Below are 72,089 nucleotides of genomic sequence, written 5' to 3' on the forward strand. Positions count from 1 at the left end.
GAAAGGGGTATTCAAATCTTTTACACTACGATGTCTGAAATACTGCTGTTTTTCTGTTCTACCTGAAAATGAATTGCACCCACCTGGTGTCCCAGGTCTAAATCAGTCCCTGATTAGAGGAAAATAATGAAAGAAATGCAGAGGAACTGGTCCAGATTTGAATTTGAGGGGTATACAATGCCTTCGGAAAGTATTCAGACCCCTTGACTTTTTTAAAAACAGGTTTTTAGAAAAACAGAAACACCTTATTCGATAAGTATTCAAACCCTTTGCGATGAAACTCGAAATTGAGTTTCCATTTATCATCCTTGAGATGTTTCGACAACTTGATTGGAGTCCACCTGTGGTAAATTCAATTGATTGGACATTATTTGGAAAGGCACACACCTGTCTATGTAAGGTCCCACAGTTGGCAGTGCATGTCAGAGCAAAAACCAAGCCATGAGGTTGAAGGAATTGTCCGTAGAGCTCCAAGACAGGATCGTGTCGAGGCACAGATCTTGCGAAGGGTACCAAAATATTTCTGCAGCATTGAAGGTCCCCAAGAACACAGTGGCCTCCATCATTCTTTTAATACATTTTTGATTTATTTAACTGCACAAGTCAGCTAAGAACAAATTCTTATTTACAATGACAGCCTACCCAGGACAATGCTGGGCCAATTGTGCACCGCCCTATGGGACTCCCAATCACAGCCAGATGTGATGCAACCTGGATTTGAACCAGGGACTGCAGTGATACTTCTTGTATTGAGATGCAGTGCCTTGGACCGCTGCGCCACTCGGGCCTCTCAAATTCAAATCTAGACCAGTTCCTCTTAAATGGAAGAAGTTTGAAAGCAGCAAGACTCTTCCTAGAGCTGGCCACCCGGCCAAACTGAACAATCGGGGGAGAAGGGTCTTTGTCAGGGAGGTGACCAAGAACCTGATGGTCACTCTGACAGAGCTCCAGAGTTCCTCTATGGAGATGGGAGAACCTTCCAGAAGGACAACCATCTATGCAGCACTCAGTCAATCAGGCCTTTGTGGTAGAGTGACCAGACGGAAGCCACTCCTCAGTAAGGCAAATGACAGCCCGCTTGGAGTTTACTAAAGACTCTCAAACCATGAGAATTTTTTTTTATCTGGCCTGATGAAACCAAGATTGAACTCTTTGGCCTGAATGCCAAGCGTCACACCTGGAAGAAACCTGGCACCATCCCTACAGTGAAGCATGGTGGTGGCAGCATCATGCTGTTGGGATGTTTTTCAGCGGCAGGTACTGGGAGACTAGTCAGGATTGAAGGAAAGATGAACGGAGCAAAGTACAGAAAGATCATTGATAAAAACCTGCTCCAGAACGCTCAGGACCTCAGACTGGGGCAAAGGTTCACCTTCCAACAGGACAATGACCCTAAGCACACAGATAAGACAATGCAGGAGTGGCTTCGGGACAAGTCTCTGAATGTACTTGAGTGGCCCAGCCAGAGCTGGAGAGACTTGGAGACACCTGAATAAAGCTGTGCAGCAACGCTCCCCATCCAACCTGACAAGGAGAGGATCTGCAGAGAAGAATGCGAGAAACTCCCCCAAACGCTGGTGTGCCAAGCTTGTAGTGTCATACCCAAGAAGACTCGAGGCTGTAAAGGGTCTGAATACTTATGTAAATGTGATATTTCAGATTTGTATTTATTTATAAATTAGCAAAACATTTGAAAAACCTGTTTTTGCTTTGTCATTATGGAGTATTGTGTGTAGATTGATGAGGGGGAAAAAACGATGTAATACATTTGTGAAATGTAATACAGCATGTGAAAAAAGTCAAGGGGTCTGAACACTTTCCGGAGGCACTGTAGACCCCTTTGCTAGTGGGCTTCTCTTGAAACCCTTTAGACTTTACAGCAGTAATCCAGAATGGAGCGCAATTCTAATGACGAAAGTTACACCTCTCTCAGGATATCTGTATCCAGTAAATTGATTTCTGGATGAACTGCAACAGTATTCCTCCTAATGGAATTGACCACCTTGGGCCAACCATCTCAGACTCTGAAAACTCTCAAATAGCCGAAATGTGCAGCGCCATACCATTACAGTTCTGTTGCTTTAGACATCACCTCTCGTTTACTTTTTGTCTCCACCATGCAACTTGTGGTAAAATATTGAGGAAAGTCTTCCAAATAAATATTAAATGCAGCTTATGCCGTGACTCAATACAATGTGAATGCATACAGCAGTAGAAATAATTGGTTTTTAGGCGAAAAAAAAAAGTCTGTATTTATATATTTCAGTGTTTTCTGTATTTAATATCTCTGTTCTTTTTATTACGTTTTAATCTGTGCCATCTCTGTCAGGAAGACAGTACAATAACAATTCTAAAAGTCCAGGTAGTAAACAACATTTATCATTACTGATAGAAAACAGTGATAAAAACATTCCCAAGATTATGTCCTGGGATCCTGGCCGACTAAGATTGATACGTACAGTGTGATGAGAAATGTATCCACTCAATTGTTGTCACTTGCCATGCACAGTAGCCTTAAGTAATCTTTAGAGTTTTTCTGAAGAGCGAGCCGGGCCTATATCTCTGTTATATCTCTATATCTACTCTAATATTTTAGCTAACCCTGTCTAACCCTGTCGTTGTAAAGTCATGTCTAGGCCATCATTACTGATGAACTGGTCTGAACTGGATCTAACTCCAGAGATGTAGACATGTGCTCTTCAGTTAATGAGGAGAGACGAGACAGAGAGGTGAAGTCAGTCGCAGTACAAAACATCCTGTTAGGTTTGAGTTCCACAACGCAGTAACCAGGATGCTCCGTCTCTGACAGGCAATCATCCATCCACCATGCTCCCCGCAGCACAGAAATCACTCGTCGGGAGTGGCACGACTTCACAGCTCACGCTGGAGGTAAATGGCAATGGCTGATGATCTAACAATCACGTTGGAAGCTCTGACACCAAGTCCATTAAGAGGCTTTCAGGCCGCCTGATCACAGCTCGGGTGTGGAAGCTGTTCAATAATGCAATGCCTGGCAAGCCATCTTGACTCATTAAAGGGCCCCAGTGTTGGATCACACACCACCACTACTACCTTATTTAAACATGCCAATCACCGGGGCCCAGGCAAGCCTTAGGGTGATAGCAGGCGAGGGAAAGGAGAAAAGTCGCTTCAGAGATCAGAGGAAGAAGGATATACACTGGAAGGAGGCCAATCCCTGTCCTCCACTGATGGTTTGCATTAGAGCGGTGCAGAGATTATGCAGTGTTTCCAGTTGTCCCTCGAGGTAAGTGCTTGTCAAAAGTTGCAGTTGATATGAAGGAAACTTGAGGAGAATCAATGTCACAGGCGGTTCCTTAAAGTGTAGACAACACTGTGGGGGCCTGACTGTGTCATCATCACGGATGGAGGCGAGGACATTCAGATTGACAGTGACTGGGGATAGTACGTGTATGGTTGGTATTGGGGTCATTGAAGGCGATACAGCATCTGAAGAACAGGATTTTGAAGACTCAGGGTGCTGTTTGAGTTGGGGCTCTGGGGAATGGGGAATGCCAGGGGTTGGAGGGCGGTTGTAGGAAACATCTAGTGTTTAAAACCGTTTCTGAAAGGATGCTCGCCACAGAGCAAGGATGAGGAAAGAGAGAGGTACATTCTCAAATGGCTCAGGCACACAGGAGCCATGGCTAAAGTGTAAATCAACGTTCCCATTGTAACACAACGGCCTGTGATGAGACGTATACTGCGACGTCAGAATGTGTCCGAATGCCAAACAAATTCAGACAAGGTATACAAAAGCACATCACTTGGTCAGGAAAAAAAACATCAACGCCAATGTCATGGGTTAAAGTCCCACAGGGATGACAGACATTCTAAAAGTGTATGCACACATTGTACTGTAAGTACATTTGGATCTGGTAATTGGCATACTATCCTACCTGTACAATAATGGGGTTCTGTATGTGAAAGCTACTATAGCTCTATTCTTTGCCATTGTTGGTGGTATCAGGCCAGATAGCCAGAGTATACTTTCAGTGAAGTGGGGAGACATCTCATTGGATAGTGATGAGGTACTCGATATGTCAAAACAGGTAACTGGGGGGCAGAAAATCCACGGAGTGTTTAAGATGACATATGAATCGGGGATGTGGCATCCCTTTGACACGGAAGACATAAGTATTTTTGCTCAGTCATCAGAGCCTACGGCTTTGATCTTCTGTTGAGAGACTCGAACCACATTCTCTGATAACGGTTACCATGGGGCTAATGACATTATAATATCCTAAGCGATGGGGCCTGTACATCAAGCTGTATCATACCACATAAACCATAGGCAGGGCCTAAAGGGCATTAACTCTAAAGACTTGTTGTCGATTTGTCTTTTCAACTGGATATATAGTATCCGATTTTTCATTATAATGGAAATCAAGAAATAGTCAAACATGTTTAGTGTGCCCCACTGCGGTTTCCTGCACAGAGAACAATTAAATCATTTACAGAAAACATTGATATGGAATGGCGTGAGGCCCTTTTAATATATATATATTTTTTACAAATGCTGTTTTGAATGAAAGAAAATTGTACCTACACACTGAAGAAGGCTGTAAAGCCAAAACGTCTGTGCATGCTTATCCTGATGCAGTTTTAAAAAAAAACGCTTTATACAACATATTTTTGAGTGCGAACCCATTACACCTCTTTGTTGGAACTACTTTATTGCCATATCATTTTTTGCAGTGTATTACCAGGAAAATAATCAACACCCTCTCGACCAATTATAATAGAGTATTCAGCCTAGTAGTGGTATAAAGTTTTGCATTGTACTATTGTATTAGTTATTTACACAGTATATAGAGTATCAAAGAATAAGACATTTACATGGCACAGCACATGTCTCATAACTCAATTTATTGGACATTTTCACTTTTTTTTTATTTATTTTTTTACTTACATTTCATGAGAATCCATGTAAAGGAGCAATGTAACATGCATCACATTTTCATTGCAGGCATATAATCACATAGAATGTGTTTATAAAAAGCATCTACAGGAAATTTAAATCAGAATTGTACAAAAACCTTATTCATGGTCCTTCCGAGCCAGATTGGAACAATTGACCAGTGGTGGCTGCAGAGGGTTTTCGTATAATAATAATAACAATAATCATACTATTATTAATAATAATTCATTTTATCACAAATGTGCGGCTGCCTCTCTTGCCAAGCGGAGCAGTGAGAAAAAACGATGAGTCAAAATGTTTCATCTCTATGTAACACACATTCCATTCTGTGGGTGGTTTAAAGATGCAGAGCTCATGGATGACCAGTTTAATATTATCAGGTTTAATACTGAGATGAACACTGATTTGCTGATATCTAGTTGTTCTTTTGCGGGATTCAGCCATTGTCAAAAGACATCATATGCACAGATTAAATAAGTGGCTTGCTTTAGCATTTTCTTTTAAACATCTTCTGGTGTTTTCTTTACATGGATGGCTCTTAAGTGACAAGCACGATGGTTAAGACCAATATGACATTTCCAAGAAACAGTTCATTGATAAAGATGTTACTCCTCGATATACATTCATGTGGGAGAACATGAGTCCACCGAATAATCCACAAAAGTCCCCGAGACTTCATGTGTGGCATTTACTCAGTCTCTCCATTTGTCAAAGATCCTCACTGAGATTGATGGTCATGTGCACTGTCCTCACGTGGATGAGGTATATTTTAGTAGGCTATAAGTGACGCTTCTCTTCATTCCAGCTCCCTTCTCAAATGCCAACCTTAGCAATGCAGGATCTTGATGAATGCTTTTCTGAACTCTATATTGAAAGTGGTGTATATGATGGGGTTCACCGCACTGTTCACATACCCCAGCCACGTGAACGCGTTATACATCTCCGCAGGAACCTTGCACGTGGTGCAGTGGGTGTTCAATATATGAGTGATGAAAAAAGGGAGCCAGCATATGATAAACACACCTGAAAAGAGAGAGACAAAATGTGAAAAGATCGGAGAAACCAGCTAGTACCATGTTCCTGGATTGATGTGAACATTGAATCATGTCCTGAAGATAAACTTGATAAATATGTATTCCTCCTCAATGAAAATAAAAAAGGTTTCCTCGTCTGACTTTCTGCCTGTAAGCTATTTTCGGGTTAAAGATGACTAAGTGAATACAATATGCCTATGCAGGCCATCAGAAAACTACAGCTAGTAAAATAAAGATATCAGCTACATTTTATTGAGTTGTCTTATTGCTTATGACGTGTGAAAGTAAAATAGACTTCACCCCAATGTTTGTATCCCTCCTCTCTCCTGAAAAGTTCAAACAGTACTTTCAAACATTCAACGTGGAATTCATGTTAACAACTTACCAAGGACTATGGCTAGCATTTGAGTGGCTTTCTTTTCCTTCTGTTGGGAGATCTTCCTCTTACTCATGAGAGCGGGTTGCTGCTTGATAGACGTCTGGGTTTTGCCGTTAGGTAAGGCCTCGGTCTGAAACGCTTTAGCCACTTTGGGCACCTCCGCCAGTATGTCCTTCGAGTCGCCGTTCTTCTCCACTTTGATGGAGCTCTCAGGCGGGGAGGGGGGCACGGAGGTGCGGCGGGCGTTGGCCTTGGTTGGCGGGAGGAGCTGGTGGCTGACAGGCGTGGCGGTGGCATTGTCCACATTCTTCTGTTTCTGAGGGTTGCAGTCGGTCATCTCGTCCAACTCTATGTCATCCCCTTCGTGGGCCACCTCTTTGATGAAGATCTGCTGACAGAGATCAACAACAATGTTAAAGCAGCAGTAGTAGTAGTAGTAGTAGTAGTAGTAATAGCAGCAGCAGTAGTAGCAGTAGTAATGTATCAGTAACTTCTATAGCTTGCTTACAGGGAGAAATGGGAACAACAGAGGTGACACCTTGTTAACTGCCTTTGAAAGTAAAGACATTCCCTTCTGAGAGTTACTCTGTAAAAATAGCACAACAAATACTTGACACACCACTTTTTTCTTGTTGACAGGAAAGCTCCCATTAGGTTTCACAATCACAGTGCACAGCCTCACATCTCCTGGGTGACTGCACTTCTCCTGAAACAACAACAGGGGAGAGAAGCTAGCACACAGTCACTGCACAGGCACCAAATGGTCTCCGAGTCGCTCTTTTTCGAGGGCACAATTCTAAAGAACAATTAACAATAAACAAAACCAATTGTAATTCTATTGAGCGTACGCCGTCATTTGATTCCCATTCGAATCATTACCTCCATAACACTCAATAGCGCGGAAATAAAAAGTCAGACTGAAATTGACAATATTGTTTCAGAAATAGTTGATTGACTCACAGTATAAAAGTGATGAGGACTATTTGCCTTGCAATTGCCTAGTACGTTCTGAATGCATTTTATTTGCTCTCTCCCTTCCCCCACACCAAGACAAAAGGTATGCGTGTACATGAGCAATGTAGAGAAACACGGCTTCTTTTCCTGTATTGATCCGCATTAATGTCACTCAAATCAATATCCAGAAAAGGAAAAGGTCACGAACAGGTACATCATAATTACTGTTGCATTTCAGCTCTCCTGCCAATCTAGTAGGCCAATGTACAATGGTGGGATTTGTCGTGTGAAATGACCAATTACAGCAGAATATGTTGCTAATATTCTCAATACGCGAAGAGAACCCTTTTAAAACGCCTTAGGATAATTGCGTGTGCCCTTTTCAATCCTGGCTAGAATTCTATTTCTTGCCCCCTCACACAAAATCATTATCTGTGTGTGCGGCCTCTCATTTCTGGGAATAGCAAGCACTTTATGGACAATATTTATCTTCCTCGTGTTTAATTCCATTCTCCAAAAACACATGACACATTGTTGACAATGGATTTCGTTCAATTGTCTCTCCTAAGTGTGTCAAGCACTTCTCATTTTTGAAAAACATGACTTGCACCCTAGTCACCTTTAACGTGGCGCCTGTGTTGTGGTCGCCTGTCCCTTGACACGAGCGCTTTGTGTTCACCCGTTTCCGCCGCTTGCGAAGCACCACATAAATCTGCACGTAGACCAGCAGAGTGATGATGAAGGGAATGTAGAAGGACACAATGGAGGAGTACACCACAAAGGCCGGGTTGGCGATGATGCACAGGGACTCGTCGCGAGTCGCTAGGGAGGAAAACAAAATGGCGCGCCGGTCAAGACAGAAAACAACAACACCAGTCAAACCAGTAGCCTTGCACGAGCGAGCAGGAACAGCCCGTCGGAGTAGGAGCCATTCTCTGTAGCATGACGCAGCTTGATGCACGAGTACAACCCCTGGACAGGACGCTAGTCTATTGCAGAGTCGTATCCCCAATGTACCTCCTTAATTCTGAGTGCCAAGCGCTTATATAGGCTTTAGTATGACTAAGGCCGAGGATCAATCACTCCACCTTTCAATCTCAATATGGACACTAACCACAAGGCCACTGAGTTGGTCAATACAGTGCATAATGCCTAAAAGGGCCGTTTTGAATGAATATACAATGTGTATGAAAAAAGAGCATTCAAACTAACCACCACACTGTTTGCCCCCATTCACAGCAGTCATACAATTTAGTATCACCTATCATTGTCATACGGAGTCTACTCCTTAGTCCCATAAAAGCCTAAATACTGCGGGAGCACTGAGCAATAGCAAAGATCACAGTGCAACGGAGCAAGGTAGCCCACAGTTCCTGCTATTACCTGTGTTATTGAGGCCGAACAACAGGGGGCATGATATCGCAAAGGACAGAACCCACACCACCGAGATCATAACAGTGACTCGTCGTCTGGAGCTGTAGCGCGTGTTGTACAGCATGGGCATGGCGACTGCTGTGTATCTGTCGCGGAAGGAAGCAGAGGGTGAGGGAAAGACAAGGGACAAACACCGTAGGGTTAGACAAACTGCCAGACAAGTACACACACATTATGCCACATTCGAATATGGCTTTTCAACTGTGCAGACTAGACGTGGAGTGACAGCAAACACCTTTCTCTATATTCTCTTAGTAGGGACATCAGGGATGTGGGGGTAGGAAAAAAAGGTGGGTAGACTCAGATGACGGGAGATGACTAACGCGCAGTAAACGCGAAGAAAAATGATAGTTTAGCGTAACAGGTGCATAAACGCTAGTCAGGTGCATAAACGCATAAACAGGTGCATAAACGCTAGTCAGTAAACAGAACCCAAACTATAAGCTCGTTTTACTCCAATGTTTGTAAACAATGTACGTGTAAACAAACACTATATAGCCTCAAAACCCTATCATTTTGGATGGACAGTCCTTGCATCCATAGCTCTGTCTATGAATTTGACAGTGGTAACATTTCCAGGCCCATCCATCAGCTGTTGACCAAAACAGAGGCGGTTGGCCACTTTGTTATTGTTTCAATTAAGGACTCTAGAATTAAGGTTACTCTTTATTCAATAGTACAGATTTAATTATGAAACATGCATGAGTCTTATCTTAACAACCTAAAATAAGCATCTGCAGTATAAACAACTCAAAGATATTCTCCATACATACTAAATGTACAGACATTTTGTATTTAAATACAAATCACTTCAATAAATATTTAAATTACCTCTGAGCTAAGTATTCACATAACCAAGGTGAATATTTGTTCTGTACAGGCATTTGAGTGACACAAAAATCAGTGAAGTGGAAAATCATGCAAAATGAAAGTGGCATATGGCATAGTCCATAAATAATGGAATTGGTATTCAATAGAAAGTACCAGATGGGTTTGCAAGAAGGCCTTTTAGGCCCAGACGCCACTGAATTTTCTTAAAGATTTTCAATCGGAAGATTTTCACTGCAAATCCACAATGACACCTGCCTTCAGCCAAGATTCAACAATTTCATGAGCACTTACCGATCAATGCTGATGGCACAGAGATTGAGGATGCTTGCAGTGCACATCATGACATCTAGGGTGACAAAGATGTCACAGTGGATTTTACTAAACCTCCACTCTCCCACCACCTGAAAGAAAGATGTTCCACAATTTAGAGACAACAGTTTCATCCCCCTCAAGCACGGTCAATTTTTCAGTTGCAGTTCAGTCAGACATTAAAAATCCCACCCTACATGTTTCTCAATAGATTCTTATATTTTCATCTGTTCTCATGAATCTTCCAATGCCTGCTCCATTAACCACAATTTCCCTGTCACTTATATCGGAATCAATCAAAAAAAACTGTGTACACTGTAGAAAATGTAGACACTGTTCTTTCCACAGCATAGACTAACCAGGTGAATCCAGGTGAAAGCTATTATCCCTTATTGATGTCACCTGTTAAATCCACTCCAATCAGTGTAGCTGAAGGGGAGGAGTCAGGTTAAAGAAAGATTTTTAAGCCTTGAGACAATTGAGACATGGATTGCATAGGTGTGCCATTGAGGGTGAATGGTTAACACAAAATATTAAAGTGCCTTTGAACGAGGTATGGTAGTAGGTGCCAGGCGCACCGGTTTGAGTGTGCCAAGAACTGCAACGCTGCTGGGTTTTTCATGCTCAACAGTTTCCCGTGTGTATCAAGAATGGCCCACCACCCAAAGGTAATCCAGCCAGCGGCAGGCTCGTGGTTGAAAATGGGTCATTGATGAAAAAGGACAAAGGAGGCTGACACGAATTGGGCAGAGCAACAGACGGGCTACAGTTAGTCAACTGACAGTCCAGTAAAACATTGGTGCCTAATGACCCATAAAAGAACGCACAACTCGTCGTACCTTGACATGAACGGCAGCCGATGACCTTACAGAGTTCCTCTTCTTTCAGCAGGAAACAAGAAACTGTGGTTGCAGTGGGCTCGGGAACGAAAACACTGGACACTGGAGAATTGGAGAAACATTGCCTGGTCTGATGAATCCTGGTTGCTGCTGTGTCACGCTGACGGGAGGACAAGGGTATAGAGAAAACATCATGAGCACATGCATCCATCATGCTGTGAGTCAACATAGCAGGCTGGTGGTGGTGGTGTGAGCTGTGTTTTCATGGCACACACATTGGACCCCCTTGATTAAAGTGGAGCGACGTTTGAATGCCACAGGATATCTGAACATCATTGCCAATCACGTGCATCCCTTTATGGCAGCAGTGTATCCATCTGAAAATGCAATTTTCGCGACCATTTTTTCCGGCATTGTTGGGAAGGGCCCGTAAGTAAGCATTTCACAGTTAGTCTACATCTGTTGTTAACGAAGCATGTGACAAATAAAATTAGATTTGAACAGCCTGAATTCTTCTGGAATGGATGCTAGTTTCAGATACGCTGTGGCACTTAAACGTTGCTCAATTGCTAGCAAGGGACCTAACGTGTGCCAGGAAAACATCCCTCACACCACCGCCACCAGCCTCCATTGTTGCCACCTGGCAGGATGGGGTTATGGACTCCAAATCCTGACTCTGCAATCAACATGACGCACAGAAACCGCGATTGGTCAGACCAGGCAATGTTTTTCCACTCCTCAAATGTCCAGTGTTGGTGATCTGGAGCCACTTCTTCTTGTTTTTAGCTGATAGGAGTGGAACCCGGTGTGGTCGTCTGCTGCAATAGCCTGTCTGTGACAAGGACCGACGAGTTATGTGTTCCCGAGATGCCGTTCTGCACACTACTGTGCCGTTATTTGTCTGTCTGTGGCCCACCTGTTTTTTTTGTTTTTTTAATCTTTAGTTAACTAGGCAAGTCAGTTAAGAACAAATTCTAATTTTCAATGACGGCCTAGGAACGGTGGGTTAACTGCCTTGTTCGGGGGCAGAACGACAGATTTGTCTTTTACCCTGTCAGCTCGGGGATTCAAGCTTGCAACCTTTCGGTTACTAGTCCAACACTCTAACCACTAGGCTACCTGCCGCCTGCACAATTCTTGTCATTCTACTTTCGGCCCACAGGACTGCCGCTGACTAGATGTTTTTTGTTTGTTGCATGATTCTTGGCAAACCCCTTGACGCTGTCATGTGTGAAAAGCAGAGGATGCTGGCTGAAATAATGGAACCGGTGCAGCCGGCACCGACGATCATGCCAGGCTCAAAGTCGCTTAGTTCCCTCCATTCTAACGTTTATTCGAACAGTAACTGAATGCCTTGACGTGTGGCTGCCTGCTTTATATAGCAAGCCACATGACTCACTGTCTGTAAGAGCAAACCATTTTCATGAACGGGCTGATATACCTAATAAACTGGCCACTGAGTGTATATATACACACTACAAAAGTATGTGGACACCCCTTCAAATGAGTGGGTGTGGCTAATTCATCAACAGGTGTATAACATCTCCATAGACAACGATTGATAGTAGAATGGCCTTAATGAAGAGCTCAGTGACTTTCAACGTGGCACCGTCATATGATGCCTCCTTTCCAACAAGTCAGTTTGTCAATTTTCTGCTGTACTAGATCTGCCCCGGTCAACTGTAAATGCTGTTATTGTTAAGTGGAAACTTCTAGGAGCAACAACGGCTCAGCTGCGAAGTGGTAGGCCACACAAGCCCACAGAACAGGACCGCCGAGACCTGAAGCGCGTAGCGCGTACAAATCGCCTGCAACACTCCCTAACTGCTTCTGGAAGCAACATCAGCACAAGACCTGTTCATTGGGAGCTTCATGAAATGGGTTTCCATAGCCGAGCAGACGCAGACAAGCCTAAGATCACCATGCGCAATGCCAAGTGTTGGCTGGAGCAGTGGAAACACGTTCTCTGGAGTGATGAATCACGCTTCACCATCTGGCAGTCTGACGTACGAATCTGCGTTTGGTGGATGCCAAGAGAATGCCACCTGCCCCAATGCAATGTGCCAACCAATAAACCCTTTCATTTTTTTCGGGCATTGAGCAAATTTCAGGTCAGCTGAGCGCAAACTTGAACTTGTGAAAATTCGGTGAAACTTTCAGCGTGTGTTTACTGTGAACACTGAGGCTGCACCCGCTTTAAGTTACAGTTTTAATAGTGGCCATGTAGGCTACTGTGGCAATTTGTTCATAATGTAGACCTACTTGAGTGGCCTTCCATCAAATACAATGGAGAAAATGCATTGCATAGCATTTTAACATGGAAATAGCTGTTCCATCATTTAGCCTACAGTAGTAGCCAATGTGTGATGTTCAATGTAGGCCTACATTCCATGAGACTTTTGAAAAACATGCAGGGCTTGACATTAACCTCTTTAAACTTGTCATTCTGACAAGGAGGTGACTGAAAATGTTGTTGTGTTGTTTGATGCAAGAAACCACTTTGCAAAATAAAATGCATTACTATTCCAATACCATTATTACAGAGAATCAGACAAATTATGCTACCCTCTGCCTATTGGCTACTTATCTTATTCAACACTGTCTCAAAATACACTGCCGCATTAAGACAATAAAAAGCTCTTTACCTGTCTCCCTTTTCAAAGATGTCTAGAAATGTATATGTTTTGTGCTCTTGTAGGAAGCAATCACACCCCTATTGCTGACTACAAATGATCTATAACTGGTTTAATAACTCACTAATGGCAAAGGATATGAACAAAATGTGAACACGTGGCTTCATGCAGCTCTCGCTTTGATCTAAAAACAAGCGCATCCACCCCCACCACTCATGCTGTAAACACAGTCCAGTTCAAAGTAAATGTCACAGATCCATATATGGCAATGGTCTATTGCATATATGCATAATGCAGCTCTGATTGTTTATGCCGCACAGGTCTTTGTAGAGTGTGGGATGAGTAGTACATGTCAATGTAATAGAATCCTACTCTTATGAACTCTGCCTACAACAAAATCTCTCACGTAGTTCATTTTGTTTAGGTATGTTGCATTAACAGTGGCTAATATTGCAGTATTTCGATCACAATTGCCACAGTAAAGGGAAACGCTGATAGTGTTAACAGAGAAACTCTAGAACAGTGGTCACCAACCTGTTCTGAGTCAAGATCCCTTTGAGTCAAAATGCAGGCCGAGATCTACGGCTCAGATTTTTTATAACATGATTTAGAAACGTAAGTGTATGCAACATTAACCAATTAAAAACAGTACTATAGCAATGAGGTTTGTGCAGTAAGCTATAGGCCCAATGAATTATCACTGCATATTGGCTTTGCTTCAATTGCCCTGCCAATGCATTGTTGTTTGGGACATCTGAAAAATTGAGGTAGGCTATAAGATCACACCGGTAGTAGATCCATTGTTGTATTACTTGTGAAGCACAGTTGAATGGGCATTCTTTTAAATAATTCAATTTTTATACTGAACAAAAATTAAAGCACAACATACAACAATTTCAAAGATGTTTCTAAGTTAGTGTTCATATTAGGAAATCAGTCAATTGAAATAAATTCCTTAAGCCTTAATTCTCCAAAACGACATTAGAGGGTGCCTATGGTAAAGAAATGAACATTCAATTCTCTGTCAACAGCTCTGGTGGACATTCCTGCAGTCAGCATGCTCCCTCAAAACTTGAGACATCTGTGACATTGTGTTGTGTGACACAACTGCACGTTTTAAAGTGGCCTTTTATTGTCCCCAGCATGCTGTTTGATCAGCTTTTTTGATATGCCACACCTGTCAGGTGGATGGATTATCTTGGCAAAGGAGAAATGCTCACTAACAGGAATGTAAACAAATAAGTGCACAAAATCTGAGAGAAATACTATTTTTGTGCTTATGGAACATTTCTGTGATTTTTTATTTGTTCTTGAAATATGGGAAAAACACTTTACATGTAGGGTTTATATTTTCGTTCAGTGTATTTTTATTTTATTGGGCTGATGGTGCCTGCATCTGATGGTCAGTCTCAGCAGAGGGAGATTTTTTATTTGTAATATATTTGCTAAAATTTCTAAAAACCTGTTTTTGCTTTGTCATTAGGGAGTATTGTGTGTAGATTGATGAGGAAAAAAACAAACAATTTAAGCCATTTTAGAATATGGCTGTAATGTAAGACAATGTTGAAAAAGTCAAGGGATCTGAATACTGTCCGAATGCACTGTATATATGTAGAGAGAGAAAGAGAGAAAGAGAGAAAGAGAGAGAGAGAGAGAGAAAGAGAGAAAGATAGAGAGATAGAGATGCCAAAATAAAGAAAACACTTGAGTAAATGAAGGACAGAAAGTACATTGAAAGCAGGTGCTTCCACACAGGTGTGGTTCCTGAGTTAGTTAAGCAATTAATATCCCATAATGCTTAGGGTCATGTATAAAAATGCACAGTTGCCTATTATTGTGTCAACCATGGCTTAGGGCTGGGAAATATATCAAAATAATTTGATAAAATCTAATTTATGTTTTTGCGCAATATTCCAAATACCTGTATCGCAAGAATCTCGTTTTTTAAATATTTTTTATGAGCTTTTATGTCCACTTGTTCTCATGTTGTCTTTTTAGTCTCGTCTCCTTCGCTCCTTCTGTGCTGTGTGCACCTTCCCATTTACACCAGAGAGCTGTATATAATGACGAGATGCACATGTCTCCGCCCTAACCATGGGAGGTGTTGTCCCAAAGGAGGGAAGAGAGGCGACAAGCTTAGGTCCAAAATAAGCCCATAGAAACGCATTGGCCTTATTTTGGACATATTTTAGCGAGAGGTTTGCCTTGCCTCGTCCTCTGGCTACAAACACACACACCAAGCCCTCACCCTTCCACTCACAACAGAGAGAGAAAGATTTTTACGTATAACGAGTAGCATATGCTTCTTCTTCATTCTCAAGAGCCTGATGAACCCATTCCTATTAACAAACCACCTCCACTCTCCACAAGAACAGGGCTCCCGTGGTGTAGCTACTAGATAGCATCCCTGCATGACTGACGGTGCGCTTCAAAGCCCGCCCATCGTGGCAGATCCTCGTTTCTCCTACACCACTACTGACAGTGGTGCTTTGCCTCTCACTCAGTTTCTCACTGAATTTTATTGGAGTCGTCAAGCCCAGAGTTATCCCCATCTCACCTTTTTTTCTCTCTTTTTTTCTTTCTTTTTTTCTTTCTTTTTTTTTAAACAGCCAGAGCTGCGAAGCTGGGCTCATAGAGACCCGTCTGATTAATCTCTGTTCTGAGGCAGTGTGTTATCAATTATGCCAAGCTCGGGCTTGAAGAGGGTTGTGTCTTTGCTCCTGGTTGTCTGTCTGCAGCCCTGCCAGGGATTAAAGAATGATCTGACAAGCCTAATGAAAGCTCCTCTATACCAGGCTCCACACATCGGCCGATTAACACTCCTCCCTAACCCGTGGGAATGGAGCTCACGGCTAACACCCATAGACATCATGGATCATGGTAAGGGCTTATTGGAAACATAGATCTACCTCTACCTCTTAGCGGAGGACTGCCCTGACATTGGTGACATCGTAAATGCAACACGGCACGAAACCCAATTGCTATGTTAATGCCGACTGCGGCCCGATACATTTTTTCTCATTTGGTCCTGGTGTTTTGTTTTTCTCATTTTGCGTTGAGATTGTTCATTAGATATCACACTTTCTCAGAAATGCCAACGTTTCATTTGCTTTCCGCACAGACACTTTGTTTAACACACTGTGGAGGCTGGCTGGGTGGAGAGAGGCTAAGCATATTTCCCAGCTGCTCATCAAAGCCAATAAACATCTCAAGACCTAAGGTCATCTAGCATATGCCAAGAAGAGGCTCTCAATATACCACATTTGGCATGGTCGAATGAAGGCGAAACGTATTCATAATTAATGCAAATTTAGCATTTAGCAAGAAAGGGCAACAGTGCTCCTGCAGCAGGCTGTGACCAGCACATTACCACGGCTTGTTATTGGACTACCTGAACAAGATCTCACCAAAATGAGAGAAAAAAAATAGATAAGGGTCTCGCAGCAAATTGCAATGGTTTCCCGGGAGATGGACGATAATCCGAACATGACATTGTAACAGCAAAATGTGCTTATTTTTGGTGTGTCAAAGCATAATCCCACATAACATCTCTTTTCTCCGCTAGAAATCGAACCTTTCAAGAGGGTGAATCATCCAAACAAACGCAAATCCACCCATTTCACTTGAAGGCAGTGCTTATTCTCATGTTAACAATAAGCCCTCATAATGTTGCCAAGCTGCAGCCTACTGTGTAAGAGGCACACATTTTAATTTGTGCCATTTCCAAAGGCTGGTTATGCTACTATTCGTCTGCAAGACAAAATGAATGGGATTCGTGCACAACAAACCTTCAAATCTCATCCGTTATATCCTTAACTTCTTGTTAAGAGTGTACTAGTTGACACATGACCTTAAACTTGGTATCCTTTGTAATACAATTGAGAGGCCTGTTTGAAGACAGCTGAGGGTCACTGTGGAAAGGTTGTGTAACGAGTTAGCCTACTGTATGTGGCATTTCTCAACCTTTTGTCAGAAGTAGCCTAGCGGTTTAGAGCTTTGGGCCAGTACCCGAAGGTTCGAGTCCTTGAGCCGACTAGGTGAAAAATCTGCCTATGTGCCCTTGAGCAAGGCAATTAATCCTAATTGCTCCTGTAAGTCGCTCTGGATAAGAGCATCTGCTAAATGACAACAAAAATAAATAAATAATGTAAAATGAAAGTACACCATATAAACACAGGAGAATCATTATGGTTTTCTTCGATGCTAGACGAAAAGATCAAGTCACAGTTTTTCTCCAAAGCACATGACAGACTATAGATTTTAGTGTCATTTGATAGCCCTGGAAAAATCAGGAGGCAGGCTCATTGATACACACACAGGATGATTATTTCACTGCAGTCTTGGATGGCCTCTCATTTCACTGGCCAAAGACCATGGTAAAAAATAACATCCTAAACCTGTTCTACGTCCTGCTCTCAATTGATTTGCTTGAATGAGGTTGATTGTGTTGCTGCCCAAGGCTACCGTTCTGCTGCTTTACATCGCAAATGTCACTGGGCATCGATTCAACCTTATGTGGTTCTTCACAGCACACACCTAGATCACACCAGACAGTTTTAAAAGTCACATCACAAAATAATACATGATAATTCACCGATGTTGTCTAGCCTAGCTACAGTATAGCTGGGGAATGAGTACATACGTTTTACATTTTGACATTGCCAGTGCTGCTGCTCCACATACTAAGCTAGATAGCTTCGCAGGTACAGCGCCATTTATTTTCATGATGTAAATTTATTAATTTCCTCACTTTGCTCAAACTTAATTATCTGACCTCCTGTCTACAGTATCAACACTACAGCCTATTTGCTAGAGCGATTACTTTTTTTATTGAGTGACTCGTTAAACTGTCAGTTATAATATGCAATGCTATTTCCCACAATTTAATGCTGATGCCATCTTGAGTCTTATCTATTAGATTCCACAGTTACATTGCTTGGAACCATAATTACTTACAAGATATGTCCTTGTTGAAAGGGAAAAACTGTTTGATGGATTTAAACGTGAATATTTTATCGCGTGGTAAATTGGCACCATAAAACGTGATGACGTGTATTTTTTTTTTTTACGCCAGAGCTACTATTTCTCCTGCACTTTAAAGCCATGAAGTACATTTTTCTAAATATATATTTAAATGTATTTAGAATTAATTTAGTTAAAATGAATATCTTTAACCAGTTATATGAAGAAGATACAATGAAAACAGACACACATTGCATTCACATTGTTCCAGCACTTAAATATTATATATATACTATATATTATATATACTTATATATTTCCTTTATCCTTTCATTTACAATTTCTTGTCAAAACAATTAGGCTTCTGTTTGCATAATACTAAATGCGTCAACGAAAGACACCAGACCATTAATAAAGAAGTACTTTGAATGTATTCTTTTTCAGATCAACAATGTAGCCCTAATGGTTTGTTTTCATTTTGGAGGACTGAGTGGGAGGGTCAATGCAAGGGCAAAATCAAAGAGGAAGGGTAAAAGGAACCCTGATTGGCATACGTGTAATCAAACAACCCGTTGTTTGTGTGTGTATTGCTTCAGCGATGATTATGTACGCAATTTGCTGTGCAACTTCATGGAAAAGTAAACTACACTGCACCTTTAAGCCTTTCAGGAAATGACAAAGGTGCCTGGCTGCACAGGTAGCCTACCTCCAGGTAGGGGTTAAATAAAAAACACACTGTATCTTCAGCTTCAAGCCTTTCTGCCAGTGAAAGAGCATGTGTAGGTATGTAGGTAACCTACCTCCAGGTAGACCACCCAGGGCATAACCAAGGTGGCCACCAGCAGGTCAGCCACGGCCAGGCTGACGATCAGGTAATTGGTGGTGGACTGGAGGGCCTTCTCCCTGGACACGGCCATGCACACCAACACATTGCCAAAGACGATGACGAGGATGAGCAGCGTCAGGAGCATGGCATAGTAATTGTACGGGTGCTTCTGCCCACTCTCTGTGTCATTGAAGCTCCCATTCTCATTGTCCCAGAAACTCTCATTGTAGGCATACTGTGTGAGGACATCCATTAGCTGTGAGTGACGAAGGCCGAGAACGGGCCCTGAAATGGACACAAAGAAAAAAAGGGAGAGAATTTACATATTCAGCTTTAATTACAAGAGCCATGTGTTTGTGTGTGTGTGTGTGTGTGTCAGCTAAAATACATTATTGATGATTGCGCATTTACATGATTGTCTTTATCTCTCTCTCTCTATGCGTGTGTCTGCGTTCTTTTGGCGAGTGTGTGTGCATGTGCGTGCATTCGTGTCTCTGTGAATGCCGTCTGTGTCTACGACGGTGTGCACTGTACACGAGGAACTTTCTTTAGGGGTTTTCTATCTCCCCTCTCTCGCTCCCTTTGTCACGTGCTCCTGCCTCCTGCCTCCTGCCTATCTGAAAGCATTGCCTCGGGGACACAGGCCTGTGCCTTTACCCTGCAGATGCCCTGTGCTGTCTGAGCTCATTTATTGCCCGCTCCAATTCTTTATTTATGTGAGATTGTTCTCACTGCTGTCCTGAAAGCTTGTGTTGGAACTGGTTGTCCTTGCAGTGCTCACTGGGGCTGTACCAGCCTTATCCGTACACCTGCTGTGCATCACGTACGCTTTATCCCAAGATGCGAGATAGCTAGCCGTTGCTCCTATCTCCCAATCGTATACAAAGTTTCAGATACACATCGAGCTCGGGGTGTGCTAAGTCAGAGGGATACTCCTGCAGGTCGTACAGGTGAAACTAGTGGAGTTTGTATTGTGTCAAGATATAACCAGATATTGAGGCCTTATGCTCCACTAGGAGCTCAAATGAATAAACCAAGTCAGATATGACTATTGACAATCCATGGATTTACAGAATGATTAAAATACACAGGCTGGAAACCACAGAGATACAATATCATACATTCTATTGAACTGTATTGCTGAAAACCTTTATAAGAAACACACATTACACAATAGCCTATTATCTCCCTGTCTGCCAGCTCACTGAGAGGTTATTAGTGTCTTCTCTCTGGCATTGTATGACATCAAATGACTCCATATCCAATCATAAGCTGACCTTATAACCATCACTTCCATCATCCATGAGCAGGTGACCTGCCCTGAAGTGCAGACCTGGATGAACACTCAGCAACCCCCATCTAGCCACAAGCATCAATACGCCCTGCATAGCCTACGTCATTCTCCCATAGCACCACAGCTGACTGAAGGTTAGATGGAAGATGATTGGCTGGCTGGCTGGCTGGGTGTGTGTGTGTGTGTGTGTGTGTGTGTGTGTGTGTGTGTGTGTGTGTGTGTGTGTGTGTGTGTGTGTGTGTGTGTGTGTGGAATACAAGTGTCTGAGACTGGGAGAAACCTCCAGTAGATACCCCCTCTGTCAATCTGGAGTAAAAGTGTTTGATCTTATTCGGTGATAGCAGCTATTTTTTAATTTGTTTTCTATCTGCCGTAGGCCTCTTTGATGCTTGGTCGAAATCATTGATGGCAACTAGCCAATTACAGGCTGTGAACCCTCGATTGGCATCTGTTGTCACGGTCCAAGTACCTACTGACACATAAGTATTGTAGGTAATGTGGAGAGGGAAGCCTCCGCACACTTTGACCCATGCACATTTGAAGTTCACAGTACAGCATAAACAAACACAGAGCGCAGTCTTTTTTCACAGAAACGGTTTGGCTGCAGGGCAGTTAGGGAAAATGCCATATGGGCTGAGCTTTTTTTTTCTCAGCAGAATGAAAAAAATTGAACGGTGTGGGGGCCTCAAGTAATAAAATGGTCCGGTGTGTTAGAAATGCCCGGGTTGATTTCTGGTTCCAGTCCGCCCTTGTCCTAGATAGTCATTATATACCCATTTTGCCTCCGTCTGACTACCTACTGACATGCTTTGGGTAGGTAGTCATTATTTAGCCATTTTCTAAGCAGGGTTATTGTACCTCTACTGCGCAGAGAAGAGAAAGCCCTCCCTGGCCTGCATACAGTAGCACTTACAGTGTCTCTTCCCTTTATTTCCTTCTTTATCTCCTTACTGCAATTATTTCCTTCAATAGTTACATCCCTAAGAATAATTACCATCCTTGCCCTCTAAATGTGAATCTATTTCTGTTTGGAACTTTTCCCAGATTAAAAAAAAAATGTTAAACGAAAAATGTTGAAAAAGAGAGAATGGATTGAGTTAATAAAATAATAGAATAGCTGTTCCAGATACAAAATTAATTCCCCGTGACATTTTCTAAAACAGTGGGGGCCCCGATATCCACAAGGACGGCGATAATAATTCAGCATTTCTCAGGCTCCAACTAAAGTGCGATCTGCAATTTCAATGACCCTCTTCCAAGGTCCAGAAGCGTGTGGCTAACGAATTGATTTCGGATCCAAGAGGTATTCCTGTGTACGGGTGGTCAGAGATGGGCGAGGAACTGTTTAAGGCTATGTTTGAGGGGGTGATTAAAATGACAGTTTGCGTAACATCGACAAACCTCCCTTTGATATGTTGAACGCCAAGTAGCACTTCATCCCCCGATGAAATGTTTACGGGAAGAGATTTGCACGTCACATATTTTACAGCCGGGGCAATTGTTTGTTTACCCTGTTCGAGTTGCTAACATCGGTGAATGCTGCAAACGAGGAAGAAAAATGCTCACATGGAATGCTTCACATTACTCACGATTGACACAAAGTGTGCCCAGTAAAGGCCAGTAAACCTTCCAAAACACTGACAGTTAAAATTGTATTTTGACCATATTTGTGAGAAGACAATATAGGAAAAAAAGGCCTGCACATTTGATAGAATCCTACCAACGAAATATTTACGAACCTCCAGATGGGTGCAAGAAGACAACAATCAAAGTTCACACCAGTTGAACTGACTCAGATGACATGTCCATCCATAAACCAATAACCTTCTAAAAACAATCCTAACTTTAGGCATGCCCAGACATGCTATCAGAATAGAACAGAAGCCAGGTAGTTGTTCTACTGATGTTAGCAACTAGCTACTCAAATAAAGTAATGTGGGAAGCATCTGCCTGTTGGAGGAAGAAGAGAAAGGGGACGTTAACAAGCCTCCAACTGCCTCATTAGGTTGTGGGGATGCTCTTTCCTAACAACAAGCCATGTCTCTGGTGGGGTTCTTTGCCTACTTTCCTACTCAGCTGTCTGCATAGGAGGCCCAGGTGAAGCTCATGCTTGTAGGTAAAGCCCTAGCTGAAGCAGCTAGCAACAGAGAATGACATACATGTATTTAATGTTGCCTTCAACCTGTTTGAGATGTTTGCCATGGGTTTGTGAATAATTTTATTATTTTACTAAAGAGTTTAATTTGTGTATGTAGTCATGCTGCCACAATACATCTCCCTTTAAAAGTGGAGCTTTTCTAAGACGGTTTTCCCTTTGTTAACTTTTAAAGTTTCCCTTTGCCATGTTTTTTCTACTTTCCCCAATGCAAATTCAATAACTACCCAGCATTCTATGGTAAATTCATTGCATCTTGCAACCCGTACATCAAAACTCACTCAATTGTCTTGCAATGTTGGAAGAAAATCCGATTTGCAATTGTGCTTGATGCCACGGTGCTCTCCACAAGTCGCACCAAAGACAAAAAAAACTGAACAGCGTAGTCCCTCATATCTAAAAGGTCATTAGTAGTCTTTCAGATCTAAACAAAATAGCTACACTGGCTGAGTTTACCTTGTATCTTTATTGACCTTTTATTTCAGTATTTTGCACTGTCTCTATGCACACTCACATGGCCCTACACACTCACACACACACACACGCACTCCATCTTCTCACTCACACATAATACACACTTACATTTATACTGACTCCACACACACACCAACTCACATACAAGCTGTTGCTACTCTCTTTATTACATTTACATTTAAGTCATTTAGCAGACGCTCTTATCCAGAGCGACTTACAAATTGGTGCATTCACCTTATGATATCCAGTGGAACAACCACTTTACAATAGTGCATCTAACTCTTTTAAGGGGGGGGGGGGAGGGTTAGAAGGATTACTTTATCCTATCCTAGGTATTCCTTAAAGAGGTGGGGTTTCAGGTGTCTCCGGAAGGTGGTGATTGACTCCGCTGACCTGGCGTCGTGAGGGAGTTTGTTCCACCATTGGGATGCCAGAGCAGCGAACAGTTTTGACTGGGCTGAGCGGGAACTGTACTTCCTCAGAGGTAGGGAGGCGAGCAGGCCAGAGGTGGATGAACGCAGTGCCCTTGTTTGGGTGTAGGGCCTGATCAGAGCCTGAAGGTACGGAGGTGCCGTTCCCCTCACAGCTCCGTAGGCAAGCACCATGGTCTTGTAGCGGATGCGAGCTTCAACTGGAAGCCAGTGGAGAGAGCGGAGGAGCGGGGTGACGTGAGAGAACTTAGGAAAGTTGAACACCAGACGGGCTGCGGCGTTCTGGATGAGTTGTAGGGGTTTAATGGCACAGGCAGGGAGCCCAGCCAACAGCGAGTTGCAGTAATCCAGACGGGAGATGACAAGTCCCTTGATTAGGACCTGCGCCGCTTCCTGTGTGAGGCAGGGTCGTACTCTGCGAATGTTGTAGAGCATGAACCTACAGGAACGGGTCACCGCCTTGATGTTAGTTGAGAACGACAGGGTGTTGTCCAGGATCACGCCAAGGTTCTTAGCACTCTGGGAGGAGGACACAATGGAGTTGTCAACCGTGATGGCGAGATCATGGAACGGGCAGTCCTTCCCCGGGAGGAAGAGCAGCTCCGTCTTGCCGAGGTTCAGCTTGAGGTGGTGATCCGTCATCCACACTGATATGTCTGCCAGACATGCAGAGATGCGATTCACCACCTGGTTATCAGAGGGGGGAAAGGAGAAGATTAATTGTGTGTCGTCTGCATAGCAATGATAGGAGAGACCATGTGAGGATATGACAGAGCCAAGTGACTTGGTGTATAGCGAGAATAGGAGAGGGCCTAGAACAGAGCCCTGGGGGACACCAGTGGTGAGAGCACGTGGTACGGAGACAGATTCTCGCCACGCCACCTGGTAGGAGCGACCTGTCAGGTAGGACGCAATCCAAGCGTGGGCCGCGCCGGAGATGCCCAGCTCGGAGAGGGTGGAGAGGAGGATCTGATGGTTCACAGTATCAAAGGCAGCCGATAGGTCTAGAAGGATGAGAGCAGAGGAGAGAGAGTTAGCTTTAGCAGTGCGGAGCGCCTCCGTGACACAGAGAAGAGCAGTCTCAGTTGAATGACTAGTCTTGAAACCTGACTGATTTGGATCAAGAAGGTCATTCTGAGAGAGATAGCAGGAGAGCTGGCCAAGGACGGCACGTTCAAGAGTTTTGGAGAGAAAAGAAAGAAGGGATACTGGTCTGTAGTTGTTGACATCGGAGGGATCGAGTGTAGGTTTTTTCAGAAGGGGTGCAACTCTCGCTCTCTTGAAGACGGAAGGGACGTAGCCAGCGGTCAAGGATGAGTTGATGAGCGAGGTGAGGTAAGGGAGAAGGTCTCCGGAAATGGTCTGGAGAAGAGAGGAGGGGATAGGGTCAAGCGGGCAGGTTGTTGGGCGGCCGGCCGTCACAAGACGCGAGATTTCATCTGGAGAGAGAGGGGAGAAAGAGGTCAAAGCACAGGGTAGGGCAGTGTGAGCAGAACCAGCGGTGTCGTTTGACTTAGCAAACGAGGATCGGATGTCGTCGACCTTCTTTTCAAAATGGTTGACGAAGTTATCAGCAGAGAGGGAGGAGGGGGGAGGAGGGGGAGGAGGATTCAGGAGGGAGGAGAAGGTGGCAAAGAGCTTCCTAGGGTTAGAGGCAGATGCTTGGAATTTAGAGTGGTAGAAATTGGCTTTAGCAGCAGAGACAGAAGAGGAGAATGTAGAGAGGAGGGAGTGAAAGGATGCCAGGTCCGCAGGGAGGCGAGTTTTCCTCCATTTCCGCTCGGCTGCCCGGAGCCCTGTTCTGTGAGCTCGCAATGAGTCGTCGAGCCACGGAGCAGGAGGGGAGGACCGAGCCGGCCTGGAGGATAGGGGACATAGAGAGTCAAAGGATGCAGAAAGGGAGGAGAGGAGGGTTGAGGAGGCAGAATCAGGAGATAGGTTGGAGAAGGTTTGAGCAGAGGGAAGAGATGATAGGATGGAAGAGGAGAGAGTAGCGGGGGAGAGAGAGCGAAGGTTGGGACGGCGCGATACCATCCGAGTAGGGGCAGTGTGGGAAGTGTTGGATGAGAGCGAGAGGGAAAAGGATACAAGGTAGTGGTCGGAGACTTGGAGGGGAGTTGCAATGAGATTAGTGGAAGAACAGCATCTAGTAAAGATGAGGTCAAGCGTATTGCCTGCCTTGTGAGTAGGGGGGGAAGGTGAGAGGGTGAGGTCAAAAGAGGAGAGGAGTGGAAAGAAGGAGGCAGAGAGGAATGAGTCAAAGGTAGACGTGGGGAGGTTAAAGTCACCCAGAACTGTGAGAGGTGAGCCATCCTCAGGAAAGGAACTTATCAGGGCGTCAAGCTCATTGATGAACTCTCCAAGGGAACCTGGTGGGCGATAAATGATAAGGATGTTAAGCTTGAAAGGGCTGGTAACTGTGACAGCATGGAATTCAAAGGAGGCGATAGACAGATGGGTCAGGGGAGAAAGAGAGAATGTCCACTTGGGAGAGATGAGGATCCCAGTGCCACCACCCCGCTGACCAGAAGCTCTCGGGGTGTGCGAGAACACGTGGGCAGACGAGGAGAGAGCAGTAGGAGTAGCAGTGTTATCAGTGGTAATCCATGTTTCCGTCAGTGCCAAGAAGTCGAGGGACTGGAGGGAAGCATAGGCTGAGATGAACTCTGCCTTGTTGGCCGCAGATCGGCAGTTCCAGAGGCTGCCTGAGACCTGGAACTCCACGTGGGTCGTGCGCGCTGGGACCACCAGGTTAGAGTAGCAGCGGCCACGCGGTGTGAAGCGTTTGTATGGTCTGTGCAGAGAGGAGAGAACAGGGATAGACAGACACATAGTTGACAGGCTACAGAAGAGGCTACGCTAATGCAAAGGAGATTGGAATGACAAGTGGACTACACGTCTCGAATGTTCAGAAAGTTAAGCTTACGTTGCAAAAAATCTTATTGACTAAAATGATATAGTACTGCTGGCTGGTGAAATAGGCTAGCTAGCAGTGGCTGCGTTGTTGACTTTGTTTGAAAGTGTAGCTGGCTAGGTACCCTCTAACTGGCTAGGTAACCTCGACAATTACTCTAGACTACACAATTATCTTGGATACAAAGACGGCTATGTAGCCAGCTAAGATCAAACAAATCAAACTGTTGTACTGTAATGAAATGAAATGTAATACTACCTGTGGAGCAAAGCGGAATGCAACTACTCGCTCCAACCCGGAAGTGCGTATCGTAGAGGGAGAGGCAATAGAAGTGTTGTTTCTTGTATTATTGTCTTTTGTGTCTTTAGAGGACTGCTTCACCTTAATGTCCCCTTTCCCCCCTTTCCCTTTTCTTCTGTCCTTATTTTGTCCCACTTTGTCCCTTCTTTGTCCCTTCTTCTCTTCTGCCAACTAGACACTCCTTGTTAGCTAGCTAGCTTCTTCCAGGAATGTCCCTAGCAACTGCCTAGCAACAGGTAAACAACTTAGCTAGCTAAGAAAACAGTATAATTTATCTTATATCCTGTTGGCTAGTCATCTTACCCCTATACATATTTACTTACAGTACATCACTCCAGTATCCCTGCACATAGTAAATATGGTATTGGAACTGACTCTGTATTAGGGCTGTCCCCGACCAAAAAATCTTGGTTGGCCAAGAGTCATCCTGTTTTTGTTTAATCTTATTTTTCCATATATATATACTGCTCAAAAAAATAAAGGGAACACTTAAACAACACAATGTAACTCCAAGTCAATCACACTTCTGTGAAATCAAACTGTCCACTTAGGAAGCAACACTGATTGACAATAAATTTCACATGCTGTTGTGCAAATGGAATAGACAAAAGGTGGAAATTATAGGCAATTAGCAAGACACCCCCAATAAAGGAGTGGTTCTGCAGGTGGTGACCACAGACCACTTCTCAGTTCCTATGCTTCCTGGCTGATGTTTTGGTCACTTTTGAATGCTGGCGGTGCTTTCACTCTAGTGGTAGCATGAGACGGAGTCTACAACCCACACAAGTGGCTCAGGTAGTGCAGCTCATCCAGGATGGCACATCAATGCGAGCTGTGGCAAGAAGGTTTGCTGTGTCTGTCAGCGTAGTGTCCAGAGCATGGAGGCGCTACCAGGAGACAGGCCAGTACATCAGGAGACGTGGAGGAGGCTGTAGGAGGGCAACAACGCAGCAGCAGGACCGCTACCTCCGCCTTTGTACAAGGAGGAGCAGGTGGAGCACTGCCAGAGCCCTGCAAAATGACCTCCAGCAGGCCACAAATGTGCATGTGTCTGCTCAAACGGTCAGAAACAGACTCCATGAGGGTGGTATGAGGGCCCGACGTCCACAGGTGGGGGTTGTGCTTACAGCCCAACACTGTGCAGGACGTTTGGCATTTGCCAGAGAACACCAAGATTGACAAATTCGCCACTGGCGCCCTGTGCTCTTCACAGATGAAAGCAGGTTCACACTGAGCACGTGACAGACGTGACAGAGTCTGGAGACGCCATGGAGAACGTTCTGCTGCCTGCAACATCCTCCAGCATGACCGGTTTGGCGGTGGGTCAGTCATGGTGTGGGGTGACATTTCTTTGGGGGGCCGCACAGCCCTCTATGTGCTCGCCAGAGGTAGCCTGCCTGCCATTAGGTACCGAGATGAGATCCTCAGACCCCTTGTGAGACCATATGCTGGTGCGGTTGGCCCTGGGTTCCTCCTAATGTAAGACAATGCTAGACCTCATGTGGCTGGAGTGTGTCAGCAGTTCCTGCAAGAGGAAGGCATTGATGCTATGGACTGGCCCGCCCGTTCCCCAGACCTGAATCCAATTGAGCACATCTGGGACATCATGTCTCGCTCCATCCACCAACGCCACGTTGCACCACAGACTGTACAGGAGTTGGCGGATGCTTTAGTCCAGGTCTGGGAGGAGATCCCTCAGGAGAGCATCCGCCACCTCATCAGGAGCATGCCCAGGCGTTGTAGGGAGGTCATACATGCACGTGGAGGCCACACACACTACTGAGCCTCATTTTGACTTGTTTTAAGGACATTACATCAAAGTTGGATCAGCCTGAAGTGTGGTTTTCCACTTTAATTTTGAGTGTGACTCCAAATCCAGACCTCCATGGGTTGATAAATTTGATTTACATTGATCATTTTTGTGTGATTTTGTTGTCAGCACATTCAACTATGTAAAGAAAAAAATATTTAATAAGAATATTTCATTCATTCAGATCTAGGATGTGTTATTTTAGTGTTCCCTTTATTTTTTTTGAGCAGTGTATATATATATATATATATATATATATATATATATATATATATATATATATATATGTGTTTGACTAAAATCAACTACATATGCACTGATCTTGTCTGATGCTTTAAGCACACTGTTTGCTTAAATAATTAAGACACACAAATAACTCAAGGAAGAGCCCGATGGTCACACAGTTAAAACAAATGACATTGAGTGCCTGTGTGACTGGTGCACGTTGTCTCGCTCTCTTCCCTACTGTTGGCGAAAAAGGCACCATGGCACAGCAAGTGTTTCTTGCACTGTCTGCAACGTACATTCAGCCATATAGTTTCTTACACAGAATGCCTACAAATCCCTAATTTGTTTAGGAAAAAAATGCCCTATTCCCCCAACCCCTTGCTCTCTTTACGTGAAACATGTAAGCATGTGTTCAATAGGGCCGGACCTACAGCCTATCACAATCACATCAATAAATTGGTTATAACAAACTCCGAACACAGTAACACGTGACAGCAAAATGGATGCGGACGATGTGACAAAGAAACTCGAAATGGGAAAATGTTTACTGGTTGCTCAGGAGGGAAAGGGGAAGTCAGATCTATGGAAGACATTTGACTTAGTTGTGGAAACTACTGGAGATCCAGATAAAGGAGGGTATAGGAGCAAGCATTGCGTGACAGTTAATTGCAGGAATTACAGGAATTGCAGGAATTAATTGCAGGAATTACAGTTAATTGCAGGAATTACAGGAATTGCTAAACAGTTCCTGTGTCACGATCGTTGTATGGTGGAAGAGAGGAGGACCAAGGCGCAGCATGAAATTAATACATATTTAATTAACGAAGACGAAGAACACTTGACAAACTATACCAAACAACAAACGAACGTGAAGCTATATAACAAATAGTGCTGACACTAAACACTACACATAGACAATCACCCACAAACTACCTAATGAATATGGCTGCCTAAATATGGTTCCCAATCAGAGACAACGATAGACAGCTGTCTCTAATTGAGAACCAATCTAGGCAACCATAGACATACATACACCTAGACTAGACACTGTCCCATAAACATACAAAATCCCCTAGACAATACAAAACACATACATCCCCCATGTCACACCCTGACCTAACAAAAATAATAAAGAAAACAAAGATAACTAAGGCCAGGGCGTGGGGGGGGGGGCTGCCTCTCTGGCTTCCAGCCACGCTTCCGTGCTGCCTCCTCATACCACCGCCTCTCGGCTTTAGCTGCCTCCAGCTCTTCACGAGATCTCCAGATTGTGCCCAGGGTCCTCCGCCGTCCAGAATTTCCTCACAAATCCATGAGTCCTGCGATCGCTGCTGCTGCCTTTTATCACGCTGCTTGGTCCTTTGTTGGTGGGTGATTCTGTCACAATCGTCGTAACATTGAAGAGAGGAGGACCAAGGCGCAGCGTGAAATGAATACATATTTAATTAATGAAGACGAAGAACACTTGACAAACTATACAAAACAACAAACGAATGTGAAGCTATATAACAAATAGTGCTGACACTAAACACTACACATAGACAATTACCCACGAACTACCTAATGAATATGGCTGCCTAAATATGGTTCCCAATCAGAGACAACGATAGACAGCTGTCTCTAATTGAGAACCAATCTAGGCAACCATAGACATACATACACCTAGACTAGACACTGCCCCATAAACATACAAAAAACCCTAGACAATACAAAACACATACATCCCCCATGTCACACCCTGAACTAAAATAATAAAGAAAACAAAGATAACTAAGGCCAGGGCGTGACATCCTGTTAGATTACAATATTAGATTTTTTTCTGACCATTTGGAACAATGTAAACAACACTAAATAAATAAGTGTACCTTTATAAATATATAAAGCCTTTATTACAGCAGACTAAAAACAGTTGCACGCATTCGCGAATTGAGGTTTATTTCTTGTTCGGGCAAATTATTCAAAGCTCCATTTGTTATTTAATTTTAAAACGAAAATGCTTCATTGCATTTCAAAACATGAATGTCTCATATGCTGTGTGATGGCATGAACTAATTAATGATTGGTTGATTGATTGATAGATACAGTAGGCTATATTTTTGAAATATAGGCCTAAGGAAGTTACGCTATTAAGACTAAACAGGGCGCGCTCTTAGGCCTATAGCTCGATGGTGGTTATAAAAGGCTACTATAAAAAATGCAATAATGATAACGACATTACTTATTATTACAATGAGGATCATAATAATATTTGTAATAATAACAATAAGAGGGAGATGAAGAAAAAGGAGGGTATAGGAGCGAGAGCTGCGTGCATATTATGCGTGACAAACAGGTGCTGTGAGATTACAAAAAAAACGATACTGTTTGGAACAGTGTAAACAACACTTAATCAACTGTTCTAATGGGGGGAAAATATTGTAAAGCCTTTAAAAACAACCGAATCTGTGAAAATGCTTTATTTGACATTCTTCCGATGCACAAGGCTTGGTGCTCACGGAATCAGTAGGCTTTTAAACAAACACTCAAACAGGCAACAGAAGCAGGATCTGTCTGATTTCTGTAGATATATATGGATGCTTTATAAAGCCAGGCACATTTAACAGTTAGGCTATTGATTATAGATCTAATTAAGTTGGGGTTTCCACTCTCCTCAATTTTCTTGGCTAAGGCAAGGGCTGTTTCCTCGTCTCTGCTGCTGCTGCCTCCGCCGCGTTGTTCTCTATCCCAATATGCTGGTTAACTTTGATATCATGCACATAGCAACGTAGGGAAGGTGCCAATTCTACGACGCACTGAAGACTGTTTCAGAACCGTGGACAGCGACCGTCTCCAACGTGGGAGAAAGCACATGTGTTCTAAAACAACAATAGATTCATTAGTGTTGCACCATTATTTGTACATAATATAACCACATACAATTTCAGTATCACGTCTTAGAGTGATGGACTGTGCCATCCCAATGGCCTCCGCAATGGGTTAGACCACTGAGACAGGCGCAAATCATGTGTCGACCAGTCGACTAAATGGGGTCAGCCCTACCCTGTCCTACTTACTTATTGTGTTCTTTATATTTCTTCTTATTTCTCGTGTGGTTTTCTTATAGTATTACATTGTTATTGATTATTACATTGTTGGGTTTTGAGTTTGCAAGAAAGGCATTTCACTGTACCTGTCCATGTGACGTTAAAACTTGAAACTTGAAACTCAAACTGTGTGTAGGACGGTTCAATCCGAGCGAGAACAAGGACAAAATGATGAAAGGAGAGCCTATAGAGACTATGAATCACACACAGAAGTAATTACAGAGATATTATTGATTTAACAACACTAAACCTTTTAATGAATGAATGCCCGTTATGTTAAAAATGGGTACATGCTATTTCCAGATGTAAACCTTTAGTAAGAACATATTTGATTGGACCATTACTGTATCAAAGCCCACAGTAAAGGTTATACAGTAAGGTTTTGGACCAGTTTGGGGAAAAATTCCAAACTGCAATTCAAAAGCTATTTAAACTATACACACTCTAAGCCACACTGTGTAGTCTAACATTTAGATCTTCTTGAAACGTTTCTCGACTACAATCACAAAAAGAGAGGTTCTGCACTTCAACGCTGTGTCAATGTTGTTCCCTAGGTTTGTCAATGTCCCCAAACATCTGTTTGCGCCAAGGCTTTATCTAAAGCTAGTATTTCTGACTAAATGTCTAAAGGGACCAGCCCAGATCTAGTACCACGTTCACAGTTAATGGTCCTTTGACTGAACATGTCGCGCACCGAGATAATTGTTGAGAGATTTCATGTCTCTCAAGCACTTCTCTTCTCTCTTTCTCTCTTCCTTTCTTCCCCCTCTCGTTGTCTATCTGTGCACAATAGTCAGTCATTTGGACAATCGTTGTCTCGAACCTGTAGGTAGTTCCTTGTGGAGCCGAACGTGTATCTTTTTGTACATCTTTTACCTGTGCACTGGCATATACAGTTGAAGTCAGAAGTTTACATACACCTTAGCCAAATACATTTAAACTCAGTTTTTCACAATTCCTGAATTTAATCCTAGTAAATATTCCCTGTCTTAGGTCAGTTAGGATCACCACTTTATTTTAAGAATATCAAATGCCAGAATAAAGGTAGAGAGAATGATGTATTTCAGCTTTTATTTATTTCATCATATTCCCAGTGGGTCAGAAGTTTACATACACTCAATTAGTATTTGGTTGGATTGCCTTAAAATTGTTTACCTTGGGTCAAACTTTTCGGGTACCCTTCCACAAGCTTCCCACAATAAGTTGGGTGAATTTTGGCACATTCCTCCTGACAGAGCTGGTGTAACTGAGTCAGGTTTGTAGTCCTCCTTGCTCGCACACACTTTTTCAGTTCTGCCCACACATTTTCTATATGATTGAGGTCAGGGCTTTGTGATGGCCACTCCAATACCTTGACTTTGATGTCCTTAAGCCATTTTGCCACAACTTTGAAAGTATGCTTGGGGTCATTATCTATTTGGAAGACCCATTTGCGACCAAGCTTTAACTTCCTGACTGATGTCTTGAGATGTTGCTTCAATACATCCACATAATTTTCCTCCCTCATGATGCCATCTATTTTGTGAAGTGCACCAGTCCCTCCTGCAGCAAAGCACCCCCACAACATGATGCTGCCACCCCCCGTGCTTCCCGGTTGGGATGGTGTTCTTCGGCTTGCAAGCATCACCCTTTTTCCTCCAAACATAACAATGGTCATTATGGCCAAACAGTTCTATTTTTGTTTCATCAGACCAGAGGACATTTCTCCAAAAAGTACAATCTTTGTCCCCATGTGCAGTTGCAAACCGGAGTCTGGCTTATTTATGGCAGTTTTGGAGCAGTGGATTATTCCTTGCCGAGCGGCCTTTCAGGTTATGTCGATATAGGACTCGTTTTACTGTGGATATAGATACTTTTGTACCTGTTTCCTCCAGCATCTTCACAAGGTCCTTTGATGTTGTTCTGGGATTGATTTGCACTTTTTTCGCACCTGTACGTTCATCTCTAGGAGACAGAATGCGTCTCCTTCCTGAGCGGTATGACGGCTGCGTGGTCCCACGGTGTTTATACTCGCGTACTATTGTTTGTACAGATGAACCTGGTACCTTCAGGTGTTTGGAAATTGCTCCCAAGGATGAACCAGACCTGTGGAGGTCTACAATGTTTTTCTGAGGTCTTGGCTGATTTATTTTTATTTTCCCATGATGTCAAGCAAAAAGGCACTGAGTTTGAAGGTAGGCCTTGAAATACATCCACAGGTACACCTCCAATTGACTCAAATTATGTCAATTAGCCTATCAGAAGCCATGACATTATTTTCTGGAATGTTCCAAGCTGTTTAAAGGCACAGTCAACTTAGTGTATGTAAACTTCTGACCCACTGGAATTGTGATACAGTGAATTATAAGTGAAAGAATATGTCTGTAAACAATTGTTGGAAATATTACTTGTGTCATGCACAAAGTAGATGTCCTAACCGACTTGCCATAATTATGGTTTGTTAACAAGAAATTTGTGGAGTGGTTGAAAAACGAGTTTTAATGACTCCAACCTAAGTGTATTTAAACTTCCGACTTCAACTCTATATATAATGGTGTCACAGCATATGAACTAACAGGTTATAGAACAAACAACACAATTATCACAACACACACTGTAGGTTGCAATATGGAATTTTCTCCTGGCTTGGCTTCCCTGGTGATTTTACCCACGCACCACTACTGTACCTGTGATACTTCATCTTGCCACGCAGAAGTAACCATAGAGGATATCCACATGAATGTGTGCGTATGCCTGTGTGCATGGTTGTGCGCACGCGTGTGTGCATATGTGTGTGGAGAGAGCTTTGACAATTTAGCCTGACTGTGACTAAAGGAGCAAAACGTCTCCCAGGGGAGCATTGTCTCTTCCTAATCCTGCAGTGGATGAGAGCGAGATAGAGGGGGAGAAAGGATCTCCGCTTCTAAGCACCCAAAATAACCAAGACTGCTTGCTTACGATAAGGCGAGGATTTCACCGTGGACCATTTGTTTAAATAAGGTTTGTCAGGAAACATCTCAATCAAGTGTGTGACGCCAGATGTAGGACGTTTCGATCAGCTTAGGAGAAGAGTTCAAAGGGACTAAGGGCCAACTGAAGATTTACACAGGCATTTGCACAGTAGGGAAGGTTATCATGGGAAGATCTCAATTGCATACTCCTCGCATCCTCTCTCTTCTCTCCTCGTCTCCTTCTCAAAACCCATTGGACGAGAAAGACAGACGTCCCTCCCCTCTGACCTTCTCCTCCAATGAGTTTAGAGAAGGAGACGAGAGAGGACGTGAGGAGTAGGCAAAACGTTTCAATAAGAAGGGGTGTTATCCAGACAGTATCTAGTAGATGGTATTTTGGAAGCAGCAAATACTAGGGATACTGTACATCAGACCTGGGTTCAAATAACATTCGTTTTCTATAAAATAATTGAGCTGTGCTTGATTGAGCTTGCCTGGCACAATCGAACCAATGGAATATGTCCTAAAAGTGCAAATCCTGCCCAACTGGCACTCCAGACAATCAAACACTTTGAATTTGGAAGAAAACAAATGCTATTTGAACCCTGGTTTGCCTGAACATATAACACATGCCGTAAAATACATAACATGCTCATTCCTGGTCAGACACTTTTACGCCCCTCCATTATGTTGACATCGACAGCCCCTTAATGACCAGATACACCAGAAGACTGTAATCTGCACCATCATAAGTGGCCCATATCTTTTATAGGTTTTTGGACTTAATTGCCTCCTCCATCTCCTTTCCTTTCAGTGGTTATTGCTCACAAGAAATGTCCGACGGTTGACACACTCGGAAAAAGGGACCCGAAGTGGGAATATCATTCTAGTTGTTGGTTCCAAATTCCAATTCCAAAACAATTAAATGGTTGATATGTGAAAACCCCAATGCAATGAGCTTTCAATGTCACATAATGACTACCACACCAGAAAACTATGCCTTTAACGTGTTAATTATTTGAAGGTTGTTGTTATCGAAACTGAAGGTATGCAAACATAAGCCATGGTGTATTGGCAGACTACAGTACAAGTGTGTTGATGTCTCAACTATTCAATGGAGGTCTTCATAAATAATGGGAGACAGCTAGCTATCTGTCAGGGGGACATCTGCTGAAGCCTACAGTCTACCTCCAAACAAACCAGCCATGACTCAAGCATGTAAACAAAGCCAGATTGGTTCTAAGAAGTAGAACATTCTCGTTCAGAAACAGCTAGGGTAGGCCATCTATACGCAGGGTGTCCGAAACTCAGTCCTGCCCCCCTGGTATTTTCCCTTGCACTACACAGCTGATTCAAATAACCAACTCATCAAGCTCATCAAGCTTTTTCGGCAAGGACCGAGTTTGGGATCTATAGGGTAATTTCAGCAGCTTGGATTGCCATCAGCAGCACAAGAGTGAGATACAGTACAGAGTAACCAGAGAGCTAAGAGGATCATATTGAGATGGTATGGAGCTATAAGCTTCTGACCTGCCAGTAAGCAAGGCAATGGACAGCACAAACAGAAATAATCATAAATGTAGCATAACATAGCTTGATAAGACCAAAAATCACCGCAATCCAGATGCAATAATGGTTGTTATTTTTTGTGGCTTAAATAATTATAGCACACAGTGTGTACGTTTACTCCCGTCTCTCCGCCGTTTGCATTTAAGGATGTTCCTCTGCAGTTGGAGAGTATTGAGTCATTTACATTTTTTGGCACCATTCAGGCTAATTGGTATTTCTCGGTAATTGTGTAATTGTTTTAAATATGTACCCAAAAGCCTGTCGGCATTTTGTGCTGAAAAAAGTTCATTATTAAAATGAGCAACGATGAAAATAACAATTGTTATCATCATTGTCATTGTCATCTTTGGTCAAGGGTACAAATGCCGCCTGTGGATCACACCTTATTTTTCATTTCTCATCTAATAATTGACTTGTGTGAGACAAAACGATGTTTTAGCACTGCTTTAGCTAAATCAGATTTATTTTTAAACAGATAAAAAAATAGACCTTATGGACCAGTGGGGACTGAAGAGACACACACACACAGGCACAGCCACATGCATACACACACGATAACATACGCACTTACACACATGTGCACATGGATTTTGTGTTGTAGATATGTGGTTGTAGAGTAGCGGCCTGAGGGCACACACCTACGGTGTTGTGAAATGTATTGTAAATGATACAACTGCTTTCATTTTGCTGGACCCCAGAAAGAGTAGATGCTGCCTTGGCTAGTAGATAATAAATACAAATACAAAAATTGTATAGTATAGAGTATAGTCAAAACACAACCCCTTACATGTATAACCCGCATTGATTTAGATATATCCTACTGTATAATGTATACACCAATATTTTATATGCTAAGGCAATACATTTAAGAAATACTAAATATGGTGCTGCTGTTCTCAGAGTCTGTTTATAGGAACAAGAAGCTGCATGAGAAGAACAGGCAGTTCCTTCATAGGATCACAAACACAAATCCAACGATATCCATCTATGGAGCAGAGCAGACCATAAACATTCAATAAGTCTTTAAATGGCTTACTAGTGGTGAGTGCGTGTACAACTCATCCGTTTGCTTTGCCCTTTCATCGAGGCCTTTGAAGAAGACCAACAGGCAACCTTTTCATGCTGTATTATACCTGGGACATATTACACAGAAAGTATCCCTAAATCTACAAAAATTGATGCAGAGAGCATTTCAAACAAACAAACACACACACACACGCGCTCGCTCGCAGGCACGCACGTATGCACACACACACACCACAAACTTAAGCAAGCGGACTCATACATATTTATGCATGCAGGCACGCTCGCAAAAGCACACGCATAATAACGCACGTAGGCACGCATGCAAATACACGCGTGAAACGTTATAGCCTGGAGCACATAATTGAGTTGATCATGAAATGAGCACTGCCATACAGCATATGGTCTAACAGAATAAATTACTCAATACCTAATCAATTTATAAAATTGAGGCGTGCGCAAATGGTTACTAATTGAAAACTTAAGTGGGTGAATCATTCACTACATGCAAAAAAAACGAATAACTATATTATGATCTTGAAATATCACTTTAATTAAGCAACTGGATCTAGTCTACACTTTCCTTCATAGTGCAGGCATCGGGTAGCCTATGTCTACTCTTAAATGTGGACACCGTGTCAATTTCATGAGAATTATACCTGTGTTTAGGTGTCAGAGCAAGATATGCTCTTACCTTCACGCCATAAGTTTGATTGAGTCACTGCTCTTATAGGGATCCGTCTTTTAAATCCAACGATATCCAAATTCACCGCTTTTGATATCCTCTGTTGGGCTTGAACATTTTGCTCAAGGTTCTCAAATTGTTTATCGACTCTGGCTGTTCAGAAGCAAAGGAGAAGTTGTGCCACCAAAGGCACTACCATATGGTCTGATGAACGCGCTTCACAAAAACATGGTTTTATAATATCCTACTCAAGCTCTTTTTTTTTTACTTAAATATTTGACTTAAGATTCAGGCTATCTTAATTCAGCCTCTTTGGTGGCGTGTAGCCTATGTGTGAGAGCAGCGAAATATCCGTCTCCTCCTCGCTCCGTTTACCCACTACGCACGAGGTAACCTTCAACACTGACAGTGGAACAGTCGCTCCAACTATTGGGAGCAGAAATTCAGACTGTGTATCATTAAGGCGGGGCTAGTTCTTAAACCTTTGAAAAAAAGCATAACTGCATTTTTCTCCTAAAATGAACACAGGTATCTTTAGTTTATGTAGTATACCGGACAAATCTGACTTTTTGGTGGGGGAAATTCTATAGATTTTTTTTTAAGGAGATGTATAGGCTATCCAAAATTAAGCAAATAAATCATGACCTTTCATTTATCCAACTACGGATATCACACAAATGTTGGTGTAAACATTTTGAAAAAACTGACTTATTGCATCTTTAAATATATGTTAAGGAGTCCCAAATAGTATTAAGTCAGACAATGATAGAGATGCCTGCAAGTTGTTAATCAACACTCGGCTATTTAAGTTGTCAAGTAAAGGTGTGAAACAAGTTTAACATGACCAATGATCTATTCACACCTCAGTTGAGAGACAATGCCAACAATTACAGGTGGGTGTCTTGGATCACAAGGTCAGCTTTCATATTTCATGTGAAAATAAAAGTGCATATTAACCAAACGATGTATTACAAATGATATGAATAAAAGGGACCAGGTGAGTGTTTCAACAAAGTTGAAAAGTGCAGACTAAAACCCCTTTAGAGAACCATGCTCCAGTCAGCTGTACTTTCCCCACACATCTAGGGCCTCCCGGGTGGAGCAGTGGTCTAGGGCTACATGCTGCGCCACCAGATTCTCTGGGTTCGTGCCCAGGCTGGGCTGGGTTCGCGCCCAGGCTCTGTCGCAGCCGGCCGCAACCGGGAGGTCCGTGGGGCAACGCACAATTGGCATAGCGTCGTCTGGGTTAGGGAGGGTTTGGCCGGTAGGGATATCCTTGTCTCAGTATGTAAAATGTATGCACTCTACTGTAAGTCGCTCTGGATAAGAGCGTCTGCTAAATGACTAAAACAAAAACACACACACACACATACTTATGCATGTTAACAAACACATGTACTTATGCACACACACACACACGTAAGGCAACTGGAAGTATTCTCTAAAGAACAAAATAAAGCCTTTTTCTAAATACTTCAATTGCTTTCTAATATGCCACTCTTACTGTAAAAGGCTTTTTACCATCCCTTAGGATTACAGAGGTTCCTACATGTAGATTATATGGCTGTGCTGTATTTTGAATGCTTATGTATATATACACTGCTCAAAAAAATAAAGGGAACACTAAAATAACACATCCTAGATCTGAATGAATGAAATATTCATATGAAATACTTTTTTCTTTACATAGTTGAATGTGCTGACAACAAAATCACACAAAAATGATCAATGTAAATCAAATTTATCAACCCATGAAGGTCTGGATTTGGAGTCACACTCAAAATTAAAGTGGAAAACCACACTACAGGCTGATCCAACTTTGATGTAATGTCCTTAAAACAAGTAAAAATTAGGCTCAGTAGTGTGTGTGGCCTCCACGTGCCTGTATGACTTCCCTACAACGCCTGGGCATGCTCCTGATGAGGTGGCGGATGGTCTCCTGAGGGATCTCCTCCCAGACCTGGACTAAAGCATCCGCCAACTCCTGGACAGTCTGTGGTGCAACGTGGCGTTGGTGGATGGAGCGAGACATGATGTCCCAGACGTGCTCAATTGGATTCAGGTCTGGGGAACGGGCGGGCCAGTCCATAGCATCAATGCCTTCCTCTTGCAGGAACTGCTGACACACTCCAGCCACATGAGGTCTAGCATTGTCTTGCATTAGGAGGAACCCAGGGCCAACCGCACCAGCATATGGTCTCACAAGGGGTCTGAGGATCTCGTCTCGGTACCTAATGGCAGTCAGGCTACCTCTGGCGAGCACATGGAGGGCTGTGCGGCCCCCCAAAGAAATGTCACCCCACACCATGACTGACCCACCACCAAACCGGTCATGCTGGAGGATGTTGCAGGTAGCAGAACGTTCTCCACAGCATCTCCAGACTCTGTCACGTCTGTCACATGTGCTCATGTGCTCAGTGTGAACCTGCTTTCATCTGTGAAGAGCACAGGGCGCCAGTGGCGAATTTGCCAATCTTGGTGTTCTCTGGCAAATGCCAAATGTCCTGCACGGTGTTGGGCTGTAAGCACAACCCCCACATGTGGACGTCGGGCCCTCATACCACCCTCATGGAGTCTGTTTCTGACTGTTTGAGCAGACACATGCACATTTGTGGCCTGCTGGAGGTCATTTTGCAGGGCTCTGGCAGTGCTCCTCCTGCTCCTCCTTGCACAAAGGCGGAGGTAGCGGTCCTGCTGCTGGGTTTTTGCCCTCCTACGGCCTCCTCCACGTCTCCTGATGTACTGGCCTGTCTCCTGGTAGCGCCTCCATGCTCTGGACACTACGCTGACAGACACAGCAAACCTTCTTGCCACAGCTCGCATTGATGTGCCATACTGGATGAGCTGCACTACCTGAGCCACTTGTGTGGGTTGTAGACTCCGTCTCATGCTACCACTAGAGTGAGAACACCGCCAGCATTCAAAAGTGACCAAAACATCAGCCAGGAAGCATAGGAACTGAGAAGTGGTCTGTGGTCACCAACAGCAGAACCACTCCTTTATTGGGGGTGTCTTGCTAATTGCCTATAATTTCCACCTTTTGTCTATTCCATTTGCACAACAGCATGTGAAATATATTGTCAATCAGTGTTGCTTCCTAAGTGGACAGTTTGATTTCACAGAAGTGTGATTGATTTGGAGTTAGATTGTGTTGTTTAAGTGTTCCCTTTATTTTTTTGAGCAGTGTATATATTCCTAAATTCAATGACAATCTTTCTATCCAGATGTCTATTTTTTAGACCCCTATTTTTGTAGGCTTTAAATGCACCAAAGATTTCTCAAATTGAAAGATTTCTCAAATTTACTATATGTCATCATGAAGATACCTTAATGCTATTTATCAAGTTTATTCTGCTGATCTGTGTATTTGTATATGTATTTGTATGTACGGTACATTCGGAAAGTATTCAGACCCCTTGACTTTTTCCACATTTTGTTACGTTAATAGCCTTATTCTAAAATGGATTAAAACGTTTTTTCCCCCCTCATTAATCTACACACAATAACCCATAATGACAAAGCAATAACAGGTTTTTAGGAAACTTTAGCAATTTTATAAAAAAATATATATATATCACATTTACATAAGTATTCAGACTTTTTATTCAGTACTTTGTTGAAGCACTTCAAGCTCTGTCAGGTTCGATGGGGTGCATGGCTATTTTCAGGTCTCTCCAAAGAAGTTTAATTGGGTTCAAGTCTGGGCTCTGGCTGGGCTACTCAAGCACATTCAGAGACTTGTCCCAAAGCCACTCCTGCGTTGTCTTGGCTGTGTGCTTAGGGTCGTTGTCCTGTTGGTAGTTGAACCTTTGCCCCAGTCTGAGGTCCTGAGCACTCTGGAGGAGGTTTTCATCAAGGATCTCTCTGTACTTTGCTCCGCTCATCTTTCCCTTAATCCTGACTAGTCTCCCAGTCCCTGCCACTGAAATCGTCCCCACAGCATGATGCCTTTACCACCATGCTTCATAGAAGGGATGGTGCCAGGTTTCTTCCACACGGTGCCAGGTTTCTTCCAGACGTGACGCTTGGCATTCAGGCCAAAGAGTTCAATCTTGGTTTCATCAGACCAGAGAATCTTGTTTTCGCTTTTTCGTTTTAAGGCATTGTGTGAAGATTGAAGAGGAAGAAAATGTTGTATTTAATCAATTTTAGAATAAGGCTGTAACGTAACAAACGTGGAAAAAGTCGAGGGGTCTGAATACTTTCAAATACTTAAAAAAAGACCATTATGTACCGCCCTCCCATAGGTGTGGGCAATTGTAGTTATCACCTAGGAACCTGAATATAAAAAACAATGGCTTTGGCACTTTTTTAATACTCTGATGACGGCATACAGTAACAGGCAAAACGTGTTAGCCTTTCCGGACGAAAATAAATAGGTGAAACGAGGAGACGTCTTTTAGTCCTTTTTAAAATAAACTTTCTGGAGTGCTGCATTTGCCTACAAATACAATGACTGGCATATAATATTAGAACATGTAGAATGGAATCTTTAAATAGTATAGTAAGTATCAGTGGTGGAAAAGTACCCAATTGTCATACTTGAGTAAAAGTAAATAATGCCTTAATAGAAAGTTACTCAAGAAAAAGTAAAAGTCACCCACCCACTTTTTCAGTAAAAGTCTTTGGTTCTAAATATGCTTAAGTATCAAAAGTAAATGTAATTGATAAAATATACTTAAGTATCAAAAGTAAAGTAAAAGTATAAATGATTTAAAATTCCTTGTATTAAGCGTACCAGACAGCACAATTTTCTTGTTTTTATAAGTTATGGATAGCTAGGGAGCCACGTCCGTCGTTCGAATGAGACCAAGGTGCAGCGTGGTAGGCGTACATATTCCTTTTTAATAAATGAACACCGAACAAAAACAAACAAATCAATGAACGAGACGTGAAGCTAATACAATATGTGCTGACAGGCAACTAAACATAGACAAGATCCCACGAATAACCATGGGGAAATGGCTACCTAAATATGATCCCCCAATCAGAGACAACGATAAACAGCTGCCTCTGATTAGGAACCATATCAGGCCACCATGGAAATACAAAACACCTAGATGACCCACCCAAGTCACTATCATGCTCCAACCAACACAGAGAATAAACAGCTTACTATGGTCAGGGCGTGACACAGGGGCACACTCCAACACTCAGACATTATTTACAAAAGATACATTTGTGTTTAGTGGGTCCGCCAGATCTGAGGCAGAAGGGATGACCGTGTGTTGTCTTGACAAGTGCGTGAATTGGACCATTTTCCTGTCCTGCTAAGCATTCAAAATGTAACAAGTACTTTTGGTTGTCAGGTAAAATGTATGGAGCAAAAAGTAAAGTTTTTACTTAAGTACTATACACCACTGGTAAGTATGATGAATATGCAATGTGTTCCTTCCAGTGACAGAACTGTGCTCCTCCACAGTTGCAGTAACTGTGCTTTGCAGTCATCACATCAAATACTATACAGATGACAGTACATCAAGCAGCCCAAATACTTACAGCCATGTTACCAAGGAGGTAGTTGATATAATACCTGCCATTCTATACATAGGTGACATAATGCTGTCAGGACTGTCATGTATGCAGCACTGCAAGCGCACCATAGAACAATCACATGTTAAAATGTCCATGTCAGAACAAGCACATGATCCAACAGATTGTCAAATCAATCACAATCAACCAATTGGGGAAAAAAAGAAAAAAAGAGAGAAAGAAACCATTTCTTATATATGACACTCGTCCATCTCCCAGGGGGTGCAAAGGACAGAGAGGACGGAGACGGGTTGCGCCCCTAATGGCACCATGTTCCTTATGTAGTGCACTATATAGGGAATAGGGTGCCATTTGGGATGCAGACATGGTCAGAAACACCTCATGGCTTTTAATGTCCTTGTCATGAGAAGAACAGTGTTCCGATCAATCCGCCTGTCTTCCAGTTCCATCCCTGGCCATGGGCACTAACAGCTCACATCCGGCCATAGTGCCATGGGGCTGCCTTTAAAGCTAGGCACTACCTCCAACAACCTCTATTAACTTGGGCTGATGAGATGACAACTGTAGAATAAAAAACGAATCACGGCAACAACTGAGTCCCAGCATCAGCTCCTTATTTATATATTTGTTTAAATTATTTGTTTATACACTACTGTTCAAAAGTTTGGGGTCACTTCGAAATGTCCTTGTTTTTGAAAGAAATGCACATTTTCTGTCCATTAAAATAACATCAAATTCATCGGAAATACAGTGTAGACATGGTTAATGTTGTAAATGACTATTATAGCTGGAAACAGCAGATTTTTAATGGAATATCTACATAGGCGTACAGAGGCCCATTATCAGCAACCATCACTCCTGTGTTCCAATGGCACGTTGTGTTGGCTAATCCAAGTTAATCATTTTAAAAGGCTAATTGATCATTAGAAAACTATTTTGCAATTTTGTTAGCCCAGCTGAAAACTTTTGTTCTGATTAAAGAAGCAATACAACTGGCCTTCTTTAGACTAGTTGAGTATCTGGAGCATCAGCATTTGTGGGTTCGATTAAAGGCTCAAAATGTCTAGAAACAAAGAACTTTCTTCTGAAACTCGTCAGTTTATTCTTGTTCTGAGGATTGAAAGCTATTCCATGCGAGAAATTGCCAAGAAACTGAAGATCTCGTACAACGCTGTGTACTACTCCCCTTCACAGAACAGCGCAAACTGGCTCTAACCAGAATAGAAAGAGGAGTGGGAAGCCCCGGTGCACAACTGAGCAAGAGGACAAGTACATTAGTGTCTAGTTTTGAGAAACAGATGCCTCACAAGTCCTCAACTTTTGGACAAAAAATGTGCTTTTCTTTCAAAAACAAGGACATTTTTAAGTGACCCCAAACTTTTGAACGGTAGTGTATATTTAAGGATGTTGTATGTTTATTGGATAGAGAGAGACAGAGGTGAAAGACTGCTGAAAGAGCAGTGGGTCGGATTTGCTGGCAGCTGTACTTTATACATGTGCTCCAGAGGCAGCTGCTTAGACCATTAGACCTCCCCAAGCCTCTACTTTTGCATATTAAAATAGATTTTCTTCTTTAGTACAAACCAGCAAAATCATGCCTGGAATAGAATGTAAGGATTGTCATTATTTCTCACTATATTTCTATTGAACAGTTCAATCTGCCTGCCCGACGGACATCCATCTCCTTATTTAATAACGGACACAGCTGCAAAGTCTCTCCAGGCAGTTTTGATGCACTGATACTCACCATATCGTTTGGCTCAAAGCCTGCCTGTCTAGTCACAAGGGACTGTAGGGTCCGTAGTGTGTCTTATATAGGCAGTTGCTACGGTGTGACATATAATAATGCAGTCCTCTGAAGGGACTCATTTCTACATCTTCAGTCCAGTACTCCATCTGTCTTTCTGCTGCACTGTCAGGAAAGGTTATTGGCCTGCCCATATTTCATGGACGCACACTTTGCATGAGCTCACTCATAAAGCATTTATAATATATTTAACAGCGCTAAATAAAATGTCACAACTGCTAGATACCACAATATTTACGTTTTATGTATTTCTTTGGCATATGTAGTTTGCAAGCAGCCATTCGTGTTGTGCTACACATAAAAAGTAACACGAGAGAGAGAGAGAGATGCTTATTGTATGCTTATTGTTATTGTTGAATGTATGGTTATTTTGACACTTGGTTATTGTTTCTACTGTTGTCCTGTTGACAATGTTGATTCTCATGTTTATATTGTAAATATCCAAAATAAGCTTTGGCAATATGTACACTGTTGCGTCCTGCCAATAAAGCAAATTTAATTGAATTGAGAGAGAGAGAAATAAATAGAGAGATAAAGAGAGAGAGAGGGAGATAAAGAGAGATAAAGAGAGGGAGAGAGAGAGATAAAGAGAGGGAGAGAAACAGACTACACAGAAAGAGAGAGAGAGAGATCTGGGCCCCGAAGACAACCATGGAAATATTTGAGTGGCTGCTTCCTATTGGGACGAGAACATGATCAACAATAACACAAGCTACTATGTAAGTGTGGTGCAACAAACCACTAGGGCTTGCAGCCATATGAAGTCCCCTTCTGCATAGTCATTAGATGCGTATTTGTAGGCTGATACACTGCCTCTATCTGTCTTCATATAGTGAATTTTAGCCCACATTAATAAAGAGGCAGAGATAAGGACTGTCTTAATAAGGCAAAGGAAGGCATTAAAACTGGTGCTGGCTAAGGGAATTCCGATTAGAAGAATACTCTAATTAGTTAGAGGGGAAATTAACCAAGTAAAGGAAAGAGGCGTACTACAAACATGTTAGCCCGTGAGCCCTTCGCAATCTCAAAGTACTTCCTCACTCAATTATTTGTCCGCCATATATCAAAAGAGAAACAAGTACCAGGTGAAAGCAAACGCCAAACGTTGTCATTTTTTTTTTTTTACCTCATTTGTCAAACACGGAGTTGGATACCAGCCTACAGACACGTTTCTCATTTTTGGCGGAATGTTTTTAAGTAATGTTGGTTGTTCAATTTAGTCCGTCTGTCACCTCTGCAGATTTTGTTTATGACACCATTTTCTGCACCGTTGGTCTATGTTAAAAGTCATATGGAAGTGTGGGTGGTTTTGAAATATGAAACATAATGCAGCAAACTGTAAATGGAGTAAATATCTCAAAATCCTACGTTTTCAGCTATGTCGCTCAATGTGCGGTAGAGGAACGCAGAAATACAGTCAATGAATAGGCAAGGCGTTGTGATATATCGACGTAAACCCACAGGAAACAGCGAGGGACTAACAGTTACTAATCATAATAGACAAGGTCCTTTGCTATTGAATTGGCTAAATGTCAACAGCAGGTTAACCCTTCAAGGTCCTATAAGTCATACTTTTGACTAGTTAACGTTTGTGACGTTTGTGACAGTTACCGAAAACAATGTCTTCTTGAATACACATTATTTCCTTTTGGAGGTTGTGTTATGAAATTAAGCTATAATCCTCTTCTGTAAACGATTGTTCTGCGATAGAGGTGAAGCCTGAAACTGATGTTGGAGCCATTTTTGTTTAACTGTGGATGCACAAGTGTAACAGTTAATTTGAGTTGAAGACTTTTTGGGGAGACACAGGTCATGTTATCTTAGAATGCTTCAGTTATGCCTCCTTTGATACAGACATTCTTAGTTGAGTCCCTGCATCTGGGAGAGTTACATGAATCATAGACGCAGCTTTTATTAAATCATAGTGAAAGTTCTGCGGTTTTCTGTTCTGGCTTACCCTGTTCTGGTAAGCCCTTTAAGAGATCCTTGAAAATCCTTTACCTGCTCCATTCACATGAAACACATATCAACAGGACGGAATGTCTAGGACTAGCTTTGCTATTCTTCATGTGTACATCTGCCAGCACTAGTTTCCCCAGGTCCTGAGTGTCACGCAGACACACACTGCTCTTTGACCTAGAAAGCTGGCAACGTTCAAGCTTTTCTTTGTTCAACACCATTGCACTGTGTTCCAGAGTATGGCAACTGCACTCCGATAAAAATGTCAAGTGAAGGCTAGTTTAGTATTCCAGAGAGACATACAAAGGCTGCAACACATCATTTTTTAAAGCTTTAATGTGCCTGTTCCAACTGTAGGCCTCTATAACTCACAAGGGCATCTCACTCATGACAACAAAGTTTGAAAATTAGTGGTAATGTAAATTGCGGCTTGCGTAACATCATCACTCAACTACTTTTCGGGTTTTAATAAGTATGTGAATGCATGAATTGTGCTTATCTAAAAGCTATTTCTCTTTAATATGTTAGTAGACACCCTTGTCCAGGTCAAATTACAGTAGCGTTTACATTCTTATGTATACTGGTCCCACATATGAATTGAATACACAACCCTGGTGCTGCAAGTGCCATGGTCCACCAACAGAACCACACGGTAATGACGTTTTTTCACAAAATTATTACTTAATCCTAACAGGGTAGCAATTTGAACAGGTCCTCTGGACCAACGTGACGCTCCATTTCCATGCTAATGTCAAAGTTGGAGTCATTAGGCACATCTACACATTTTTTCTCTCCTATTCTCTTTGGCAAATAAAATGTTCCATGTGTCTTCAGCATCTTCTTATATTGTCAAAGACTTCAGCCACCCTAGTCATAGACTGTTCTCTCTTCTACCACACGGCAAGTGGTACCCGGAGCACCAAGTCTAGGTCCAAGAGGCTTCTAAACAGCTTCTACCCCCAAGCCATAAGACTCCTGAACATCTAATCAAATGGCTACCCAGACTATTTGCATTGCCCCCCCCCCCCCCCTTCTACTTTGCTGCTACTCTCTGTTATTGTCTATGCATAGTCACTTTAATAATTCTACCTACATGTACATATTACCTCAGTTACCTTGACACCGGTGCCCCCGCACATTGACTCTGTACTGGTACCCCGCTATTGCTATTTAATGCTGCTCTTTAATTATTTGTTATTCTTATCTCTTACTTTTTTTAGGTATTTTCTTAAAACTGCATTGTTGGTTAAGGGCTTGTCAGTAAGCATTTCACTGTTGTATTCAGTGCATATGACAAATAACATTTGATTTGATATACTGCTCAGAAAAAGAAGGACCTGGGGTATAGAACTTTATGCGAGCTCAGCATTTTCAGACCATTATGCTCATCATTGTTTTCATTTTCCTGGGGTTATGACTGGTCTCACCGTTTCAACTAACTCTTTAAAAATGATGTCTAACACCATTGGAAAATGTACGGCGTTTTTGTAAAATAGGTTCACCTTTTTACAACGTATTCTCAACAAAATAGCCTAGTGCTTTCTTTGCAGGACTTGGCCTTTATACCCCCTAAGGTCGATGTCGGCGCCCCAGCGGAAATCTAATTAGCATAATGAAAAAATCCACATAAAACCCTCGCCCCGGCTTAGACTCTTATGGGTTACGGTCTCTTCCCACAGCCGAGGCATTGATGGCTATTGAGTTGTGTTTCAGCCCTGTATGTGTGGGCCAAAAATCCCAAAGCAACACATAAGCTCCCATTTCACGGTTTCAATCCACTTTGTAAGCCCACGCTACAGTAATCAACTCCCCACCGTTTCTCAAAAGACTTCATTGTACACAGTAAGAGACCGCATTTCAAGCAAAAAGCAGTATTTACAGTTTTACTGACAGTTCTGGTGCCAGAATTCTAACTAAAAAATATAATTGCTTCGTATCAGGGCTGAGGTCCCCATAAAACAAACAGCAGAGGTCCCTATTAAACAAACAACTCTAATACAGCAATAAAGCAGTCACAGCAGTGACAACAACTTTCGAGATGATTGTTTTTTCTATGATGAAAGAACTGGTGCTGTGATTGAAAATCGTGACTACCCTGTCTTGGTACTTGGACAGTCTCAGACAGCGGTGGTGATTCACTAGCCGGCCGCATGTGCAAGTTGCTGATTTAACTGGCACTGTTCTGACCCAAAAAGATGAATCGGTCTCTTTGAAAATATGTAATTATCTTTGAATCTCCTCAACAACGTTTCTATCGTGTTTTCTTTCTCTCTCAAGTGGGCAGAAGACTTCATGCTGTACACTCTTTGAAAAAAAAAATAGTTCTTTGGCTGTCCCCTTAGGAGATCTGTTTTTGGTTCCAGGTAGAACCCTTTTGAATTCCATGTAGAACCTTGCATGTAGAACCTTCCTACCTGGAACAAAAAGGGTTCTACCTGGAACCAAAAAGGGTTCTTCAAAGGGTTCTCCTTTTAGGTTTTAGATAGCACTTTATTTTCCCGAAAAGTTTATCTCTGTGGCGGCACTGGAAGACGTGCACACTTGGACTGCAGAGACAAAGGAGAGGACCTGACTGAGCACTTCTGAATTAATGAAGGGGATGAGGTTGGAGTGTTCCCTGAGAATTAGGGGGGCCAGGGTTCTTTATTCTCAACATGCCAACTCTTGGCCTAATTGGGAGCTAGAGAGGGCCAGTACAGTGAGTGGAGGATGTGTTCATTAAGCTGGCGAGGAGTTGGAATTCGCTTCACAGAGGGAAAAGTGTGACTTATTCATGACTCCCGATGATACTCCAGTCAACGGAGCACGATGGGGTAAAGTCCCATAATAATTCATTGGTGTCAGAGATCCTAAGAGGGTACAGAGGGCATCCGCTCTCTGTAGGTTTGTGTGGGTTAAACTTAAAGACGGATATTAGTACCCAAGGGATTGGTTCCCTGAGATCCAGACAACGTGTGGTATTCAGAGAATCTGGTTTGGACCAGGTAAAGGGATTGGTGTTTGGTGTTTGATATTTTATTAGGATCCCTATTAGCTGCTTCAAAAGCAGCAGCTATTCTTCCTGGGATCCACACAAAACATGAAACATGACTTCATACAGAATATTAATAGGCAAGAACAGTTCAAGGACAGAACTACATCTATTTTAAAAAAGGTACGTGCCAGCCTACATATTTTTATTTAACTAGGCAAGTCAGTTAAGAACAAATTTCTATTTACAATGACGGCCTACCCCAGCAACGCCTAACCTGGACGACACTGGGCCAATTGCGCGCCGCCCTATGGGAATCCCAATCATGGCCGGTTGTGATACAGCCTGGAATCAAACCAGGGTTTGTAGTGAACTCTAGCACTGAGATGTAGTGCCTTAGACCGTCGCGGTCATTCGGGATCCCATATCAATATATATACACAAACTATCGAGGTCAAGTAGAGGAGAGGCGTTGTGCTGTGAGGTGTTGATTTATCTGTTTTTTGAAACCAGGTTTGCTGTTCATTTGAGCAATATGAGATGGAATTGAGTTCCATGCAATAATGGCTCTATATAATACTGTATGCTTTCTTGAATTTGTTCTGGATTTAGGGAATGTGAAAAGACCCCTGGTGGCATGTCTGGTGGGGTAAGTGTGTGTGTCAGAGCTGTGTGTAAGTTGACTATGCAAACTAGTTGGGATTTTTAACGCATGAATGTTTCTTATAAAAAGAAGAAGTGATGCAGTCAGTCTCTCCTCAACTCTTAGCCAAGAGAGACTGGCTGCATAGTATTTATATCAGCCCTCTGATTACAATGAAGAGCAAAACGTTCCACTCTGTTCTGGGCCAGCTGCAGCTTAACTAGGTCATTTCTTGCAGCACTTGACCACACAACTGGATAATAATCAAGATAAGAAAAAACAAGAGCTTACAGGACTTGCTTTTTTTGGAGTGTGGTGTCAAAAGATCTGAGCATCTCTTTAGTACAGACAGACCTCTCCCTGTAAGGATCGATGGTTGGTAGAGACGAGAAGCAGGTACAGGGAGTGAACATTTAATGGCAACGGACATGGAACGGAACAGGGCAGCGTCTGGACAAGAACACTTAATGACATTAATGCAGACACAGGGAACAAACGGAGGAGCAGACAGTTATAGACGGGGCAATCAACAAAGGGACGGAGTCCAGGTGAGTCCAATGAGCGCTGCTGCGCGTAATGATGGTGACAGGTGTGCGTAATGAAGGGCAGCCTTGCACCCATATATTTTTTTTCAGCTCCCCTCTGATTACAATGGCTGGGAATGGGAAAATAAAAGGAAGTCCTCCCAGATTGCATTTCCTAGGGCTTCTGGCTTGTTTTTTGAAAAATGAGCTAGAATTTGTAGTTTTTCTAAGTGGCTCACATTTTGGCTGTAGTGTTTGTAGCGCGTTCCGGTGCGCGTACTTCGTTATTTATCTCTGGTAATGGTCTCCGGTATTCTCCGTCTTAAATTGTATCGTTTATTTACATAATAGGGTACCTGAGGATTGATTAGGAACGTTGTTTGACTTGTTTAGAATAAGTTTATTGGTACAGGATTAATTTTGTATGCATTTTGAATGAGGGAACCGGTGGATTACTGAGTCTAGCGCGCCATTGAAACTTACATTTTTGGGTTATAAAGGACTTTATCGAACAAAAGGACCATTTGTTATGTAGCTGCGACCCTTGTGATTGCAACCAGATGAAGATCTTCAAAGGTAAGTGATTTATTTTATCGCTATTTCTGACTTTCGTGATGCATCTGCTTGGTTGTAATGCTTTTGTGTGCGGGGCGCTGCCCTCAGACAATCGCATGGTGTGCTTTCGTCGTAAAGTATTTTGAAATCTGACAACGCGGCTGGATTAATAAGAAGTTCAGCTTTTAAATGATGTAGACACTTGTATTTTCATGAATGTTTAATCTTACGATTTCTGTAATTTGAATTTGGCGCTCTGCAATTTCACCGGATGTTGTCGAGGTGGGATGGTGGCATCCCAATGATCCGTAAGAAGTTAACGCCAGTGGCAGGTTACTGGGAAAAAAAGAAAAGCGTAGAGGGCCTAGAGAGCTGCCCTGCAGTACACCACACTGTACATGTTTGGCATTAGAGAAGCGTCCATTAATGAAAAACATATTAGTTCTATTAGATAGATGGCTCTAAATCCACGATATGGCAGAGGTTGAAAAGCCATAACACATACAGTTGAAGTTGGAAGTTTACATACACCTTGGCCAAATACATTTAAACTCAGTTTTTCACAATTCCTGACATTTAATCCTAGTAAAACTTCCCTGTATTAGGTCAGTTAGGATCACCACTTTATTTAAAAAATGTGAAATGTCAGAATAATAGTAGAGAGAATTATGTATTTCAGCTTTTATTTCTTTCATCACATTCCCAGTGGGTCAGAAGTTTACATACACTCAATTCGTATTTGGTAGCATTGCCTTTAAATTGTTTAACTTGGGTCAAAGGTTTCGGGTAGCCTTCCACAAGCTTCCCACAATAAGTTGGGTGAATTTTCGCCCATTCCTCCTGACAGAGCTGGTGTAACTGAGTCAGGTTTGTAAGCCTCCATGCTCACACACACTTTTTCAGTTCTGCCCACAAATGTTCTATATGATTGAGGTCAGAGCTTTGTGATGGCCACTCCAATACCTTGACTTTGTTGTCCTTAAGCCATTTTGCCACAAATTTGGAAGTATGCTTGGGGTCATTGTCCATTTGGAAGACCCATTTTCAACCAAGCTTTAACTTCCTGACTGATGTCTTGAGATGTTGCTTCAATATATCCACATAATTTCCCTTCCTAATGATGCCATCTATTTTGAAGTGCACCAGTCCCTCCTGCAGCAAAGCACCCCCACAACATGATGCTTCCACCCCTGTGCTTCACGGTTGGAATGGTGTTCTTCGGCTTGCAAGCCTCCCCCTTTTTCCTCCAAACATAATGATGGTCATTATGGCTATTTTTGATTCATCAGACCAGAGGACATTTCTCCCAAAAGTACGATCTTTGTCCCCATGTGCAGTTGCAAACCGGAGTCTGGCTTTTTTATGGCAGTTTTGGAGCAGTGGCTTCTTCCTTGCTGAGCGGTCTTTCATGTTATGTCGATATAGGACTCGTTTTACTGTGGATATAGATACTTTTGTACCTGTTTCCTCCAGCATCTTCACAAGGTCCTTTGCTGTTGTTCTGGGATTGATTTGCACTTTTCGCACCAAAGTACGTTCATCTGTAGGAGACAGAATGCGTCTCCATCCTGAGCGGTATGGCGGCTGTGTGGTCCCATGGTGTTTATACTTGCGTACTATTGTTTGTACAGATGAACGTGGTACCTTCAGGTGTTTGGAAATTGCTGCCAAGGATCAACCAGACTTGTGGAGGTCTACAATGTTTTTTGCTGAGGTCTTGGCTGATTTCTTTTGATTTTCCCATGATGTCAAGCAATGAGGAACTGAGTTTGAAGGTAGGCCTTGAAATACATCCACAGGTACACCTCCAATTAACTCAAATTATGTCAATTAGCCTATCAGAAGCTTCTAAAGCCATGACATAATTGTCAGAAATTTTCCAAGCTGTTTCAAGGCACAGTCAACTTAGTGTATGTAAACTTCTGACCCACTGGAATTGTGATACAGTGAATTATAAGTGAAATAATCTGTCTGTAAACAATTGTTAGAGAAATTACTTGTGTCATGCCCAAAGTAGATGTCCTAACCGACTTGCAAAAACTATAGTTTGTTAACAATAAATGTGTGAAGTGGTTTAAAAATGAGTTTTAATGACTCCAACCTAAGTGTATGTAAACATCCGACTTCAACTATAGGATTTCTCAACAACAGGTTATGGTCAATAATATCAAAGGCTGCACTGAAATTTAACAGTAGGCTCCCACAATCTTCTTATTATCAATTTCTTTCAACTAATCATCAGTAATTTATGTCAGTCCAGTACATGTTGAGTGCTCTTCTCTATAAGCATGCTGAAAGTCTGTTTTTAATTTGTTTACAGAGATATTTGGTCAAACACATTTTTTTCTAACCATTTGCTAAGAGCTGGCAGCAAGCTGATAGGCCAACTTTGGCAATAAAGTATTAAATAAAATAATTGGCATCAAATGGTTTTGTAATGAATGAGCCATCTGATACGATGAAAGATGGAGTTGAATTTGTCTTTCTGCCCATCATTTTCATTTTCCATCATTCTTTATATTATTGATCTTGGCTTCATAATACAGTTTCTTCTTCTTTTTGTTTTAGTTTAGTCACATTATTTCTCAATTAGCAATAAGACAGTCAGTCAGATGTACAGCCAGACTTATTAGCCACTCCTTTTGCCCCATCTCCTTCAACCATACCGTTTTTAAAATCCTCATCAATCCATGGAGCCTTAACAGTTCTAACAGTCCGTTTCTTAACAGGTGCATGTTTATCAATCATTGGAGGAAGCAATTTCATAAATTCATCAAGTGCAGCGTCTGCATGCACTCAGACCAACAAATATTTTTAACATCATCCACATAAGAGTCACAGCTAAATCTTTTGTATGATCTCTGATACACTATATTAGGCTCAGTTTTTGGAACTTTGGCTGTCCAGGATATAGCCACTATATTGTGATCACTGCATCCAATGGGTACGAATACAGTTTTAGAACTAAGTAAAAATGTGATCAATACATGTGGATGATCTTCTTCCTGTAGTGTTTGTAAACACCCTGATATGTTGATTAATACTCTGAACCAGATTACAGGCACTGGTTACGGTGAGAAGCTTCCTCTTGAGCGGACAGCTTGATGAAAACCAGTCAATATTCAGGTCCCCAAGAATGTAGACCTCTCTGTTTACGTCATAAACATTATCAAGCATTTTACACATATTATTGAGATACTGACTGTTAGCACTTGGTGGCCTATAGCAACACCCCAAAAGACATGGCTTTAGATGTGCCAAGGGAACCTGCAACCACAACACTTAACATGAGATCTTCTCTAAGCATTACAGGGATGTGGCTAAGGAAAATATAAACAACAACTCCTCCCCCATAAGCATTTATGTCTCTACTATAGATGTTATATCCTTGTATTGCTACTGCTGTACCATCAAATGAATTCTCTAAGTAAGTCTCAGAAATGGCTAATATATTCATGTTATCTGATGTTAGCAAGTTATTGATTTTGTTAACCTTATTTCTAAGGGTACATACATTAATATGGACTATTTTCATAATTTTCATGAACGGCTTCTAATCTGGCACGGTGTGGAGACGACGGTTGGCTACTACTGTTTTGCCAGCATGTGCTATCCTTTTCCTGGTAAAATGTTTGTAGCTTTATTACTAACAGTGTTTAATCTGTTCTGTATCATGTGTCTTCGGTGTTCTTTAGAAAACAGAAACACTTTCAGACATAACCAAGCAATAACTTACTGTAATTGTGGGCTTAAAATGCTCTTATTTGACTTCTATCTCTTGGTTCAAGGGAGAAAGTGGAGTGCTACTTTAATGAGCAAGCTATCATGACTCTAACATATGAGCGGGGCCACAGACCCTAACAGACCTGCACCCCATATGATGATACAGTAACGTATGCATGCTTTGCTCTAACTAGCTACAGTGCATTCGGAAGGTTTTCAGACCCCTTGACTTTTTCTTACATTACAGCCTTATTCTAAAATGTATTAAAAAATAATAATTCCTCATCAATCTAAACACAATACCCCATAATGACGTAGCAAAAGCAGGTTTTCAGAAATGTTTGCTAATTAAAAAGAAAAAGATCACATTTACAAAAGTATTCAGACCCTTTACTCAATACTTTGTTGAAGCACCTTTGGCAGCGAATACAGCCTCGAGTCTTCTTGGGTATGACTCTACAAGCGTGGCACACCTATATTTGGGGAGTTTCTCCCATTCTTCTCTGCCGATCCTCTCAAGCTCTGTCAGGTTGGAAGGGGAGCGTTGCTGCATGGCTTTTTTCAGGTCTCTCCAGAGATGTTCGATCGGGTTCATGTCTGGGCTCTGGCTGGGCAACTCAAGGACATTCAGAGACTTGTCCTGAAGCCACTCCTGCATTGTCTTGGCTGTGTGCTTAGGGTCATTGTCCTGTTGGAAGGTGAACCTTCTCCCCCGTCTGAGGTCCTGAGTGCTCTGGAACAGGTTTTCATCAAGGATCTCTCTGTACATTGCTCCGTTCATCTTTCCCTCGATCCTGACTAGTCTCCACTGTAGGGATGGTGCCAGGTTTCTTCCAGACGTGACGCTTGGCATTCAGGCCAGAGTTCACTCTTGGTTTCATCAGTCCAGAGAATCTTGTTTCTCATAGTCTAAGAGTCTTTAGGTGCCTTTTGGCAGGCAAACTCCAAGCGGGCTGTCATGTGCTTTTAACTGAGGAGTGGCTTCCGTCTGGCCACTCTACCATAAAGGCCTGATTGGTGGAGTGCTGCAGAGATGGTTGTCCTTCTGGAAGGTTCTCCCATCTCCACAGAGGAACTCTAGAGCTCTGTTAGAGTGACCATTTGGGTTGTTGTTCACCTCCCTGACCAAGGCCCATCTCTCCCGATTGCTCCGTTTGGCCCGGTTTCCAGCTCTAGGAAGAGTCTTGGTGGTTCCAAACTTCTTCCATTTAAGAATGATGGAAGCCACTGTGATCTTGGGGACCTTTAATGCTCCAGACATTTTTTGGTACCCTTACCCAGATCTGTGCCTGAACACAATCCTGTCTCTGCACTCTAAGGACAATTCCTTCAACCTCATGGCTTGGATTTTGCTCTAACATGCACTGTCAACTGTGGGACCTTATATAGACAGGCGTGTGCCTTTCCAAATCATATCCAATCAATTGAATTAACCACAGGTGGACTCCAATCAGGTTGTAGATACTTGGTATTTCTGCTTTTTCTTTTTAATAGATTTTCCCAAAATTCTAAAAACCTGGAATATTGTGTGTAGATTGCTGAGGATTTTTTATTAATTTAATCAATTTTAGAATAAGGCTGTAACATAACAAAATGTGAAAAGATTTAAATCTGCCAACCTCTAAATATTTCATTAGGAAGTGAAGGTCACCGTTTCTCTCAGGATGGTGTTGCATAATTCTTTGCTTCTGCAAGTACTGGAGTCTGGGACTGTGACATAAACAGACTTTCCCACAGAAGGAGTACGCAGACAGACAACATTTTATGCTCTAAACGAACCACGGAACCAAGCTCATGTGAAGGATGGACCCCGTGACACATTCATCATTGCCTACAGACATGAATCAGAATCTACTGTAGGCCATAAGTCTCTGAGAATTCCGAAGTGACTTTTAGGGGCAATGGATGCTGTCTAACAGGGGTTGAATTTCACCGATAATATACTGCACTCCATGTTCCATGACTGCAAATAACTAGGTTATTATGATAGGTATTTTCTGAGAAAACAGATCATAATTTTTTTGTCCCCGTTCTATCCAATGGGATCCGGATCCCATTAGGAATTGAAATGTGCAAGGGGAACATAAAAACACTGATGAAAACAGATGAGTGGAAGCCACTGGGAAGATCTCAATTGCATACTCCTCGCGTCCTCTCTCGTCTCCTTCTTAAAACCCATTAGATGAGAAAGGGAGGTCCCTCCCCTCTGACCTTTTCCTCTAATGGGTTTTGGCGACGAGAGAGGACATGAGGAGTATGCAATTGAGACTCCCACTGTAATGGATTCCTTTGCTGACGTAGCAGGAGCTAGCCCTGTCATCAAACGTTAAAAAAACACAGCGATGCCAAAAGGATCCATGTCTAAACAGCCTGATCCCACAGAGACCCTTCTATACAGTAGAGTACATACACTCTATCTCTTTCCCTGGGAGTGAAAAGGTACTGATGCACCTTTCAAGTAACGGAGCCATGCATAGATTTTACCTGACAGCATAGCAGCAGCATTCTCCTGTTTGGCCTCTCAGTTTCTCACGCATAGAGCACAACTTTGATCCTTTCCGTTTTATTTCTCTTGTATTCCATTCCTCAATGACTCACGGATGGTGTTTTGTTAGACTTCAGACCAAAAATATATTTTTGAGGTCATTCACTTGACCCCAAAATGCAGGGAGGGAGTTGTGATACACATTTGCATAATACGTCTGGTTCGGGCACGGGCTCTCCTTGCCCAAAGCCTGGCAGTTGGTATCTTCACACAATTTGTCCTTATAACTCCACAGATCTCTAGAATACATGCTGGCAGGCAGCTAAAGCAGTGCACAGTGCTTGTGTAACCTGTCGCCTTATGGTTTCGATCAAAGCATGGCCTGACGAACCACCACTTTCTCCTCGACTCAGTACTGTTCCTGTGTCACTCTGTGTTGAGTATTGTGTCCTATGTCTCTTCACACATCGGCAGCTCAGGAGTCACTGATGTCAGTGTGAGTGATGTCACCGGCGCTGACAGCAGAGGGGAGCTTTCAGTATGACCTCCCATTAGGGCGAAGTTGGAAGGTTGCTTCCTAGCTGTCGTCTTCAAGAGCCAGAAAATTAAAAGCCAGAAAGCCACTGCAGGATCTAGGGTGACCCTACTCTACTGTAGCTCTGAGGGCTATCTCAGACCCTATAGCTCTCTCCAGCCTGAAAGTTCCCAGCCCTGGCTCAGCCTGGCATACTACACAGCTGCCTACAGAGCTGGGGGGCAAACTCAGTCGGGGGGCGGGAGAGGACCATGAATAATGTGAATCGACACCACTGAGAAAATATCTGAAGTACCCTGCTGCCACCACTCACCATGGGCCAGGAGGGGGAAAAACACCTCTGAATTTCAATCATTCATTTACTCATGGCGTTTACTCAACATTAATCAAATATTGGGGCACTTTTGGGATTTCAAAATCACCCAAGTAAACAAGAGCGGAGTCGGTGGTTGTACATTGGCAACAAATGAGTTTTGCTTAACAGAAACTCTGTATATTAGAGCGCATGTGCAGCGAGGCAGGTTCAATACATACAGTAGATTCTGTTCCCTTTTGAACCTCTCAGTGATGTGATCTTTAAAGTGAAATCTTTAAAGGGGAAGTTCACATTGGCTCTGCCACAGCATATAGTCATTACTATATTAGCAACATTACGTTTTATTCATAAACATCAAAATTATCCAGACCACAAGCTAGAACTAGCACATTTTCATTTCACTGGCAGAATCGGGAAGTTTTGACTCCTTGTGTATTCGTCTGCTCATAGTGAACCACGAAGTCCGGCATTTATAGCAAATGCTGATACCGCCCGCTTTGTAGTGCCAAAAACGTGAATAATGACTTTGTTCACTGCGAACGACCAACACACAGTAAACTCCGAATTTCTCTAGACAAGATTTGTTTGAAAACGTTAGTTTTTACTGTTTGTCATCTTGCCCGTGTGGTGTTCTGTGCCTTGCTGCGCTAATTACAAACAAGTGCGAAAATGAGTCTTTCACCCTTCTACCTACCAGAGATTCACCCTGATTCTGACAGTGGTTTGCGGCTATCAAGAATGACGTGGTGACCAAAGATTATCAGAGGGATTTTCAGGCTGACCTGATGGGAAATTCATTTCAACAACAGCTGAGAAGTGATGGTATACCATTGATTTGTCTTCCTTCAATACAAAATGGAACGTTCGCAATTAGTGGTAACCTAAGGTTAGCTAGCTTACTAGCGGGGCTGGGTAATTTAGCTAGCTAGCTGGCTAGCGTTACTGTCCTGTATTGAACTCTGAATACCATAAGCTAAATCATATAGCTATCTTTTGGTGTAGACACTGTCAATCGATTTTGCCTATGCCATGGTAGTCACTGCTAGCTAGCTACCCTCAGCAGACTAAACATGTTTGTTTGTTCTATCTTTGGCTGATGTTAGCTAACTAATGTTACCAAATAATAGTATCTACATTTGGTAGCCATCTATTCCACTCGTCTGGAAAACTCAGTTACTAAAAATAGAATTGTCGATATATCTAACTCACCCTCTGTTTGTGTGTTGGTAGCAATGATGAATGTATTTAAATCCTCTATGGTCGGTTAGTTGGTTCTCAGCCAGTCTCAGCTGGCTAGCAATCTTGTTGCCAATTTAGTGATGCTAGTCAGCTAATAGCAAGCTGACAATATTGAAATGTCTGCTAGGTATGCTTAGCTAGTCAGTCTAATAGCGATCAATACAATTAGTGGAGTGGTTAAATTGTGTATTTTGTAGGTGGTACAGAGTCTCATTCCACCAACATGCACTTCCCATTCCTAGCTTTGCACAAGGAAAAGGTGAAGTTGGCCAAAATATTCACAAGTTGATGGCTAAGATGGCTCAATTTACAGTAAGCATGGTATAAACATGAATTGGGTAGTGTTTGTATGGTTTGTGTTATGGGGTTACAGACCATGTAATCAATTTTGTCTACCACTCTTCCCTTTTTGTAAAACTCAGGTTATCTGGAGTCATTCCACAGTGCCCTGTTGAAAAATAACCCAAAAGCATGGGCATTTTGGGTGCACATGCACGAGAGAGTGGACACACCTTGACGTTATGGAGCACACCAAGATTGTGGGACAGAAACCACCAAGGGACACTGAAAGGTATACAATCAAGACTACAACAGTAATGACACAACCACCTCATTCTCCTCTGCAGATTCTCAAAGCACAATACAAATACATGTCTACAAAAAGCCACTGCAAAGGGCTGCTATTGACAAGAATGACCTGTCAAAGTCAATGGGCTGGGGAGGTTTACAGACTATCACGACTCAGGATATGACCCAGATGCAGACACAGGAGGCAGATGTTTCGGGTCTCAGAATATTTGTTTTAACAAAGGAGCAGGCAGAAGGGCAGGTCGAGGGCAGGTAGAGGTTCGCAATCCAAGGTAGAGTCAAACAGGGACAGAACGGCGGGCAGGCTCAGGGCAGGCAGAAAGCTGGGAACCGGGAAGACTAGAAAACACGCTGGTAAGACGTAACAAAACAAGATGAACTGGCAACAAACAGACAGATAACACAGGTATGGGGAAAATAGGAGACACCTAATGGGGGGTGAAGGCAAGCACAAGACAGGTTAAGCAGATCAGGGTGTGACAATACATCCCCCCCTGGGGCGCCACCTGGAATCCTACCCGGGCCCATACCTGGTTGATCAGGATGGCGGTTGCGGAACTCAGCAATGAAGGCTGGGTCCAGGATGTTCCTAGCAGGGACCCAGGATCTCTACTCCTGGCCATATCCCTCCCAGTCAACCAGGTACTGGAATCCCCTGCCCCGAGGAAACAGGAGACAAAGGGCTGTGAGACAGAGGTGTAATCTTAGACACATGGAAACTGGGATGTATACAGAGGATGCAGGGCAACAGATGATGTACAGCAGTGGGGCTAAGGATTTTAGAGATGGGCCGATAAAGTAGGGGGAAAGTTTACGGGACTCCACCCTGAGGGGGAGATCCCGGAGGGAGAGCCATACCCTCTGCCCGAGACAATATCCAGGAGCCAGAGTCCGGTGTCTGTCCACCTGTCACCGATACCTAGAGGTGGTCTTACGAAGAGTGGACCGGGCTCTCTACCAGGTACGGCAACAGCGGCAGATGAACATCTGGGCAGAGGGTATGCTGACTTCTTCCTCAGGGAAGAGTGGAGGCTGGTAACCCAAGGAACACTCGAAGGGAGAGAGACCAGCGGCCGAGCAGGGAAGGGTGTTGCAGGCGTACTCCACCCACACAAGTTGCTGGCTCCAGGTGGTGGGTTTGGCAGAGACGAGGCAACGAAGAGTTGTCTCCAGGTCCTGATTGGCTTGCTCTGACTGATCACCCAATCAGGGTGCAGAATGTCTTCCAAAACCTGGACGAGAACTGAGGAACACGATTGAAGACCATGTTAACCGGAAGTCCATGGATCCGAAAGACGTGCTGTCCCATAAGCTCGGCCATCTCCTCGGCTGAGGGCAACTTGGGAAGGGGAATGAAATGTGCATCTTTGGAAAACCTATCCACAACTGTAAGGATGGTGGTGTTGCCATTTGACGGGGGGAGACCAGTGACAAAGCGGCGGTAAGGAACAGGGAGTGGTTGAAGGAGGCCAGCCGGAGCTTGCCCGCTGAGTCTTGTTCTGTGCATACAGTGCAGGCGATGGCGATTGCGAGACGTCAGGAACCATGATGGACCACCAAAAATGTTGCCGGATGAAAGCCAGGATCCGACAGGAGCCGGGGTGACATGTAAGTTTAGTGTAATGAGCCCATTCCAGGACGAATCAGGGACTAACATCCGGTTAGCCGGGGCCTCCCCGGGGAACCCGTCGCCTTGTGGACCAGGCTCTCAATATCCCAAACAAGTGTAGCTGCAAGAAAGGAGGTAGGTAGGATGGTTTCTGGGTCAGAGGGTGTAGCCATCGACCTATACAGGCGAGAGAGGCTTAACATTCTTGGACTCAGGGCAGTAGGAACCGAGTGAATAATATCAGAGCCCAACGAACCTGCCTTGAGCCCAACGAGCCTGCCTTCGGTATGAAGAAATTCTAGATTCTTATGGTCGGTGTTCCGCCCCTTCAAGCCAGTGCCTCCACTCGTCCAGGGCCATCTTGACCTCGAAGTTCCCGATTACCATCACAGTTCTTCTCATCGGGATTAAGGCAATGGGACAGGAAAGTGCAGGGATGCTCAGATACCAGGTTAGCATCCATGAAGCTCTCGTCTGCCCCAGAGTCAATGAGAACCCGGAGAGATTTAGACCGATCACCCCACAGCAGGATAGCATGGAGAGGAGTATGAGTAATAAGAGTTTGGAGACCCCCAGTATGGCCCACCAGCGTACCTACTGATGAGCCTGGTATTTTACTTGACAAGTGGATATATAATGTCCTGTAGTACCACAATACAGGCAACATTGGAGCTCAGCCTGCGTAAACTTTCATTAGTAGACAATATAGCCCTGCCCAGCTGCATGGGCTCTGAGGGAGACGAGTCGCCAGTCCCCGATGATTCCCAAGGGAACTCGGGTGACTTCAGATTCTCTCTGGAATGCAGGCATCGGGGACTTCCGGGATTTTTTGGAAGCGAGGTAGAAACCGAGAACAGACCTCTCCCTCCTGCATTCCCTTAGGCTGTCATTGATCCTTATGGTAAAGGCTATGATGGAGTCAAGGTCCATGGGTAACACCTGAGCTGTGAGCTCATCTTTAATTTCCTCAGAAAATCCATGAAGGAAGGTGTCGACCAGGCACTCCGGGTTCCAGGCACTCTTGGCGGTCAACGTTTGAAAGTCTACCACGTGGTCTGCCACACTACGGAAGTCTTGATGTAGTTGAAGTAGCTTCAGAGCCGCCTCTCTCCCGGACACCGGAGAATCGAACACCTTCCTCACCTCCTCTACGAAATACTCCAAACGAAGACAAACAGCGGATTGTTGCTCTCTCACCATAGCCCAGGCGAGCGCCCTTCCAGACATCAGATCGAACGATCTGAAGGAAACAAAGAGGGCTGCATTTCAAAGATGATGGAGCACTGGGAGAGAAACGCCCAGCAGGTCCCAGGATCCCCAACATAGCACTCTGGAGATTGTAAGTGGCGTTCTTGGGAAGCCGGTGTAGGCTGGGGAAGAGCACCGTTGGTAGCGGGGTTACTGAGCGTCTAGGAGGTTTCCGAAGTGGCTTGCTCCCCTATAGATAGTCCGCGGAATTTCTCCAGTAATGAGTTGAAACCCTGCATTAAATCAATCAATCAAATGTATTTAAATAGCCCTTCTTACATCAGCTGATGTCACAAAGTGCTGTACAGAAACCCAGCCTAAAACCCCAAACAGCAAGCAATGCAGATGTAGAAGCACGGTGGCTAGGAAAAACTCCCTAGAAAGGCCAGAACCTAGGAAGAAACCTAGAGGAACCAGGCAATGAGTGTTGGCCAGCCACTCTTCTGGCTGTGCCAGGTGGAGATTATAACAGAACTTGGCCAATATGTTCAAATGTTCATAGATGACCAGCAGGGTCAAATAATAATAATCACAGTGGTTGTCGAGGGTGCAACAGGTCAGCACCTCAGGAGTAAATGCCAGTTGGCTTTTCGTAGCCGATCATTCAGAGTATCTCTACCGCTCCTGCTGTCTCTAGAGAGTTGAAAACAGCTGGTCTGGGACAGGTAGCACGTCCGGTGAACAGGTCAGGGTTCCATAGCCGCAGGCAGAACAGTTGAAACTGGAGCAGCGGTATTGCCAGGTGGACTAGGGACAGCAAGGAGTCATCAGGCCAGGTAGTCCTGAGGCATGGTCCAAGGGCTCAGGTCCTCAGAGAGAGAAAGAGAGAAAGAAAGAAAGAAAGAAAGAAAGAAAGAAAGAAAGAAAGAAAGAAAGAAAGAAAGAAAGAAAGAAAGAAAGAAAGAAAGAAAGAGAGAATTAGAGAGAGCATACTTAAATTCACACAGGACACTGGATAAGACAGGAGAAATACACCAGATATAACAGACTGACCCTAGCCCCCGACACAAACTACTGCAGCATAAATACTGGAGGCTGAGACAGGAGGGGTCAGGAGACACTGTGGCTCTGTCCGACGATACCCCCAGACAGGGCCAAACAGGCAGGATATAACCCCACCCACTTTGCCAAAGCACAGCCCCCACACCACTAGAGGGATATCTTCATCCTTACCATCCTGAGGCAAGGCCGAGTATAGCCCACGAAGATCTCCGCCATGGCACAACCCAAAGGGGGGCGCCAACCCGGACAGGAAGATCATGTCAGTGACTCAACCCACTCAAGTGACACACCCCTCCTAGGGACGGCATGGAAGAGCACCAGTAAGCCAGTGACTCAGCCCCTGTAATAGGGTTAGAGGCAGCGAATCCCAGTGGAGAGAGGGGAACCGGCCAGGCAGAGACAGCAAGGGCAGTTCATTGCTCCAGTACCTTTCCGTTCACCTTCACACTCCTGGGCCAGACTACACTCAATCATAGGACCTACTGAAGAGATGCGTCTTCAATAAAGACTTAAAGGTTGAGACCGAGTCTGCGTCTCTCACAGGGATAGGCAGACCATTCCATAAAAATGGAGCTCTATAGGAGAAAGCCCTGCCTCCAGCTGTTTGCTAAGAAATTCTAGGGACAGTAATGAGGCCTGCGTCTTGTGACCATAGCGTATGTGTAAGTATATATACGGCAGGACCAAATCGGAAAGATAGGTAGGAGCAAGCCCATGTAATGCTTTGCAGGTTAGCAGAAAAATCTTGAAATCAGCCCTGCCGCCAGTGTAGAGAGGCTAGCACTGGAGTAGTATGATCACAGTTTTTGGTTCTAGTCAAGATTCTAGCAGTCGTGTTTAGCACTAACTGAAGTTTATTTAGTGCTTTATCCGGATAGCCGTAAAGTAGAGCATTGCAGTAGTCTAACCTAGAAGTGACAAAAGCATGGATACATTTTTCTGCATCATTTTTGGACAGAAAGTTTCAGATTTTTGCAATGTTACGTAGATAGAAAAAAGCTGTCCTTGAAACAGTCTTGATATGTTCGTCAAAAGAGAGATCACGGTCCAGAGTAACGCCGAGGTCCTTCACAGTTTTATTTGAGACGACTGTACAACCATCAAGATTAGTTGTCAGATTCAACAGAAGATCTCTTTGTTTCTTGGGACCTAGAATCTCTGGTGTGTCCGAGTTTAAAAGTAGAACATTTTCCGCCATCCACTTCCTTATGTCTGAAACACAGGCTTCCAGGGAGGGCATTCTGCCTAGGTATGGAGTCCTTCCATAAGGTTCTGAAGTAGCCCCTCGTTTTTTCCAATGGTGGCTTCATACAGGCAGACAGAGCTGCAGAGCTGGTCCGAGTCTGCTGGGTCAGTCATGGCCAGTTCGTACTATCACAACTCAGGATATGACCCAGATGCAGACCCAGGAGGCGGATGGTAAGACCTGACAAAATATACTGGTAAGACCTGACAAAACAAGATGAACTGGTAACAGACAGACAGAAAACGCAGGTATAAATACACAGGGGATAATGAGGAAAATAGGAGACACCTGGTGGGGGGTGGAGAGAGGCACAAGACTGGTTTTTGGTTGTGCAGGGTTGAGCTTCGACAGTAAATGTATTGCGAATGACAGCGATTGAGGTGCCATTTCTTCTCAATCTCCCCATACACAACAATTCATACTGTATTAGAAATGCCTTCCTAAGACATTTCACATCTTCACTTTGTTGACTGATCTTTCCTCTCAAAAGAAATGTCCCCTCATTGTCCCTACACAATACACTAGCCTGGGGTAATCTGATGATACCTTTACCAATAAAGGCACGTTGCCCTACATCCCTTCCACAAAAAGTGTAAAACGCTAACACCACAACCATGTCCTTCCAGGAGACGTGCAGTACCAGCAAATCTTCTGCAAGAGGACCAAGCAGTTGGTTGTTAAGTAGCCCTACACCACTTTCGGCAGAGTTTGATCCAGCTGGCCATTCCCTGCAAACAGGACAAGCCTATAGCCATCAGCACAAAGAGTCTCCGCCTCCCCAGCCCACCATTGCCAGTGTACCGAAGCCGTATGAAGGACTATGGCTGCGTTTACACAGGCAGCCTAATTCTGATAAAAAAAATTCTCACTAATTGGTCTTTTGAAAAAAAAAACTATTATACTCTAATGTACAGATTGAAAACAGTTGAACCGTGCCAGCATAACGTCAACATTAGGGTAGACGAGTTGAACATGCATACATTTGCACAGACAGAGATTACATTTACCACAATATATAGCCTAATAGCAGTGGTGTAAAGTACTTAAATAAATATACATGAAAGTACTACTTAAGTAGTTTTTGGGGGTATCTGTACTTTAATTTTCTATTTCTATTTTTGAGAACGTTTACTTTTACTTCAGTACATTTCTAAATGTGGTACTTTTTACTCCATACATTTTCCCTGACATCCAAAAGTACTCGTTATATTTTGAATGCTTAGCAGGACAAGAAAATAGTCTAATTCACACACTTATCAAGAGAACATCCCTGGTCATCCCTACTGCCTCTGATCTGGCGGACTCATGAAACACATGCTTTTTTTGTAAATAATGTCTGAGTAGTGGAGCGTGCCCCTGGCTATCCATACATTTTAAAAACAACAAAATGGTGCCATCTGGTATGCTTAATATAAGGAATTATAAATTATTTCTGCTTTTACTTTTAATACTTCTTTACTTCTACTCAAGTATGATTTTACTGGGTGATTTTCACTTTCACTTTTACTTGAGTAATTGTCTATAAAGGTATCTTGACTTTTTCTCATGTATGACAATTGGGTACTTTTTCCACCATTGACTAATATAAAGAAATATGGCATAACCCTCAACCTTTGCAGTGATCAAATGAGCCTAAGTAGGTAGGTAGGCATTATCTACCTATAGCTATGTACAGCTACCTACAGGCATGCTTAGGCAAATATTTTTATTTTACCTTTTTTTAGCTAGGTATTTCAGTGAAGAACAAATTCTTATTTACAATGACGGCCAACCAAAAGGATAAAGGCCTCCTGCTGGGACGGGGGACTGGGATTAAAATAAATAAATAAATACAATATAAATATAGGACAAAAAACACATCCCTACAAGAGAGACTACCCAACACTACATAAAGAGAGACCTAAGACAGCAACATAGCAAGGCAGCAACACAACATGACAACAACATGGTAGCAACGCAACATGGTAGCAGCACAAAACATGGTACAAACATTATTGGGCACAGACAACAGCACAAAGGGCAAGAAGGTAGAGACAACAATACATCACACAGCGCAGCCACAACTGTCAGTAATAGTGTCCATGAATGAGTCTTTGAATAAGGAGATTGAGATAAAACTGTCCAGTTTGAGTGTTTGTTGCAGATCTTTCCAGTCGCTAGCTGCAGCAAACTGAAAAGAGGAGCGACCCAGGGATGTGTGTGCTTTGGGGACCTTTAACAGAATGTGACTGACAGAACAGGTGTTGTATGTGGAGGATGAGGGCTGCGGTAGATATCTCAGATAAGGGGGAGTGAGGCCTAAGAGGGTTTTATAAATACGCTTCAACCAGTGGAACTTTTTACAGAGGAGTATAGAGTGCACTATAAGTGTCCAATAAGGAGCATTGGTGGCAAATCTGATGGCCGAATGATAAAGAACATCTAGCCACTCGAGAGCACCCTTATCTGCCGATCTATAAATGATGCCTCTCGTAGCCTAGCATGGGTAGGATGGTCATCTGAATCAGGGTTAGCTTGGCAACTGGGGTGAAAGAGGAAAGATTACGATAGAGGAAACCAAGTCTAGATTTAACTTTAGCCTGCAGCTTTGATATGTGCTGAGAGAAGAACAGTGCACTGTCTAGCCATAGTCCCAAGTACGTGTATGAGGTGACTACCTCAAGCTCTAAACCCTCAGAGGTAGTAATAACACCTGTGGGGAGAGGGGCATTCTTCTTACCAAACCACATTACCTTTGTTTTGGAGGTGTTCTGAACAAGGTGAAGGGTAGAGAAAGCTTGTTGGACACTAAGAAAGCTTTGTTGTAGAGCATTTAACACAAAATCCGGGGAGGGGCCAGCTGAGCATAAGACTGTATCATCTGCATATAAATGAATGAGAGAGCTTCCTACTCCCTGAGCTATGTTGTTGATGTAAATTGAGAAGAGCGTGGGACCTAGGATCGAGCGTTTGGGTACTCCCTTGGTGACAGGCAGGGGCTGAGACAGCAGATTTTCTGACTTTACACAATACACTCTTTGAGAGAGGTAGTTAGCAAACCAGGCCAAATACCCCTCAGAGACACCAATACTCCTTAGCTGGCCCACAAGAATGGAATGGTCTACCGTATCAAAAGCTTTGTCCAAGTCAATAAAAATAGCAGCACAATATTGCTTAGAATCAAGGGCAATGGTGGATATTTAAGGTTGCAGTGACACATCCATAACCTCAGCGGAAACCAGATTGCATACCCGAGAGAATACTATAGACACCAAGAAAGCCAGTCAGTTGATTATTGGGAAGTTTTTCCAACACCTTTGATAAAATGGCAAAAAAGAAATAGACGCATAACTGTTAGGATCAGCTTGATCTCCCCCTTTAAATAAAGGATGAACTGTGGCTTGCTTCCAAGCAATGGGAACCTCCCCAGAGAGGAGAGACATGTTAACAAGGTTGGAGATGGGCTTGGCGATCATAGAGGCAGCAACCTTAAAGAAGAAAGGGTCTAAACCATCTGACCCAGATGGGTTTTTGGGGTCAAGTTTAAGGAGCTCCTTTAGCACCTCAGACTCAGTGACTGCCTGCAGGGAGAAACTTTGTAGCGGGGCAGGGGAAAAGGAGGGAGAAGCATCGGTGCTAGTCGCATTAGAAGGGGTGGGAGATGAGGAAATGTTGGATGGACAAGGAGGCACGGCTGAGTCAAATAGGAATCCTGACTTAATGAAGTGGTGATTAAAGATTAAAGATCATCAAGATTAAGGGACATGGGCAGCTGTGAGGAGGGTTTATTCTCCAGGTCTTTCACCGTTTTCCAGAACTTCTTGGGGTTAGGCACATAGAGAGAGAACTGCTCCTTAAAGTAACTAACTTTGGCCTTCTGTATAGCTTGAGTGCACTTATTTCTCATTTGCCTGAAAGAAAGCCAGTCAGCCTGAGTATGTGTGTGCCGAACCTTTCGCCAAATGTAATACTTTTGAAGTGGAGTAACTCTGCAAGTTCACTGTCGAACCAGTGAACAGGCTGAACCTGTTTTTAATTCTAATTTTCTTAATGGGTTCGTGTTTGTTAACAATACCACTGAAAATATCAAAAACGAAGGTCCAAGCTCCTTCGGCAGAGGGGATCAAGCTGATTCTATACCATTTTACAAAGATGTCTATATTTATCTTTATTGTCAAATAATTATGGGAATCATCATGGGATTTTCATGATCAGTCTTACCCCTGTTCATTACCTCCTGCGATCAATGGACTCGATAGATTTTTTATATTGTACATTTTGTATTTGTGCTCTTTTTTTTCTTTTTTTCTGACTTCTAGTCTATTTAATCTGTAAAAAATGTTGGTGTCAGTTGGTGTAAATGCACAAAGTCAGTGTGTCGTTTTAGTTTCGTTAAGAAAAGTTCTGTAGATGTGGATCATAAGATGGCGCTGGCTGGAAAGTGAGAAAGTGAGAGTAGGCTTTTCTGGGTGTTTGGAGTCATACCTTGTGGGATTGGTAATAATCTGAAAAATATGTAGGGAGTCCCATTGCTTTAGGACTTGGTCAGGTGGTTTAAGCATGTCCCAGTTTAGGTCACCTAGCAGGACAAATTCAGATCTAGTGTAAGGGGCCAGGAGAGAGCTTAGTGCAGGTAGGGTACAGGCCGGTGGTGATGGAGGATGATAGCACCCAGCAACAGTCAACAAAGAGCTATTTGAAAGTTTAATGCTTAAAACCAGCAAATCAAATTGTTTGGGGACAGACTTGGTGGAGACAATCGAGCACTGAAGGTGATCCTTGGTAAAGATTGCCACTTCCTCACCTTTGGAAGATCTGTCTTGCCAAAAAAGATTATAACCAGAAAGGTTAACATCAGTATTCAAAACACTCTTCCTTAATTAACCACGTCTCAGTAATGACCAACACATCTGGATTGGAGCTGTGAACCCACACTTTCAATTGATACAATTTAGGTAATATGCTTCTAGTGTTAATGTGCAGAAAACCCAGGCTTTTACGAGAGCAGAAATCAGTGAAGCAGATATCAGAGCACAAGTCAGAATTGGGGCTAGCAACAGTAGATGGGCCATGCACATTTCCAGATATCATCAACAGTAATGCAATCTATGCACAACACAGGACAGGGAGAGCTCTGCAGTGCAGATTTATGACATCTAGATATGCATCAGATGGCAACAAGATCATATTGTACAGCATTTTCATCAGGTAACATGAATACAAGGCCGGCGAGAGGTGGGTAGAATAGGATGGGAGGCCAATAGAGAGTTAGAGTCCCGAGTGTGGAACGAACATAGTCTGTCCAGCGATTGGGTAAAGCAAGTTTGTAGTCAACAAAGTATGCAGGAGTCATGAGGCAAATAGCAAAATAGCAAAATGCACAATAATTTAAAAAATATATATAACGACTTGGGTCTAGCCATTGTAAGTTCAGATTCACTCGCACCAACAGTGTGTGTGTCCTGGAGGCGAGCAAACGCTTGGGAGAGAGGGGAGGGTGTGGTGGAGGTACCTGTACCAGAAGGGGGAGACAGGCCAGGGCAGACGTAAACAGATCACCAGGTGGAATCCAAGCAGCAGTGTAGGTTGTCACACCCACCTGGGAGAAGCTTTTATTTCAGGAGGCAGATTTCTTGTAGAAAATGCCAGTGAACAGCAGGAGGCGGCTTCAGAGGACACTTCAATGACTCCTGCCAACAGTAAATTGTTGTATTATTGTTTCTCCTCACTGTTTGCTAGTAAACCTAGCTAGCTAGTTTGCGAGATATGCAATGCTTAATATTTACATCTATCTTGTGTCTTGCCTATCATTTTGTGAGATTGAAGTGAATCCAAGGTCATAATCATAACCAATGTCAACTCTCGTCAATTATGTTACATAGCTAGTTCATAAAATGATTTACAGTTGCTGATGTTACACATCATTGCTCCCAAGTTACAAATGCGAGGCATAGATATGTTTACCGGTAGTTTTTTAGCTAGTTAACTTAGCTAGCTACCTAGCTAGCTAAGTTAGCAAACAGGAAAATAATAAGATTTTCCCCCACTGTAACACAGTAGTGTGTTTGCCAGCAATACACAATATGGGTTTCAGTAGATAAACTAAAGTTAGCTAACTAGCTAAGTAGCTT

The 72,089-nt window shown here is 43.0% G+C and overlaps 1 protein-coding gene across 5 annotated transcripts; it reads right to left on the reverse strand.

Annotated features, from left to right (window-relative positions):
* Positions 1-4,488: 4,488 nt before the first annotated feature.
* On the reverse strand, positions 4,489-38,468 carry drd2a (dopamine receptor D2a). Of its 5 annotated transcripts, none has more exons than XM_055879434.1 (8): positions 38,046-38,468; positions 19,115-19,425; positions 9,863-9,972; positions 8,690-8,826; positions 7,926-8,128; positions 6,972-7,058; positions 6,359-6,743; positions 4,489-5,962 (listed from the first exon to the last, which is right to left on the reverse strand). In XM_055879434.1, exons 2-8 carry the CDS (start codon positions 19,391-19,393, stop codon positions 5,766-5,768), a joined length of 1,398 nt encoding a protein of 465 aa, XP_055735409.1. In that variant the 5' UTR covers positions 19,394-19,425; positions 38,046-38,468; the 3' UTR covers positions 4,489-5,765. The 5 variants fall into 5 exon arrangements, with proteins under 5 accessions (XP_055735409.1, XP_055735411.1, XP_055735410.1 ...); XM_055879436.1 differs by having other exon boundaries at positions 6,359-6,740; positions 38,046-38,467; XM_055879435.1 differs by having other exon boundaries at positions 38,011-38,091.
* Positions 38,469-72,089: the final 33,621 nt, after the last annotated feature.

The sequence above is a fragment of the Salvelinus fontinalis genome, chromosome 24, assembly GCF_029448725.1.
Source record: "Salvelinus fontinalis isolate EN_2023a chromosome 24, ASM2944872v1, whole genome shotgun sequence".
NCBI lineage: Eukaryota > Metazoa > Chordata > Actinopteri > Salmoniformes > Salmonidae > Salvelinus > Salvelinus fontinalis.

What these genes read in the sequence shown, in the direction of transcription:
- drd2a (XM_055879434.1), bottom strand. Translation starts at nt 19,393, where the DNA reads ATGGATGTCCTCACACAGTATGCCTACAATGAGAGTTTCTGGGACAAT. An exon ending in TGTGCCATCAGCATTGATCG is followed by an intron (nt 8,827 to 9,862) that starts GTAAGTGCTCAT and finishes CTTCCGCGACAG; the next exon opens with ATACACAGCAGTCGCCATGC. An exon ending in CTGTCAACAAGAAAAAAGTG is followed by an intron (nt 6,744 to 6,971) that starts GTGTGTCAAGTA and finishes GATCTCTGTCAG; the next exon opens with CAGATCTTCATCAAAGAGGT.